Consider the following 72,089-nt stretch of genomic DNA (forward strand, 5'->3'; position numbering starts at 1 on the left):
AAGTATCAACCACTCCTCCTGAAAAAGAAATGATCCTTACACCCCATAGAAGGATGACCTGAGTCAGCAACAATAAAGCTCTCAGCCTGTTTCAAGTTTCAGCATCTCCTTTGCTTCTTGTCTGACTGTCAGCTCATCAAAGGAAGTGACCAACTGACTGCAATGTAATTGGGACTTCCTTGGCTTTTCTGAGACTTAAATAACTCAGCGAGCCAACTCTCCCACCTTGATACAATACATTTCTCTGTTCTCTTTTCCTCTCCTCCTGCTGTTGATATTGAATAACTGTCCGGCATGACTTTATTTTCCTTCCTCCCCTTCTGCAATGCTAGGATATGTGCCTTAGTTTTCTCACAAGTTCCTACATAAATTCTGGAAGATCAAGTGGGTGGAGGAGAATGGAAGTTCTGTCAGGAGAGAATTTGAGAGGGATAACCCCTGGGGCTGAAGAATAGTGACTCACTTGTCACACATGGTGGGGATTTTTTGTTAGTAGATCACACTAAAGAAGAAGGGAAATTGCTTCTCTGGAAGTTATATCTCTTTCAAACAATGTCAGCTGTCAAGTGAAAGGAAAGAAGCCACTAGAGGAATGACAGCCAATAATGCTGTTATTAAACATGTCCTTTGTTAAATTAACAATGGTTCCTCTGTGATGATAAACTTATTGTTGAAGCTAATTACTGCAGACTGTAAGTAGGGTACATTCAGCATTCTCCATATGCTTTCCATTCTATACACTTTAAGGATACCTTCAAGGATATTTAGAACACCCTTGCTTTGCAAAAAATGGTGTTATAAGGGCCCAATATTATGTATAAAGCAAATTAGAGGCCTATGGGCAACGAAAGCAGAGATAAAAATTTGCACAGTGACTGCAGGCAGACAGAGGTGGAGGGGCATGTGCTTGAGATCTAATGAATTTAAACAGAGGCTGGATGGCCATCTGTCGGGGATGCTTTGATTTGGATTTCCTGCATGGCAGGGGGTTGGACTGGATGGCCCTTGTGGTCTCTTCCAACTCTACGATTCTATGAATGGTGATGGCACTTTACAGATAAGGGGATGTAAATGCAACCCCAACCACCATCATTGTGAAGTTTCCACTATTTTCCCAAAAAAGTTTTTGAAACTTAAAGATAATTACAAAAATTCTAAAGTTTTACTATAATAAGTTGTCTAAAGACCAATTATTTTGTAAATATCCAGTTTTGGTTTTGTTGTAGGTCTTCAAATGAATTATAACTTATTGTGACCCTGTCATAGAGTTTTCTTGGTAAAAGTTATTCAAAGGTTTCCCATTGACTTTATCTAAGGCTAAGAGATTATGCTTTGCCCCAAGTTACTGTCAGCGCAACTGCTGGGGTCCAACAACCACTGTCGTTTCTGGGTTTAAATCAGACCCTTGTAGCAGAGCTGGCAATTTCCAGAAGCTGAAGCGTGTCTCCAAAGTCCAATTGGGATGACAGCAACTGGATGTCTTCCAGGAACTGCAGCAATGCAGGAACCTCCGGGGACACACAGCAAACCGATGCTGTAGCTTCTTCTGATAAACCACCAGAGAAACCAAAGTCCCCAAAGTGCTCTTTATTCACAGTGCTATAATACAAAACCAGATCTCTAAAACTCCAGAACATACCAATCCAACTCCTACTTCAAACCCACAAGCTATCCCTTGCAACCCCTGGGTTTATATAGTCTCCAGACCATGTGGTCTCCCAAACCCAGTGAGTTCAGATATGTAACCATGTCATGTGTCTCCTGTGCAATCCAGACACATGTTTCATCATCCATGGCTACGTGCGCTTGGGCACTGAAGTGTCCTTGAGCCAATGAGCTTCAGCTGTGCTGATCAGCCTTGCCACTCTGCTGAATGCTCATGGCCAAACACACACACATCAAGCATTTCCCTGTGTGCTGTGTTTTAACCCTTCAAATCCCTGACAGTTACCCTATAGCATTTTCATGAATGAATAGGAATCCAAACACTGGTCTCCCAGAACCCTAGTCCAACAGTCAAACCACTACACTATGCTGGCTCTGAAAATATCCAGTAGAGTTTATGAAATAAAATAGTATATAACTTCAGAGCACCTGTGTGGTATAGTAGTTTGAGCATTGGACTACTTCTCTGGAGACCAAGATTTGAATCCCTGCTCAGCCATGGAAAGCAACTAGATGACCCTGGGCAAGTCATACTCTCTCTCTCACTTTCAGAGGAAAGCAAAAGGAACCCTCCCCCCCACTGAACAAATATTGTCAGGAAAGCCATTTGATTGGGTCATCACCAGTCAGAAATGAGTTGAAGGCAAATAAAGACAACAATAAAAACAACTTCAATAAATAATGATTTCATAAGAGTCAAGGTAAATGCAAAAGGAAATGAGACTCTATTTGCATCAGCTCAATCAAAGTAAATAATCAGAAACTTGGGCTTAAGTAACCAGGTACACAGAATGATGGATTTGTAGAGTTGGAAGAGACCACAAGGGCCATCCAATCCAACCCCCAGCATGCAGGAATACACAATCGAAGCAAGCTCAACAGATGGCCATCCAGCCTCTGTTTACATACCTCCAGAGAAGGTGATGTCACCACTCTCCAAGGGAGTGTATTCCACTGTCAAACACTTCTTACCATCAGGAAGTTCTTCCTAATGTTTAGGTGGAATATCTTTTCCTGTACCTTGAATCCATTGCTCTGTTTCCTAGTCTCTGGAGCAGCAGAAAACAAGCTTGTCAGTATGACATCTCTTCAAATATTTAAACATGGCTAATATGTCATCCCTTAATCTTCTCTTCTCCAGGCTAAAAAATACCCAGCTCCATACCCAATCCTCATAAGATATCATTTATAGACCTTTCACCATTTTGATCTGTCTCCTCTGGACAAGCTGCAGCTTGTCAGCATTTTTTTTTATTTTATTTTTTATTATTTTTTTTTGGAACTGTGGTGCCCAGAACTGGGTGCAGTATTCCAGCTGAGGTCTGACCATATGCAGCAGTTAGTTTAAGAGATTAGTTTTGTGAGTTTGATCTTGCTCAGCTGTGTAAGTGGAGGAGCAGGATAACTGAAAAGGATACATGGATAAACTCTGTAGTCTTGCACATACAGTAGCATGTAAAGCAGAACACCAAGTGAAGTCAAAGGCTTTCATGGCCAGCATCCATAGTTTTTTGTGGAGTTTTCAGGCTATGTGGCCATGTTCCAAAAGAGTTTATTCCTGACGTTTTGCCAGCATCTGTGGCTGGCATCTTCAGAGAATACTGGCATGGAAGAGAGTTGGATATACAGCCAGAGGAGTTTATTGCATACCATGCAGCTGTGGACATCTACATAGGGACCACTAAACACAGTGTACAAACACGAATCAAGGAACACAAGAGACACTGCAGACTGAGTCAGCCAGAAAAATCAGCAGTAGCAGAACACATTATAAACCATCCTGGGCATAAAATACTGTTTGATAACACTGAAATCCTGGACCATGCCAACAACTATCAGGTCAGAATGCACAGGGAAGCCATTGAAATCCATAAACATCTGGATAATTTCAACCAGAAAGAAGAAACTCTTAAAGTGAACAAAGTTTGGCTACCAGTCCTGAAAAATAGCAAAATCAAGACTCAGCAAATGCAAATGAGAAACCACCCAGGGTCAAGGGTTTTCCCAGCAGATAAAGTTCACCAATTAGCAGACCAATTAAACATCTTTGCATATCCTCCCACCCTGAGGTCCTGCCATCAACAACAGAACAATACACAGATTAACATGGAAATCACTGCTCCCTACTCAGGGTCACACAGTGTGTGTGTGTGTATCCAACTCTTTTCCATGCCAGTATTCTCTCAAGATGCCAGCCACAGATGGTGGTGAAACATCAGGAATAAACTCTTCTAGAACATGGCCACAAACTCTTCTAGAACATGGCCACATAGCTGGAAAAAAACCACAAAAAACTGAGGATACCAATGGTGAATTCAGCCAGTGTGAATTCACATTCTAAGCATTGGGCTCACTCTGAGCATTGAGCCCATCTGTAGGCTACTGAACTGAATCATGAACAAAAAGTGAAAATTATGCTTTTTTTAAAAAATCCAATTTTATGAAGGGGAAAAAGAACGGTATTCTGGAAACAGGCAAACACTGAAAACCGGCCCTGATACTGTTGTTGTTTATTGTTTCAGCTGGGCTTGGGCTAGAACATATATTATCAGAAAGACTCAAACACTAAGTTACTAGTATGAGACTAAGGCCTGTTACAGACTGCCAAAATAAAGCTGCTTGGGGTCTCTTTGGAGGTATGCTGTTTAAATGATGCATGCATCCTAAGAATCCGGAAGCTGCACCACAGCTGCACTCCAGTGCTTAGGAATAGAGTGTGTCTTTGGCGCGACCTCCAGACTCTTAGGACCCATGCATCATTTAAATAGCATACCTCCAAAGAGACCTGAAGCAGCTTTATTTTGGCAGTCTGTAACAGGTCAAAGTTAGCATAAGCAGACATAATTTGCAAACTAGTGGGGATGGGAAGCCCTTCTGATTCAGTTTTCCTAGCAACCAAACTGCCATATCAAAGCATGCCACATTTTTCTTGGTGTGCCACACCACATATATTTCCTCAGATGATTCACAAAATGGTGTTTCTCTTGGCAGCTTCATCCTGAAATGCATATTGTGCAGTTACAACCAGCAGCCTCTAGCCATATATATTTGTATTACATTACCCTGGAAACTTTACAAACTGTCAACAGTCTTAGCAAGGAGAATATTGCATTTTTATCCTAGATTATGTTTCCAACATTCCTCCCTCCCTTTCTTTTGATAGAGACATAAAATTCTAATTTTATATTTTCAGTGCTAGTTTACCAGTATTAAGTTTCTTTTGGTTCTAAAGCAGATTTCGTTTTAATTCCCCAACCCTTATCATTAATGTATGATTTAACTCCTCCGTTTTTGTATTTTCTCCTCTTAAAGACTAACAGGGTAACTAAAACTAATGGGTTTAATAATGTTGCTTCAGCTATATAGCAGATCAAAACAAATTCCCTTCATTTTCTTCCTTGAAGTCACTTGAGAAATGATGTTAAAAAGAAGAAGAAAAATTTTCCCCAAATGTTACAATGAACAATGCTATTTGGGTTGTTCCATTTTTTGCATTCTCCTGCTCTGGAGGCAAATGGCTTTATGGAGTTGTTGGTTTTTTTCCCCATTTTAATTTATTTTTTTTATTAATTAAAACCATCAAACAAACAAACAATAATACAACAAATATTACAAACAGTAATCAACCCAAATACTCAAGATACACCCCTTCATAAGAAGTTCATCCCCATTACTCCCTCCCCCATTCCCTTCTTCTCTCCTACGCATTTCTACTTCCATTCACCTTACTCATCTTTTCTTTTCCTATCCATTCCATAATCCTCCATTACCCTTTTTACCCCTCCTGTTCTTTCCATTTCCTACTCCATCCTTTATTGTGACCCTAAATCTCCATCCCTTCTGTTTCCTCCTTATTTTTCACCTTTCTCTTCTTATCATACATGGAGTTGTTTTTGACAGCACCAGTGGGAACTGTGATAACATTTCGCTTTACTCAAAAGCTGACTTCACAAAGAGTACCATTTTCCTTCGCAGCTGCCACCTTTACCTCTCCCCCTCACCCACCCAACCCGAGTTGAAATTCAAGGTTCCTACTGTGATATCACACTCAATCAAATGCGACAGGTTATTTCTATTAAAGTTTGGGGTTGAATGGAGACTAACTAGAATGGCAATTCTATGGCTGATAATTCATTCTCGGGTGGAATGCAGTAGCTTGGAAGAATTTAAGAAGATCAAATTTATAGCCTCATTGAAATGGAAAAATTGCTTGTTTATGTTATTCAGTGATTTAAATAAAATACTGTTTCCTCCCTCTATGCCTTTTAAAGCATTTTTCTTTCTAATTCCCTTTATTGGTGTATTTGTTTATTTTCTATTTGGTTGACAGATGCCTTATTAGCTAGCACAGTAATTATTCCTCTTTGAAAATCTTCCAGTGCCATCTTTCCGGAAGGAGCTGCAGTGTGCAGCAATGATCAGCATTTTTAACTTGACATTCTCCTGTTATGTTACCAAAGAAGAAAACATTTTGTCAGCTAATCTTAGAAAGTGAAGTGTGTGTCTATGTTGTGTTTGTGTGTGCTGAATATGAGGAGAGGGAAGAGGCCACAAGATACTCAAATATATAATTTCCCAGAGTTCCTCTTAACAAGTTCTTTTTTTTTAAGTAGCATAATAAAAGTTAGTTCCTTTCATATACTCTTTTCTTCTTTTCTGCCAATGACAGGGTTGTTTTCTTTTTCTTTCTTCCTTCTCTCTCTCTTTCTCAAACACACACATATTGAGATATATACACATGCACACAAATTTTGAGGCACTTGTTTCTCTGTTCTTAACTTCACCTATATTTGAAGTAAAAAGCTGGCAGCGCTGGATGTGAAATACAATGTGAAGTATCTTCACAAATCTTGAATCAAATAGCAGGCTGCTTTAGAGAGAGATGCATAGGAAACAAAACAATGTGAGATCTTAGCCCATTTCATAACACAATTAAGAAAGAAAAAGTCAGATAAATGGGCCATTGAAAGATGGCTTACTTCAGATATCCAGGCCTAGAAACACAAAAGTAAAAGGCCTTCAAGGTCCAGCAACTACCCCTCCTGAAGGACAGGAATCTCTGCACCAATTAATTTTTCCTTTCCTTTTGGGTATTTGGGGCATGATATATTACACCCAGCTTCAATGTGTTTGCCTGAGGTTAGTGTCAAGGAGACTGTAGAACATGGAATATCATGTTATTAGAAACATTTCATTAGCAGTAAAGCAAAAGGGGTAAGCAGTTAGTGCTTGGAGAAAAGTTTATTTTTCATTAGCCACACTTGTTCTTTGAGGCAAAATAAGTGATTAACAATCTGAGAAAGAAAGAAAAAATGTGTATGCTTTAAAACTGCCAACTACCCCAAGGATATTCAGAGTCAGATATGAAAATCCTAAGGACAACTTACTGCATCTCTCCATTTAAAATACTAGATGGGGGGAAATCTGTTCTCTGTGGGGGGGGGGGGGGAAGGAAGTAAAATATGGAAATAGCATTGCATTGAGGATCTGGTCCCAATGAGCACCAATAACATAGGTATGGGGTCAATATCCTGTAATATTTATGTTGGGAAAGGTGAAAGATAGCATGAGATCTGAATCAAACTAGTCCTACCTGCATCCCATAATCTCATCCTACAGTGTATCTAGCAGAGAAAAGAACTAAACTTTGTCTACTTTGTAAAACTTATGGACCAGAATCCCTCTGGGGACTTACAGCTCCGTAAGTGGAGTTATGTCTGCTAGAATTAGAATTGGACAGTTCCATAATGTCAGTATTCAGTAAGAGGCTGCTGTTATGTTACTAACTAGGGGAACTACTTATGTGCATCAGGATGTGCATCAAGATCAATGCACAACAGAACCAATGGGCAATGGGATCAATGTATATCAGGACCATTGTGAATTGGGACAACAGCTAGGGAGTACTAATGAGTGTCACTAGAGGCTAATGTGCATCAGGACACTATTGTCAGTGTTCTGTTATGTGAACTAACCAATGGTGTTCAGATCTGTGTGCATTGGGACTGATGCACAATAGGTCTGATGTACAACAGGACCAATGCACAACTGGATCAATAGGCATCTGTCCCATTGCCCATTGAGTCACCAGCTAAGGAGTAGCAATGTACATTTTTAGAGCCCGATGCTTGTCAAGACCCTCTCACCAATGCCCTGTTACACATTTTCTCCATTTACAAGGTTTATTAGTTCCTTTGCTACATAGCTAAATATATGTATAGTTAGTTAATGTACACAATGATGTAGGATTCCATCCATGCATAATGTGTACTTACTAAAACTTGTACATAATCAAATATATGGTCTAATGGAAGAAAGAAGGTAAAGAAGAAAAAAATGACTGCAGGTTAGAACAATACAGGAAGAGAGTGAGTATGAAGAAAAGCCCTAACCATTAGGAAATCACCATAACACTATGCTGTGCCCAAATTCATCTAACGAAATCTGCCAACAAGCAATGTGTGAGTGTTGCCATGTAAAGGTTTCTGACTATGGGGTGAAGCAAACAGGCATCCAGGAGTTGCCATGTTACTCATATATGATAATTCCGATATATTACTGAATGTAATGGTAATAATTGTGACATAAACAACTAGCACAATTAAAATTATACTTTTAAGTTACATACACAGTATCATACACACAGCCTAAGTGTATTTACATATACATAGGCGGGATACAGACCGCCGCTTTGCGACGGTCTCCCGCCGGCGCCATTTGCTCCGCGCGGGAGCTGCAGCAGCCAAACTGTGCGACTCCCGCGCGGAGCAAAAAGAAGCTCCATTTCGGAGCTTCTTTCCACGGCGCACTGATGATGTCGCAAAGCGCCAAGGGCGCATTCGTGACGTCATTAGCGCCGCGACACGTCTGGACGCTATGCGTAAAGTACGTAAAGATGGCGGCGCCCATGTGGAAAGGGCGCCACCATCTTGTACGTATTCTATACGTACTAGGGTTAGGGGGGTGCGGAAGCACCATCCCTTCCTAACCCTAGTACGTATAGAATACGTACTATATGGCGGTTTGTATCCCGCCATAGTTTCATGTGCTTGAAGTGAACAATAAATGGTTAAATGTGATATTTAAATTAAAAAAAATATTTTTAAAAATTAAAATAATTATTTAAAATATTAAAAATTACTTTTTTGAAATTTGAAGTTTTTTTTTAAAAAAATCCTCTCTCCTTCCACTGCGCCTCACCCCGCTCACCCCATCTCTTCAGTGTTTTAATGGGACACAGGTTTCTGGCTCAGTATAGAAGATGGGTTTGTATGTTTCTTGTTGCCTGTGCAACATGAATGCACTAAAAAGCAAGGAGTTGGGGAGGGAGGCAGCAGATGCATGCACTTGGATGCATATTGGTCATTTAGGGCCTCAAAATCCTCCCACCATTCTTCTTTGGTCTCTTTTGAATGTGTTGATCAATTTCACTGAAGAATCCCAAGTATTCCCAAAGAGGGACTTTCTCCTACTCACTGTAACCATACCACTTTAATTTTATAACATGTCCTTTTGTTGTCCCATCCAAACTAAAACCATCTGGTGATTGTAGCGAGTGCCTTCTAGTCATTTCAGACTTATGGAGACCTAGAGATTAACCTATCATTCTCTTGAGCCTCTCAGTCTTCCATCCTGCAAGCCTTTCAATGGCAAAGAAAGGCTGTTACATATTTTGGCACAATGTTCACCCACAATGTTCAGAAAGGAATTGTTGTTGTTGCTGTTATGTGCCTTCAAGTAATTTTGGACTTATAGTCACCCTAAGATCAAATAGCAATGTAATGTGTGGGTTTTCATAGGGTTTTCTTGGCAAGACTTGTTTGAAGGAGGTTAGCGGTTGCCTTCCCCTGAGCACATGAGACTTGCCTAAGGTCACCCAGTGGGTTTCATGGTTGAGCTGGGAATTGAACCACAGTCTCCAATGTCATAATCTAACATAAAAACCACTACACTAGTACTTTCCTCAAGTACTTTAGCTTCCTCATTGTATTTATTGCATTATTGAAATGGTTATAAAAATAGTTACTCATATAATCATGGTTGCAGCTGTTTCCCTATGAGGAAAGCTAACCCCAAGTAAGTACTCATAAGAAAACAGCTGCAAGCATGGTTATATGGGTAAATATTTTCTATAACCACTTCAGTAATGCAGTGAATACAATACATCGTTTATTCAGGTGAAAGCAGTAGAATCGTTCCAGAATTCCATGGAAAGACATTATTATAACAGGAGTTTTATTTGTGTTGTATTTTTATTCTTTGTTTTATTTGTTTTGCACCTTCAAGTCAACTCCAACTTATGGTGAAGCTGTCATAGGGTTTTGTTTACGAGATATATTCAGTGGAGGTTTGTCATTGCCTTCCTCTAAGGCTGAGAGAGTGTGATTTGTCCAAGGTCTCCAAGAGAGTTTCCATGATTTAGTGGGGATTTAAACCATGGTCTCACAGTGTCCTAGTCCAAAACCAAACTACTGCTCCACACTGGCTCTCTAATATCCCTGTATTTTACCTGAAGATAAGACTCAACCTGGATTATGGAATTAAAAAGCAATGCAAGTAAAAAAATGAAATAAACTTTAACAATGCAAAAAGCAAAGTAGAATGTATTTTAGAATCTTAATTTTCCACTACTAAATTTCCTATTCTACTGTTCTCTAATTCCTAACTGTGTTTTCCCATTTTAATTGGACATTGAGTTGAATCAGTGTCTTCTGTGACATCAAGATGTTGTTCTTGGTTAGTTACAGCCAGCTTAGATTCTAGAAGGGATAAGCAAAGTTACAGTGGCTTCTCCTATTCACTATCATTTTGTTTGCCCTTTAACTGAATAACATGTCTTCCTCCTCCTCTGATTCTGCGTTTTCTGATATACCTACTTTGGAATTGGATTCACTGCAGCCTTTGCTATGGTGAATTTAACTTGTGCACCACCTTCATTTTATTTCCTTTGTGGGTGGTGTTTTGATTCTTCTTAAAGAGAAGTACAGAGGAACAGAACAGATGGAGACATATACTAAACAGTTAGAAACAGAACACTTGGCAGGTTGTAGACTATTGCTACAGAGGTTCAGTCCCTAATGTGGAAATGGAAGACAAATAATTAATGGCAGAATGCAAAGGGTTACATGAGCAAGTAAAGAATTTTCTCTACAGCAAAAACTTCTTTAGGGTGCTTGAGACCCATCTGGAGAGATAACTTATAACCCCAGATATAACTGTATGTCATGTCTGTGATTTTGCACAGACAAATTGCAAGAAATGACCTGTTTCAGCCAAATGATCATGTCAATTTTCTCTTCTGCTGGAATTTGCTCACCTAATTTCATAGGCCTGGGAACACAGCCATCTATCTAGGTTCATTGACTCAGCTAGATTGATACAGGTGATTTGGAAAAGAAAGGTCATATACACAACAGGCTGCCAGAGCCACATTTTTTTAGGAGCGTCCCCTTGACTTTCAGCATCATCAGTTTCACCTGGAGCCTATGTGGAGCAAATGAAATGTGGCAGAAGGTAAGAGGAAAACTAAGAGTAAGTAGGCATGTGAAAGTGATTAATAGAGAAGTGCCCAACCATATTAATCATTGGTAAAACACACATACACAATGATCTCTACTGGTGTGTGTGGTGTGATAGACATGCAAGATCATCATTGGCTTGCAAAAAATGAAAATTAAATTATGAAGTTACCATTTACTGTAGTTTCAAGGCAAGATTGTTGACACATGGGTTAAAGGCTCAGGGAGGGAATCTCTGGCAATGTTAGGCTAAACACGATCATGCTGTCTCATTTCTTCATCTACACAAACAGAATTCAACCAAATTACTTTTTTTGTTCTCTCAAAAGGTTACACTAGGAGGGATAGAAGATATATGTTTGTCACAACATATTTTCCTCACTGCTGTATCTTGCACTTGGTTTGTTTTGTTTTGTGACTTATCATTAGAAAGTAAATGCAGACTTAAATTGCAACTCTGATTTCTAAAGCATATATCTGAAAGGAAATCCTGTTCTCGGCAATAAAATGAGAGAAAATAAGTTAATCATAGGGAATATACATTCCAAATATGTACCTGGTGTAATTACACAAACCTACTGGAGAAAAGAAACTATTCCAGGACCTTTTAGGACAAGGACTAGAGCTGAGTGGAATAACACAATTTTCAGTCCTTGCCATGTTTGGCTGAAAGGCCAAGCACAGGTACGTTCTGCCTATAAACTTTGGGAGAGCTGTTGCCAATCAGAAGAAAGCAATGCTGGTCTGGACCTAATGTCTGACCTAATGCATAAGACAGTTTCATACAGTCAAGACAAGACATAATGTGAAATAAAATTATGATGGGTAAAGAAAATAGAAACTGAGGCAAAGCAGACTCTAAAACTGTACAAAAGCAAATTTAGAGGCTCAGCATCTGTGGGAACAAAAACATGATAGGGCATACATTTTTCATAAATTTTGCTCCTTTTTTGCAGATAATTTAAATCCTCAAGATATCAAATTATAAAGTCCTCCCAGTCAGCTCATTGAAAGTTGTATCACGATTGCCACACAAAATGTTCCATGCTGAGAGACAAACCAATGATAGATAAAATTATAATTTCAGTCTTTTTTAAAATAACAGTTTACCAACATTTGCAAATTTCTTCATATCTGTGATGGGAATAAAATGAGATTTACCAAAAAAAAGTCAAGAAAAATTAAATTGACAGTTTTGTCTGTCCAGTTCCAGGATTTTAACTGCTTAATTTAAAGTGCTTGCATCCCTGAGCGTTTAACCATGTTACTTCTGAATTAGTCTTGCAGTTCTTGTTCTGATAAGCTCCTTATTTTTAACACCTATACTGTCAGCAGGTACAACATAGCTGTCCATCTGCAGTCAGCTATACCTGCTGAATTTGGCTGGTGCATGTAAGGAAGAATATCACTTCAGTTTTTGCAACAGATAATTGCTTGATGTTTAGAAAATTATCCAGTGTGGGTTGGGCTTTTCCTTACTTTGCATGCTAAGGACTTAGGAAACAGACTTTACTGCATCAGAGAACAAATGGATAGAATAGCAGCTAAGAAAATCCAAGGGACACCTGAAAAATAATTAGAGCTAGGCCCCTTTATATTTCAAGGAGATTCACAAGAACCATTTGCAGTCACTTGTGAAAGCTGCCTTGTGGCCAGTTGTATCATTTGGCTGGGGCAGTAGGAATGCTTTCTACATGAACAACCTAAATAGAAGTGCAAAGTATTTCTTGTGGTGGTAGTCAAAAGTATGATGTCAGTTTGATGTCAGGGAAGAGCAAAACTGAAGCATTTCATGTTAGGGAATAGCAGCCAATAGAATTATTGCACAATGATTTTGGAAGAGGTTAGGGTTGGAGTAATGAGATTTTGATATATTAACATCATCAGCTCTGGTAAAGATCCACAGCCATTCATATCTTGTGTAAATTCCAGAGTAGGGAGCTGGAGTGTCAAAGTGGAATTCAGAGAAAAGGAAAAGCAAGGACCGAGCAGGAAAAGCAAAGAAAGCTTCAGTAGTTCACCAGCAATTCCTAGCACAAAATTTATCTAGATATCTGTGTTGTTGCTCTCATTGCTGGTGTGGGCCAAGCTACATGGATTTGATGGGCTTTTATCTTGTATAAGTTATGAAAAAACTATCCCATTGACTTTTAGGAAACAATTGTCGGGGTAGCTTGAGATATCTCTCTAGACCAGGATTTGGCAAATCTCAGGTTTTAAGAGGAATCCGGCCCTTGGGGGTATAGCTATGGGAGGGTGAGGGCATAGCCTCCAAAACAGGATTTCTGGGTCCCATGAAATCTTGCTTTGGTCCCCAAATTTCTAGCATTACAGTACAGTAGGAACTCCGTATCTGCAGGCTTATTATTGACAGATCTATGGAAGGCAAGCCCCATTGTCCCCAATGAACAGACATTTACATGGTCACATTAGTGGATGTGCACATGTCACACCATCATTAGGAAGAATGGGAGGATCACTATTAGGGAGAATGTTGGCGTCCCACATTTTTTATATCGGGGGGGGGGGGGAGGGAGAACAGATCCCTGATGGATACCGAGGTCCAACTGTAATTTAAAACTTGAGCATCTAGAAATGCAGTTTAGACAGTTAAAGAAAGGGATTGGACAAAGGTAACGCAGCAGTGAACACAACAAATAGAGTTTGGGGTCTGATTTATTTCCAGTATCTCTGTGCAATACTAGAAATATGGATACTAAAGGGAAGTTTCATTGGAGTGGGCAGAATTCTTATCAGAGGGACAAAGTCTTCAACCTCCCCCCACCCCATAGCTACAACCTTGCCTCCTAGAAACACCCATAGCTATACCCTTGCCTCCTGGGATCTTGTGGCTGGCTTTGGGAAGTAATGAAAGTAATGAAAGTAATGTCCCTTTCCGGTGGTTTTCAATTTTTTTATCTTGGTCCCCATTCCCCAGTTCTAAAAGGCTGAAATGCCATGGCTTAGCAGTTGGCAGGAAGACCTTTAAACTAAAATAAACTGATTTTTTCTTATCCTACCCTTATGCCTTTGGACCCACCTGTCAGTGGAATGTAGCCCCCAATAACTTGTCTGGAACTGAATTTGCCCTTTAGTCTCAAAGAACTGCCCTACCACTATATCTAAAGTCTTAAGATTCTGAAGTCTTAAGATTTTTAAATAGTCATGGCTGAAAGCCAGGTAAGTTTGTTGGTGTAGTAGGACGTTGTTAAGAGCAGTGTACTGGGTTGCTGGTTTGGAGAAAAAAGTCCTCCAAGCACTATCTTTCTGCAGGACCTTACAGGCTAAGATTTCAAAAATTGAAAATTAATCAGAAAAACTCTCCCTCGACAGCCCCCCAAAAGAAAACTAGGTTGAGGACAAACACAGAAAATTATTTGTTTATTAAAAAGACAGAAAAAGGTAGTAGTAGAAGCTGACAGAACAGTCTATATTTAATGCAATCTGTTTCTCTAAGCAAAGGAGCAGGTGGAATGTAATGAGTGCTCAGACCATACTCCTGACCAATCTTAGGGGGCTAGAGTGGTGTAGCTAAGCTTAAGGACTACAGGCTAAAACACTCACATGGTTTTTATCACCCTCCAATGTGAAGACGAGTATTCTTGCAAACAAGCTAGTAAAATGTGGACTAAACAATACAACTGTTAGATGGATTTGTAACTGTAATCTAGCATTCTTGCAAACAATGTAATTGTAAGCAAGTATTCTTGCAAACAAACTAGTAAAATGTGGGCTAGACAATATAACTGTTAGGTGGAATTGTTAATTGGCTGATTGGTCGAACCCAAAGGGTGCTCAACAATGGCTCCTCTTCATCATGGAGAGAAGTGACTAGTGGGATGCCACAGGGTTCTGTCCTGGGCTCAGTGCTACTCAACTTCTTTATCAATGACTTGGCTGAACAAATAGAGGGAATGCTTATCACATTTGAAGATGACACCAAATTAGGAGGAGTAGCTAATGCCCCAGAGGACAGGATCAAAATTCGAAATGACTTTAATAGATTAGAAAGCTGGGCCAAAACTAACAAAATGAGCTTCAACCAGGAGAAATCTAAGATACTGCACTTAGGTAGAAAAAAATGAAATGCATAGATATAGGATGGGGGATACTTGCCTTAATGAGACTATGAGTGAAAGGGATCTAGGAGTCCTAGTAGACCACAAGTTAAACATGAGTCAGTAGTGTGATGTGGCAGCTAGAAAGGCCAATGCAATTTGAGGCTGCATCAACAGAAGCATAGTGCCTAGATTAAAGTAAGTAATAGTGCTACTCTATTCTGCCTTGGTCAGATCTCATGTGGAATACTGTGTCCAATTCTGGGCACCACAATTCAAAAAGCATGGTGAGAAGCTGGACCATGTCCAAAGGGGGGCCACCATGCCTTATGAGAAAAGACTTAGGGAACTGGGTATGTTTAGCCTGAAAAAGGGATGCTTAAGAGTTGATATGATAGCCCTGTTTAAGTATTTGAAGGGGTGTTACATTGAGGATGGAGCAAACTTGTTTTCTGCTGCTCCAGAGACTAGAACATGGAACAATGGATGCAAGCTACAGGAAAAGAGATTCCCCCTCAACATTAGGAGGAACTCCCTGACAGTAAGAGCAATTTGACAGTGGATCAGACTCCCTCAGAGTGTGGTGGAGTCTCCATCTTTGGAGGTCTTTAAGCAGAGGCTGGATAGCCATCTGTCAAGGATGCTTTGATTGTGAGTTTCTGCATGGCAGGGGGTTGGACTGGATGGCCCTTGTGGTTTCTTCCACCATATGATTCTATGATTCTATGAAGAGTCTAGCTAAGCTGGATGGTAGAGATCAGCAGTGAAATGATGATGGAGGCAGCCATGTGAAGGGTTCAAAATGAGGGAAACCCTTTGGAGACTTTTCCTCTGTTTTGTCTGTCTTTGTAAGGGGATTGTCACATGGAGCCTTATCATGCTTAAATCACCAGCAAAATTCTCCAGAAGTGTGATGGTGTGATAGCCAGTTGTGCTTCTGAAGCTTCACTGAGGCGTTCCCTCTCCTTTCCTGCCAACAAAGTGTTCACAGAGCACCTGTTTTCTTCATAATGGAAGTTCCCATTATTGAAGAAATGGCTGCTCTGCGAATCTTTGTTGACGGGAGAGGAAAGGTGACGCTTCAAAAGCACGACTGGCTATCACACCTTCATGTTTCTGGAGCATTTTGCCGGTGATTTATGCACTTTTAAGCCTCAGGTGTTATAATCCCCTTAGTCTCTCTGCATGATCCCCTTAGTCTCTCTGCATGCAAGATTGTATGCCTGAGTGTGTGTGTGTCTCTTGCTTTTCCCCTTTGCCCATATTTAAAGTTTTATTTAACTTGGGAGCTGTCACCTCTGGATGGGGCAAAACATGAATTTAATGTTATTCTATGGAGGTTCAAAACCAAAACTATGTCCTTAAAGTAATGAATGCAATGCTGCAGAATGTGCCCTCTAGAGACTGATGATGACTCTAAGGCCTGTTACAGACTACCAAAATAAGGCTGCTTCGTGTCTCTTTGGAGGTATGTTATTTAAATGATGCATGGGTCCTAAGAGTTCAGAGGTCGCGCCAAAGCCACACTCCATTCCTAAGCACTGGAGTGCAGCTTTGGTGCAGCTTCCGGATTCTTAGGGTGCATGCATCATTTAAACAGCATACCTCCAAAGAGACCCGAAGCAGCTTTATTTTGGCAGTCTGTAACAGGCCTATGATGGTTTGGGAGACTGAAAACAATAGAGTTACATATATGAGACAAAGCCAATTAAGTACAGACGTTTACCATCATCCAAATGCAGATAGGATTGCCCAGTATCTCTGGAAAATGAACAATACCTTATCATGGGCATGGGGTGTGTGCACTAGTCTGAGCCACTTTGGGAAGGGTCTCCATTCAATGGAGATAAACAAGACATTTAAGCACTGCTTGCACTCCTGAACATATCAGTGGGACCATTTCCTGATCAGCAGGAGGGAGGAAAATTCCAGTTTGTATTTTAGAATGAGGCTTGATTTTTTCTAAGTTGCACAGGGATTCATGCCCTCTTGTCTTATCCTTCCCAGCATGTTTGCTTACAATACATGCAGACTCTGGCAAGAGGAAGCTCTATGTCTTGTGAATCAAATTCTAACAATTCATATGCTTTAAAGCCCTACATGGCTTGGGCCCAACCTATCTAAGGGATCGCCTGCTTCCATATAATCCGCCCCATACACTCAGGTTCTCTGGGAGGAATTTATTACAGCCCTTAAAGACCAGGTTGATGGCGACCTCCCAGAGGACATTCTCTGCAGCCGCTCCCAATTTATGGAATGGCCTGCTGGATGAGATCCATCAAATTACCAATCTAGAGAGCTTTTAAAAGGCCATTAAGACGGATCTCTTCCGGCAAGCCTTCCCGGAATAAAATGCTCGGCCACAAATAAGACTTCCCATCCAGTGAACTCTGCCCGTGATGATTTTTATTTAGCTTAGTCGGTTTTAATATGTAGTTTTTAATCTTACATTGTTTAATCTTGTTTTAAGGGGGGCATTGTGTATATATGGATGTATTTTAACCTGTTGTACGCCGCTTTGATAGCCTGGCAAAAAACGGGATAGAAATAAAAAAATTATTTTATTTATTTTTTTATATGTATTGAGCATGGTTTATAACAGCATTTTCTAAAACGCCTTGCTTAAAGGTAGTGTGGAAGAAAAGGAAAGGAAAGGAAAGGAAAGGAAAGGAAAGGAAAGGAAAGGAAAGGAAAGAACACCCTGCTTTCCAGAAGTACCAAAAGATCAAGCACTCATTACTTTAAACACATAGTTTTCAGGAAGATGCTAATCCAAATGTGTCTGGTGAAGAGTTGGCAGTGACACTCAAAACTGGGTATGGCTCCCATTTTTAAAGAAGGATTCTACTCCTGATGAGTTGCACACAGTTAATGGAAAAAGCACAGAGCGGCTAGAATCAGCAGACTTTTCCTCCCTTAAAATTTCAAGCACATTAATGAGTGATGAGGTTGGATGCAAAAGAATAATTAAGCACTGCAGTAAATTAGATTGATTAAGGCTAGGATCATTTCTGACATTTCTAATCCAAAGTGAAGGACAATCCAGAGCACAGAAATGTGCATTTGTGACTTTTCTGAAAGGGCATCTGAGGATTAAAGATATAAGACAAATGTTAGCCATTAACATGAGGTGCTCAGCAATGTATATTATCTTAGGTTGTTTTGTTTTTTTTGTGCGGTGCTTAACCTTCCCAGTGAAAAAGGATCTGATGCCAAGAAGTGTCAGATCCATGGGGAGACTGCTCCAATGCCTTTCTTATTTGCTAAACCACTTACATGTTAGTGCCTTTGTGTTTTCTTCTGGGATGCCACACAAAAATAACTCTTCTAGGTCTTGAGTATATAAAATGTGCTTGCAGACCACCAGCCTGAACACAGACGACCAAACATATACAGAGGTTTGCCAACTCCTCGGTCACCTGCCCATGGGTCATTTAATGCCCAGCTATGCTGATATGGAATCAGCACTGTTGAGCAAACCAACAAAAGTCCCTGACGCCAAAAAACCCAAGATGTAAGAACAAAAAAACCAAACTAAAGGGTTCTGCCAAAGAAAATTATGTATATAAAATATAACTGAATGAAATATAACCCACTTCCAATTAACAAAAAATACTTCTGTAAAGAAATAAGGGATTAAATAAGTCCTGGAGCAGAGAAGAAATTTTATCAGCACTGTTGATCCATATTTCTGCTCTGAGTCAATTCAGAAGTCTGTTGAGCTTCAAAAGAGGCAATGAACACTTCTCAGGGCATCAGGCAGCCCTCTAGTTTGGCAGGATGAAGAGAAACCCTTAACAGTGCATCTGTAGAACCTGAAAATGGATACTTTGATATCTCTTTCTTTCACAGAGCCTGTGACTTCAAATTCTCATTTAGAGAGAAACAGAAGAAGCCATATTCTTGTGTTTGTTTCATGCTCTATACTGTTATACACACACACACCCCTACACTCTTGAGGAGGAATTCTGGAGAACCTGAAAGCTCACTCCACTGAACTACTACTTTTATAATATTTTAGTGATCCCAATAAAAGGTGTTGCTCATGCCTGATTTTTGTTTCTAACTCATGCATCACCCAATTCCTTTGTTTTTAACTTCTTGTTTTTGTAGTCCCAAGCAACCCCCACTAGTTTCCTGCAGTGCTTTGCAAATATTAGTGACACAGCCAGTCTGTTAATAATAATCTGTATTTCTGTCACAGAATCTTAGCATCCTGTAGTATATATAAGGCTAAGGGTCTAGGGAAAATGTAAGAACTAGGATCATTGAAAATGCCATGTACCAAGTCAGACCACTGATCCTCTAATTCAGTATATACATAGTTTTTTGTGGGTTTTTTTGGGCTATGTGGCCATGTTCTAGCAGAGTTTCTTTCTGACGTTTCGACAGCATCTGTGGCTGGCATCTTCAGAGAATGCTTTGCCTGGAAAAACTGGGTGTATATATACTGTGTGAGCCTGGGAATGCAGGAGTGATTTGCATGTGTATTGTATATACACTCTGGGAGAGATTCTGCATGGCTTCAGACTGATGTTTCTCCCCAGCTCTGTCTAAATATGCTACAAAGTGAACCAGGCTTTCCCTATGAAAAGCAATTCCTCTATCATTCCAGCTGTGGAGATTTCTAACCAGTGTGCTGGTCTATGACTGTAATAAAGAAATAATTCTTCTACCCAGGGAAGCAAAGCTGCCCTTCTGCTGGTTAGCAAAGAACCTTATATTCAGGCAGGCTGTGGCAATGAAGCTGGTTGCTGAGGAAGGAATGGCATGAAGAATATTCACACAGTTTCTCATTCAAACTGCAAACTTCATCTCCAGCACAAGAATGTGATGAGTGTTTTACTTTTCATCAAGGGTGTTCACTTCATGCAAATATCTCTGAGTAAAACTGTTCTTTTGTTTCTTTCTGAACGAATCACTGTTAGCAAAGAAGGATTATTTGATTGTTCAGAAAGGTATAGACAATCCCCATCTTAGGCTTCCATTACAAAAAAAAAAAAAAAAAAAAGACCATGCAACAAGGCAGCAGCTATTGCTATTGCAAGTTAAGGTATGCAGTTTGTGCAATTTAAATAGAAATGGTTTGCAAAAATGTTAACACTCTCACATGGTGAACTGAAAATCTCTCATCTATCTCACCTGTGAGGAAAAGTAGTGTAAGAATGAGACAAGTGAGGATTTGAATCCCTACAGACTTTGAACTTAGTGGGGGTTTTTTTAATGGCTTTAAAAGAAATAGGTGTGCCACATTTTATTATCCTGATATCTAACCTATACTCTGGACAAGAGACCACAATGTGGAGAAATAGAGCAGTTGTGCATTGGCAGAGGGGTCAGAAAAAGCTTCATTTTGTCACACTGTGTGTTTACTTTATATGCAGACCGTATCATACTAAAACTTGGATTAGACAGGGAATAGGGAACTGTGAAAAGTGAGGAAAGGAAGATCAAAAACTTAAGATACACAGATGACATCATGTGTTTGAAGAACCTGAGCAAGAGTGTTAATAGCAAGATGTCTTGGTTGTCTTTCTTTCTTAGGATGGACCTTCATTGAAGCCAACATGGAAGCAAATAACAACAATAACAATTATTTTTAAGTGTGCTTTAATTTACATTATTTTTTAAATTATCCTACTTTGTTATATTGATTTTTCCCCATTGCTACTGTAAGTGTCTTTCTTTGGTAGCATGGCAGGAATATAAATCCAATAAATATATTCTAGCAAATCCAGTGGTGGCTGGTGGCATCTATATCAAGGCCAGTGTATTAGCACTTGGTTTTAATCTGAACTTTAATGGAGCTATTGAAACTGTTGGAGCTATTCAGGGGAAAGGATTCAGCACCTTGGACAGCTTCTTTCAGGCTAAAATGCAATGCTGATTCCACATTGGTGTGGAAGCCAGAAATCTCCAGGGAACAAATCAAGAATAAAAAGGGTTCAGGGCCTTCTCCATAATCTCAAGCACTCTGCCCAGGTGAGCCACTCTCCAGTGGCAAAGGTGAGTCACTGACTTTTCTTTCTGGTGGACAGAACACCTAGCAATAAATATTGCATTCTACAATTAAATTTTTAAATCCACACAGACCACACAGGGAAAAAGGGGCTTTAAATTAAATAACAGATGTTTGCATATTTTTCAGTCCAAGGGATGTTATTACAGGACAGCAGCCTCCATAATGAACTGTTTTCATTAACCATGCCCCAATGATTACAGAAAAGCTTGTACTTCAGGAGACAGGAAATAAGTTAGCCAGGGAAGACCAACAATGTAGTTGTATGTCTTTATCCAACACACCTTTGCTGTATGTCACTTAGTCACTGGCCTTTGCCCAGTCAAAGGGAGATGCCTTGCATCTTAAAATGATGTAAATTCTTGAAAGCAAGGGCTTGCCATGCTCATGCCTTTCTGTTATCATAGCACAGTGGAACCAGTGTACATGGCTTGGCTTCATCAGAAGTTATTCACTAACAAAGCATTATTTGATTTATGCCATGCTAAGAATGTCTATGGCATCATGTCCATGTAAGTTGGAGAATGGTATGCTGGTGGATGGTGATGTTGGTATGTAGGTCTGTTTTTAATGGGAGATCCCAAACTAAGATACTTGCCTTTCCCAAAGAATGTGAAAATGGAGGGAAGAGAAATTCATTTGGTTTATAATTTAAGATCAGTTTACCTCCTCTGCACTTTCTTAATGAGTTCATACACCCGAACTCAAGAGGCTAAATTTACTGCTACTCCTAGTTTAGATAGACCTACTGAAGTAATTGAGTCTTACTTTAGTAGTGAATAATGAATGCAATTCTTTCCAGTGGGACTACTATGTGGAGGATTTAGATCAATTTGCAATGTGTTTCTCCAATTTAAAGAAAAAGGTGTATAAAATACATGCAGCAGGAAAACTAAGATGCACAAACATCACATTGTTGTTGTTGTTGTTGTTGTTGTTGTTGTTGTATGCCTTCAAGTCATTTTGACTTATGATGACCCTAAGGTGACTTGGCAAGATTTGTTCAGAGGTGATTTGCCTTTGCCTCCTTTTGAGGCCAAGAGGATGTAGCTTGCCCAAGGCCACCCAGTGCATTTCCATGGTCAAGTAGAAATTTGAACCCTGGTCTCCAAAGTCCAGTGCTGAATCCATTACACCATGCTGGTGCAATGTACAAACATGTATATTGGGAAAACAGCATGTACAAAAAGGATTACTATTGAAATGTTCACACAAAAATATTTATTGCATAAAGATGCACATACCATGTCTTGTGTGAGTGAAAATTGATGTAATTGTATTCTGTAAACTTTAAAAAGATTGCAAAGTGAGATTCCACTGACAGACTTGGCACACTGCAAATATGTTACTGCCATTTTGTCCCCTACGAAGTAACAGACATTATTCATAGTTAGACCACAGAGCAATTTTTCAGCTCCTTGTCTATTCATTTCTGGAACTGCCAAGTAATAGCTGTCACTAGAGTTTATGCTGCTGGTTAATGAGGACTGAAGTTCTGGCAGGTGAGAGACTTTGCTCAAATCTTCCTGTTAATAATAGTGATACCGAGAACAGAACCAGTAGTTCAGTCTTCAAATAGATTTTTATTTCTCATAAAAAAACCTAAATTCTTCCAGGACGTATAGCTATGGATTTTTTGCAGTACTCTTTAGAATACTAACTAGATATTTGTAGGATGAAAGTAATATCCCCAGACAGCCAACAGGTGTGGTCAGAGGAGGAGTGGAAAGATTCAGGTTCCAGCCTCAATCCATCCCTAAAGCTAACTGGATTAAATTGGTTTGTTAGCCCTTTTGTTAGTTGGCGAGGAGTTGAGGATGGAGGATGCTACTGTCACCAGTAAAACAACACCAAAAATGGCATGAATTTATGAAAAGGCAAAATCATGAAAGACATTAAAAGTCACCATGGAAAAATGAATTTCAGCAACACAAGTTAGTTTAAATTTCCACAGTTATTCCAGAAAAAAAATACATTCTGCCCTCCATATCCATGGTCTTGCCATCCATGGATTTGAGCATCCATGGATTTGAGCATCCATGGATGGCATGCCAGTGGGAGGGGGGGCAGTGGAGACAGGAAGAAGAAGAGGAAGGAAAAGGGGAATACAGCAATGGAGGGGGGTAAGAGTAGAAGGAGGAAGAAGGAAGAGGCAGGGAAGAGGAGGAGGAGGAAGGAAAAGGAGGAGGAAGAGGAGAGACGGGGTGAAGATGAGCAGAAGGAGGAAGGAAAAGGGGAGAGGAGCAGAGATGGTGTGAAGAGGAGGTGGAGGAAGGAAAAGGGGATGAAAAAGAGGAAGAGTTGTGGGGAAAGGAGGAGAAGGAGAGTAGGAGTAGGAAGAGGTAGCTCCCTGCCACCCGTATCTCCCTGCCACCTGCCATGCTGAGAATGACAAGACTGGATTTGGGGTGGGGCAGGGGCAAAGTGTCCTCAATGGTGGTGTGGCAACATGGCGGCACAACCATTGAGAACTATGGGACTTGACCATCCGTGGATTTGGGTATCCATGAGGGGGGGATCTGGAACAGATCCCCGTGAATACCAAGGGCTCATTGAATGGCTAGTCATGATGGGTATGAAGGCTAGATCATCAGGCTGAAGTAGTTTTGCCTCATGTGAAGTGATATTTAAGTGCAAGTAATCATGTATGATATACCCTTTGAAACATCACAGTTCTTTAGTATAGACTCCTTCTTTATATTTGTTAGATTTGTTGTTTGTTGGTTTGTGCCTTCAGGTTGACTTTGGCTTATAGCAACCCTGACCTAGGATTATCTTGGCAAGATTTTATTCAGAGACAGTTTGCTATTGCCTTCCTTTCAGGTTGAGAGAGAGTGACTTATCCAGGGTCACCCAGTGACTTTCCATGACTGAATAGGGATTCAAATTCTTGTCTTCCTCATTCTTAAGCCAACCACTCAAACTGTTATACCATCCTGGCTCCATGCTGTTAATAGATACACATAATACCATCTTCTTTTATCCAAAATGAAACAAGATAAGAAACACACCTATTTGTGACATAGTTCTTACAACTTGAATTGTAGTGATTCAAATCTTATTTCAAGAAAAAAAATTCTCATGTTTTTCTCTTGCTGCGGGATAAGAGTTATTGTGAATTTTTACAGCTTGAGTTTTTTGTACCAAAAATAAGATTTTTGAAGGGGAAACCTTTTCATGAACATGATGTATTTTCTGCACAAAAAACATTTAAATCTATTTTTAAGGTAAATCATCATCATCATCATCATCATCATCATCATCATCATCATCATCATCATCCCAACTTTCTCCTAAAGTGCAACCCAAGGTGGCTAACAACATATATAAAACACATTAAAACAACAATTAAAATTGTACAATTAAAATTGTAAAAAATATAAAAAATTACAAATATAAAATTTAAAACATACAAAGTTAAAACTGACCCCCTCATCCCCCACTAAAACCAAGCCTGCAAGGTTTTAAAAGGCCTGTTTAAATAAAAATGTTTTCACTTCCCACCAAATGGCCAACAGTGAGGGGTCCAGCCTAGTCTCCTGTGGAAGGGAGTTCCCCAGGGTGGGAGCAGCCACTGAGAAGGCTCTCTCTCATGTCCTCACCAGGTGAACCTGGTATGGTGGTGGGATTGAAAGAAAGCCTTCTCCTGAAGATCTTAGGGCTCTAAGTGGTTCATCTCCAATAGTCTGGACCTAAGCCATGTAGGGATTTATAGATCATGATCAGCACTTAAATTGTGTTCAGGAACAAGCCGGTAACCAGTGAAGCTGTTTTAATACAGGAATTATACGTTCCCTGTAACATGCTCCGGTCAGCATTGTTGGTGAGGAATTTTGGACCCACTGAAGTTTCCGAACAGCTTCCAAAAGTGAGCCTGAGATTTCAGGGGGAGTGTAACCCCATCCAGCTCAGGCACAGCCCCAAGTCCCTAATCTGCTTTATGACTTACCAGAAGCACCTCTGTCTTGTCTGGATTAAGCTTCAATTTGTTTGCTCTCATCCAGTCCAATACTGATGACAGACACTGGTTCAGCACAGAGACAGCATCATTGGAGTCAGGTGGAAAGGAGAGATAGAGTTGGGTATCATCCACATACTGATGACACCATACCCCTAAATTCCAGATGACCTTTCCCAGCGGTTTCATGTGATGTAGATGTTAAACAACATGGGAGGCAAAACAGAACCCTGTGGGACCCTGCAGGCCAGCATCAAGGAGTCGAACAGGAGTCACCCAACATCGTCTTCTGGATCCGCCCCTCCAAGAAAGACTGGAACCACTGCATAACAGTACCCTCAAGTCCCATCCCAGAAAGGCAGCTCAGAAGGATACCATGATTGATGACATTGAAAGCCACTGGGAGATCTAACAGGACCAACAGGGACACATTCCACCTGTCCAGTTCCCTGTGAAGGTCATCCACCAAGGCGACCAAAGCTGTCTCTGTGCCATAGTCAGGCCTGAAGCCAGATTGAAATGGATCTAGATAATCCATTTCATCCAGAGCTGGGAGGCCAGCACTTGCTCCAGAACCTTGCCCAAGAATGGAATATTAGAGACTGGCTGGTAGTTATCAAGGATGACAGGATCCAGGGAGTCTTTTTCAGTAATGGCTTCACCACAGCTTCCTTTACGCAGGATGGAAATTTGCCTTGCTGCAGTGAAGCATTCACCACTCCCTTTACCCACTCGGCCAGTTCCCCTCTAGTTGATTTCAAAAACCAGGAAGGGCAAGGATCCAGTATGCACGTGGTGGCTCTCACTTCTCTGAGGATCCTATCCACATCCTCAGGCTGCACAAACTGAAACTTATCCAGTAATATGGGAGAAGTCAGTGCTTATCAATATCTAAACTTTTTTTTACAATGCAGAAGAAGTTTTTCACCAAAATGCCCCGAAATGTGAAAAGATATCAAGATAGTTGACCATTTGGGAGGAATATTTTGTCTTTCATGTCACAGATAAATGTACATATATTCTTTTGGGCCCAACTTGTTATAGTTGACCCATTGCTTTTTCTTATTTGGCACATATTTTATAAATATAAAAAAATTCTGCCCACACAGAATACTGAGAAACAATTCCAGAGCAACCACTTCTTGGGATGTGAAATCAAAACCTGATTTGTCTTTTCCCACTAAATGAGAAAGCGCACGCGCACACAGACACACACAGATTGGGAGATTGGACAAGGGTCAACCTCTAAGAGCATTTTTCCATGTGCAAAACTGATTTTTGTGCATTTCTATGGCTCTGAAAAATTTGAGAACAATGGCAACAACTGGCTTGTTGCATTGGCCCTCCAAATGCACAAACAGTATAATGGTTAGTTTGTGTGTGTGTGTGTGTGTACTGTCTCCATGTTTGTTTGTTTGTTTGTTTTTGATTTGTCGTGTTTGTAGGTTTAGTTTCAAAAATCAAAAAATATCCATGATATTTCTGCCTCAAAAACCCTTTGTCTGAGACACTGCCAGACTGAAATTGCAGGTTTTTGCAGTTATTATATGTGTATACACACACACACACACACACACACACACACACACACACACACAATGTAAATGCATGTAGTGTAGAAAAATCATACTTGGAGTACGTCCAAGAAGTGTTCTCTTCCTAAGTATGATGGTTTCGGGGGGAGGAGAATTTCAACGGATTATCTGTAATAATGCATTTGGGAACATATGCAACTTACGTTTCAAAATTTCTAGGAGTGTCTTTGCTCCAGAATTTCTGATCGTACAATGACAAAAATTAGTACAGACCTAAACTGGTTTAATGTAGTGATTAGCAGTATTTATCTTTAAGTACGTTGCCCTCTATCTCTTTCTAGGATGGAGGCATGGTGTATGTCTGTGTGAATGAGTGAGTGAGTGTGATAAATAAATAATTGAAAGACCAGCAAATGAAAAGTTATTGACTAGACATGCTGGGAAACAGACTAAGAAGTTCCTGGAATGTAAAGTTTATTATTATTTACTTTAATATTTCTGTATCACCTCCCAGTCCACAAGTGTTTCCAATGTGAACAAGTAAAAATATCTGCTTACCTAATTTTATCACGATCTTAAGTAGTAGCATGAATATTAGATTTGCAGAGATATGAAATGTCAGTGAGTCCTTGTTCTCAGTCTAAGGACTGTATTAATTTTTAATATGAAATGTAGCATGGAAGTAAGAAACAAGAAGATAATTAACTTCATCTTTCATCCTAAACTGGTGGTATAGTCAAGCTACTAGTGGAGAATAGAATATATATATATACATACACACAGAATAGAATTTGATTAGGCAGTTATTCTAGAGGCCACCATGTTTGATTCCTTAGTGCGAGGAAAATGTAGACATTTCACTGAATACTACTCTACCTAGTATCTAGACTGAATTTTGAATCTATTCTATCTACCTTAGTTCATCTCCCTAAATTATTCCATGGAGTCAAAACTGCAGTTCTACCATGACTCAGAATTGTCAAGAATTTTCTTTACAAAAAAAGAAAAAAGAAAGAAAAAGATGAAGTCCTATTATATTTTGGGCCACAAAAAAGATCTTACAGAACATATAATCTGAGCAACCCATAAATGACAGGGGATTGATTTATGGTCTGAGGGCCCGCATTTCGAAGAAGAACAAAGAAAGCCTAGTGGTTTGCTTGCACACTACCCCAGGAAGACATTTAGCACATGACTGCTTAGAAGCAGTGCTGCTGTAACAAGAGAGCAAGCAACATCAGAGGAAGATACCTCTGCTTCTCCTTCACCATTAGGATTTGTAGTGTGGTGAGGGATTCAGACTGATTAGTCAGAGAGGTCAGATGCCTCACCAAGATGCAAATCCCAAGATTCTGTAGGATAGAGTAATGGCAGTTACTGGTGCCTTACTGTTTTATTTCTGCATTGTGGATACACCCTTAGTCTTAATGGTAGTCCCCAATCAGAGTAGACTGAATTCTTTCAGTCAATGGAATTTGCAGAACTATTGCCACACTATTCAGTTTGAAGTTTATTCTGGTTGAGATTGCCAATAAATTTTAGGCCTAAATATTTCTGTAAAGTAGTGGCAGTGACACATACATATCAGTTTAATATGTTAACATGGGAAGCACCTGAGAGTAAAATCTGAGATTTCTTCTTTTTTAAAAAAGAAATTCATCTTAGTTCTGTGTCTCTCACACCTTGAGTACTGCAAGAAGTGGAGAACAGAGTGCTATCTTTACAGTACGGGTGACAATAGGTTGGCCCTCCAGATGTTGCTGAACTGCAACTCCTGTTGATTCTCACCATTATCCTGGCTAAGGATGCTAGGAGTTGCAGTCCAACAACATTGGGAGAGCTGGACCATGCCCATCCCTGCTCTTATCAGGAATAGAACTAAGAAGTAGTTAGGAAAGGCAGAAAGTATAAACTACTTCCTGCTCCAAACACATGCAAAATTTATGGATCAATGTAAAAATATACCATTGGGACAAACAACTTTATTAGGAAGGACTATGCATCCATACTGTAGAATTAAAGTAATCTGATACAACTTTTGTGTGCCAGGGCTCCATCCAACAGGATCCTGGGACTAATTTGGTGTTATTTACAATTCCATAGCTCACTCCCCTGAATTACAGGATTCAAGTGCTCTGGAAAAAAATCCTAAGTATCTAATGAAACTGGAAATCCCAGAATTCCACAGGATGGGGCTATTGCCATTAAAGTCATGTTGAAGTGCTATAATTTTATTGTGTGGATACATCCAGTGGATGTCAAGATATAAAACTTTCAAAGAAGCAGTTTGTAAGACAGCAGCAAAGATCTTCTACTGAAGATCTGTAATCTCTTATGTGTGCTTGTAGCTGCTGGATGATTGCACCTTGAAATTACCTCTGTAACTGGTCTGTGCTCAGGTCATTGCATGACAAAGAAAAGTAGTATCATGTTGTTTCTGCCAAATCTAATTTAGATAACATCCCAGCTCTTTCCAAAGACAAGTGGCAAAGAAATCCACATGTCAGATTGCTATCTACCTTTCCTTTTATTTTACCTTTCAGTGCCTATTATATATGTTTCCTTCCTTGGCTGCTTTCACATTAATGCCAGCAAACAGAAAACTATTTGTGGAAATTACTGCTTAAGGTGATTTCACTAAGCATACCCCTCCCCATGATTTTCCTTTCAAGATAAAAAGTACTGCAAGTGAATAGCAGAGGTCAGATGCTGTAAAGATTTCTTTGGAAGTTAAGTGCATAAAGGAAACACCTAATTGTTTTTATAACTAGAGAGGGAAAGGCTCCAGAGTGCCCTTTAAAACTGTTAAAGTGAAGAGTGAAGACATTTGGGGAGAGAAGTAAAATGTCAATGTCTATTAGCATTGGGCTCAGCCTACTGCCTGCCTTAAGACTATTTCTTTAAAGTTATGTTTACTGGCTTATATAACACTCAGCTCATCATCATCACCATCTACCGTGTAATTCAATGCAGGGAGAAATATCCCTTAAAGATACTGTAATTATTTGTGCCTTGTTTATTTTATATAAAAGGATGGATTTCATGGCAATCATTAAATGAATCCCAAATGTGCAATTATATTCAATTGTGTGATGATGCTTTTATGCCTGAGATGGAAACTGGAATTGCAGCTACACTTCACTGAAAAGGATATTGAGATGACTGTCACATGTCTAGCTGAGAAAGAAAGCTTAGAGAAAGAAAACCTAGTGGAAATAAGTAGAGCTTAGACTGTGCCTGAACTGTCCCATTGATTTGAGTGGGATCTAAGTTCAATTAAATTAAGTTCAACTAGCTAAGTAAGCAACCAGCAACAATGTTTCCTGCTACCTAAGTCAGGAAAATGAAATGCCATCTCTTCTGTCTCCTCACATCTTTATGGCCACATCACCTCCTCCCCACTTTCTCTCTGACATCTCATTGTCACCTCCCTCTTCACTATATGTACAGCAGTGGTGGCACTGGGATGGATTTACTTGCAAGGCAGGCCGAGGAGTAGTCACTGGGTGGTATGCTGATACCATGAAATAAGCAAGTGTGTTGAGATCAGGGGGAAGCAGGAGGAAGACAAGGTGGTAGTGGCTTTGCTAAAGCGAAGCAGCAAATCATACCAATTCAGATTCTCCATCAACTGGCGTGGCCACCCTGGCAAGTGAAGAAGAAGGTAAAATGCAGCCCTGGGACCACATGTGCCCATTACCCACAAGGGTATAGCTACAGGGGTAGGGCAAATGAGGACATTGATAGCTCCCTAAGAATTCTTCCCCACACTAAATGGAACATTCCCTCAGTTCCCACATTTACAACACTGCAGTAACTTAAAACCTCATTTGAACATTTGGAAATAGAGTTGAGGCACCCAAAGAAAAGGGACATGCAAAGTGGCCAAGAGAATGTGAACAAAGCAAATAGAAGCAGCCTATATTTCAATGATAGTGTCTCACTTTCTGCAATGTTAGAAATTCGGAGACCAAAGGAAAATTTCATTTTAGGGGTCAGAATTATTACTAGAGGGACATTTCTGCATTTTACACCTCCCGCCCCCAACTACACTCAAGAGAACTGCTGATAAAGTTTTGCAAGGGCAACGATCTCTTCATCACAAATACCTTCTTCAAATAATAATAATAATAATAATAATAATAGGATTTATTTATATGCCACCCAATCACTGAGAATCCAGGCGACTTACAACAGAGGGGATAATAGACAGTTCCCTGCCCTCAGGCTTACAATCTAAATATATATATAAAAATATAACCAGAGAGAAGATTGTACACATGGACATCACCAGCTAGACAGCACAAAACCCCAAAATTTATTACATAATAGGTATCAGAAAATGGAGAAGCTCCTTTCTTGCAGCAAAAACTAGACCAGGTGAAAATTGTGGCACAGATCATGAATTATTAATATCTAAAATTAGAATAAAGCCGAAGAAACAATTCCATGCCAAAATATGATCTAAAGAACATCTCAACAGAACTTTCATTCATTGTCCCTCCAGGATTCGAGGAAAACTTTCCTCTTCACAAGGCTGAACATTCACCCTTCCTGTGTCACCAGGGGTAGATATTTGAGGATCCCTTTTGCAAATCGAATATGTATATGTGAACTATCTTCAGATACTCTCCAACATATTATATTTCTTTGCCCGCTGTATCAAAAACCGAGAGCGAAATTGTCAAAGAAACTACTGGAAATGAATTACTGCTTAACGGATATAACTCTAGTACATTTATTGGAGGATTGTAATGTACAGATTACACGATTGATGGCCAATTTTCTAATGGAGGCAACAAAAATCTGGCACAAATTAATTAATGGTTAGAGTTTAGTGTTAGATGATTTTAAGGACGATAAAATTTTTATAAATTTTTAAAGTATTCATGTAAACTATTTTAGTTTAATTTGTATTGTATTGTTTGTTGTATATTGTCTATTGAGATGCCTAATAAAGGTTGATGGGATGGATGGATGGATGATCTAAAGAACATCTCAACAGAATTTAAAGAAAGAGTGAGAAATAGATTTGTACTATTAAACGTTGTTGATCCAAAACCAGAAAACCTATGGACAGAAGTCAGGGACATAATAAAAGAGGAATGCAGAAATGATACCTGTGGCCAAAAAAAGGAGAAGAAACAATGGATGACAGATGAAAAGCTCCAAGCAGGTAAAGAAAGATGAGAAGCAAAAGGGAAGGGAGACAGAAACATAAGCAAAAGTTTGAATGTTACTATCCAAAGATTTGCATGTAAGAGAACTACTACAACAATCAGTGCAGTCTAACTAGAAACCAGCAACAAAAAAGAAAGAACAAGATCCAAGAATTCAAAGAGAAATTTAAACGAAGGCTGGAGGTACTCTACAGTCAGAAGAAGGACATAATATAGAACCACAATGAAATAATAATAAAAAAGTCCACAGACTGGAAGCGTTCAATATACAGTTGGCCCTCCTTATACACGGATTTTTTATACAGGGATTCAAGCATCCACGACTTGAAAATATTTTTTAAAAAGTATACATTTCAAGTATCAAACCTTGATTTTTCCATTTTGCTATGCCACTGTATTTAATGGGACTTGAGAATACTCAGATTTTATTATTCACAGGGGTTCCGGGAACCAAACGCCAGCAGATAACAAGGGTCACTGCGTATTACCATCCATAAAAAGGGGGACATAAAAGATTGCAGTAATCACAGAACTATCACACTCATTCCCATGCAAGCAAAGTCATGCTCAAAACTCTACAGCAAAGATTCCTACCATATATGGAACAAGACATCTTTGAGGTGCAAGCTGAGTTCAGGAAAGGAAGAGGCACTAGGAATCACATTGCAATCATATATTGAATAATGGAATGTACCATGGAATTCCAGAAGAAAATCAATATGTGCTTTATTGACTACAGCAAAGCCTTTGACTGCATAGATCAGAAAAGGCTATGGCTTGCACTTAGAGGAATAGGAGTGCCACAGCATTTTCACTCCTCCTGCCTCTGAGTCTAAGGAGCTTATCTTTTAAAACTGGCTCCAGCCTCCCAGGCTGGAACCAGGATGCAGGGTGGAGGAGGGGATTATCACTCACTATATCCCCACCAAACTGCCAGCCACCATCAGCTTGGGTACCAGCCTGGGTACCAGCCAGGTCCAAGCCACTCTCCACCAGCACATTTTAGAAGTTGGAAGTTTTCCAATGGCAGCCAGCAGTTTAGCAGGGATATAGTGAGTGATAATCCCTGTCTCCATCCTGCATCCCGGCTCTAGCCCGGGAGGCTGGAGCCAGTTTAGAAGAGTGAGCGATAAGGTCCTGAGACTCAGAGGCAGGAGAAGTGAAAATAAGAGGAAGGAACCTTAATACCTAAGATATGCAAATGACTCAACAATACTAGCAGAAACAAAGGCGTACATACCGCCATAAAGCGGCATACCAGCATCGATTCTATGGTTAGGGACCTGGCAGCAACCGCATGGTCCCTAACCCTAGAATGTACGGGTGGCATGTACAAGGGCGCTGCCATTGTTACCTAAGCACCACACATTTGTTACGCCGCCGCTGCAGCTTAAAAAGAACCTGCTATTCTCAGGTTCTTTTTCCTCCACAGGGAAACTGCATGGTTTGGCGGCTGTGGCTTCCCTCCAGAGGAAAAAAGGCCATTGTCCCAGACCAAAGAAACACCTGGAGCAATTAGTGAAGAAAATCAAGAAGGAAAGTGCCAAGATAGGTTTAATACTAAACATTAAGAAAATAAAAATAATGACCAGGGAACAGCTAGAAAATTAAAATAGTCAACGAGTTCCCATACCTTGGTTCAAATATTGATCAGAACAGAAGCTGCAGACAAGAAATCAGAAGACTAGAATTGGGAAAGGCATCTATTAAAGAACTAGGAAAAATCCTAAAGTGCAAAGACAAAACTCTGAACACCCAAGTGAGGATTGTCCAGGCCGTTTTATTTCCCATCACCATGTATGGATGTGAGACCTAAACAGTGAAGAAATCTAATAGAACAAAATCAAATCATCTGAGATTTGATGCTGGAGAGGAGTGCTTAGAATACCATGGACAGCCAAAAAGAGAAACAAATGGAATCTAGAACACGTCAAGCCTGAACTCTTCCTAGGAGCCAGGATGAATAAATTGAAGCTGTCATACTTTAGCCACATCATGAAAAGGCATGGTTCATTAGAAAAGTCAATAATTCTAGGAAAGGCAGAAGTCAGTAGAAATAGAAAAAGACCACACTCCACATGATTAGACTCAATCAGGGAGGACACAGGCTTGAGTCTGCAGGACCTGAGCAGAAAGGTTGAGGATAGAAGATCTTGCAGATGTCTCATCCACAGGATCATCATGAGTCAAAGTCGACTAGAGGGCAGTTAATAACAATAGCTACACATTTGCTCCCAAGTTGTTTTTGTAGACCAAAGATTTCAAAACTCCCCAGTTTGACCTTTTTCTAGTCTAAAAGGAGTGAACTGCCTCTGCCAGAAGCTTACAAATGCAATAAATTTTCTTTTAGTTAGATTGCATTGTTAAACTTCAATAAAAGCAAACAGAAGTAAAAAAAGTAAGTAGAAAAGTGGTCCCTGGTCCTGCAACAGTTGCCTACCCATGGCTTAATAGATGAACCAGCTCTCTTAACTATTTTCCTTACTTGATTATTCCAACAAATATAGTCCAGATCCACTCCAGAATCTTTGCCCAACTAGCAGGTCTTGGTTGGCATGATCAGAAAGGATAGACTATGTGCACATAGCCAGTGAAAGATACAGCATAATATCTGAGCAACTGTCCTTAAAAGATATGTGGAAACAACTAAATTGTAGGTAAAACATATTGCTCATATTCATTCACATCAATATCCATATCTGGTCTAGGGGAATACTGTACTTAAATTGAAAGCATATGCATAAGCACATAATTAGAATCCTGTTAAATCAGAATGAATGTCCATCTAGTAGGGATGAGAAAGAAATTCATATGGTTCAATTTTGGTGAACATCTCCCAGGTTGCCAGCAGAATGGAAAATCAATAGATTTTTAAAAAAAAAAAAATGTGATACATGGGAGGAATGTATAAAAACAACTCAGGTGCACAGTTGTAAAATGCCCACAGTTAAAAATGCAGCAAAACATTTAAGGCCAGTCTCTTAAGCATTTCAGAGAAATATCTCCCAGCCCTAACTGTAAGTGTTAAGGATATAGAATCATAGAATCATAGAGTTGGAAGAGACCACAACCTGGGACCTTTTACATGTAAAGCACATTCTCTTCCATGGAGCTAGGGACTAATGCAGTGGAAGGAGTCCAAGCCCCAGAACAAAGGTCAAGCCAGAGACATACATTATGTGGTTTAGGTCGGACTTATCTAATTAATGAAGAAATGAACAGAACTATCAGAATTAAGTGTAGAAATTAAACAGACAGGAAATGCAGATACTTTCTCTCATTTCTATTGTGCATATGTGCACATGCACAACATACATGCACGCATACATGCACACACACACCTTGAGTGTGAGACATAGAATTAGAATTGAGATCTAGGGAAATATATAGAGAGAGGGAGATTGAGAGAGAGAGAGAAAAAGAATAGGGTGCATGTAAATGAGCAGAGAACAATCCACAGGGATATATGGTAATTAAATGTAGTCAACAACACTACTGAAATCCTGGCAGTGTTAGGAAAGGATTGTTCATTATATGAGCCCTTCACCTGTTCTGATTCCAGGACAATCTAAAAATGGACAGAAAATGGACAGCAAGTTATATAGCAGTTTGATTCTACTTTTGTCGACATAGCTCTTTCCTATAGACTCCTAGGATCTCTGTGTGTGTGTTGGTGTGTGGTGCTTTAAATTCACTGTTTGTGAGCTCCTCTAGTGCTGTACATTAGCACAGTGAGTGCACTACAGCTTTGTGCCAGAGAATTCTGAATACCAGTTCAAAGTACAAATCCCAAGATGTTTTTGGATCAAGCCACAGCTGGAATCAGATTGTTATAACTTCACAGTGTAGATACATTGCTTGCCATGCAATGAGCCTTGCTCCTAATCCTCTTATGGGTGAGATGTATGTTGGCAGGCATCCATTTTTACATAACTAGCTTGGCTTGGCTTGGTCTATGTCAATTCGACTTGGGAGCTAAGTATACATCACTATTTTAGAGTTGCAGCATGCTATTTTGATGTGTTTTTAAAATCTTTTTATCTTTGTATTTTTAATTGGTTTTTATTTGACCATCACCAAGGAGCCCTTGTGGGCTGGGGGCAATACAGAAATATTAGAAAGAAAAAGAAAAAAAGAAAGAAGGAAGGAAAGGAAAGGAAAGCGAATGAGAGAGAGAATAAATAAATTAGGTGTTGCTGGATTATGTTCCTTATTCTGTAAGGTTAGGTGGGGATCATCTGGTCTTCCAGATGTTGCTGGCTAAGTTGGCTAGGACTGCCTGTAGTTTGTATTCCATCAACATATGGATGATCACACAATTCCCATCCCTGTGTTAGGACATACTTTTGTGTTAAAAACTGTTATACTGTTAGAAACCCATTGCATGTCATTTTCCAATGATTGTCTATTTGCCCCTAACTATAGGTAAAATGACTTTGTCTACTGGACTGTCTGAGCTCTTTTTCCAGAAGACATATGTGGACCCCTGACTTCTTAAGGAGAACAGCTGCTTAAAGACTGAAGCTCTCATTCTGAGAACATTACCAGAGGCTGGTTTACTAGCCCCACTGCTTTATTTCACATACAATTTTGGTGATATAGATATTACACACACGCACACAGAGAGAGAGAGAGAGAGAGAGAGAGAAAAACCAGGTGCCCTTTAAAGGTCTCCACAGTCATGTCCAGAGTATACTTTGCTGTTGGGGGAAGATCTAACTGGCTTACAGTCTATTTTTAGTTTACACACACACACACACCTACACAATGTGTTGACAGAATGTGCAAGGGAAACTGGGGGATGCAATGTGGTAGCTCTATTCCCTACCTAAATTCAAAGGCTTCAAGTTCATACTAGGCAGGACTTCAGCTAATATAGAAAACAACCCTTTCCCACCTTACAAAGGAGCATTAGTCTAGCCTTTGACATGCATGAAATGCATTTCACCAACTTTGCTTCTCTCTCCCTTCTTTCATATTCCTGTCCTTCCTCTGTTGTCTCTCACATGGTCAAAATTTAGATCAGAAGCTACGGAACACAAGGATATTGGGGATTTTGTTACTCCATAAAGCAGCATGCATTGATGGCACTGCATAAATGATAACAACCTATCATCTAACAACTCTATTACATCTTCATTTTCTACCAGACTGAGTTCAAGAAATGGATGTTAATGTAAAAAATGCTGATGTGGCAATCTCTTATACGCTTACCTGGAATCAACTCAGTGGGACTTACTTGAAAATACATTTATCTAGGATTACCTTGTTAGGCTTCAGTCCTAAACACACCAGCTGAGGATTAAGCCCCACTGGACAGAGTGGGAGTTTACTTCTAAGTAAACATCCATTAGATTACATGATGTGTGGCTCAGACCAAGGACAGCTAACAGAAATAGAGAGAATTAGAGACAGAGGTTGCATCCTTCCATAGGCCCTGCAGTAGCTTATCTCTGCTGAAAAGAATCTCATAATGATTTCATCTCAATGTAACAGCTCTGGATTTTTTCTGGTGACTCACCAAAGCAGAAGACATCAATTTCTGGAAATAGTATATCTTGTGGGAAGTGGGGTATGCATTTTGGTATCTGAAGCCAATCTTTTCTGAAGTTTAACATATCTCCTTTCTGGTTCCCAGCCTTCCCATACTACATTCCAAAATTCTTTCTTCAATTTATATGGTCATCCACCCATCCTGGCCTTAGGCAACATCTTCCCTCCTGCTTTTGTCTCTCAACCATTGTTAGAGCTGAAACTGTCACCTCTATCACCATATCCACAAGTTTTGCATTCCTATAGATATCCATACAGTCTATCAAAGCCCTTCCTGGACATCAGTTTACTCCATGCATCTGAAGAAGCAAACCAAGCCTACCAACTTCTTTCACACCATTAGTCTCAAAAGTGCTACAAGATCCTTTATCTGAAACTATTTTAAGTTAATGTGCTGTTTTTATATTATTTGGCTTTTATTTGACAATAAATGGTAAGGTATCATTTTGATTCGAGGTACATCAGAAATTTAAACATAGCTGTTAGTAAATGTTTTCCCTTTTCCTCCTAAATGAAACCACCACTTCTGTGGGGAGCAGATGCAGAACTGCTACTCTAGGTATAGCTTCTTCTTCTAATAGAATTAGCCCTAGACTTTTTGCTTTCTGAGGCAAAGAACAAGGTGGCACCTACTGGGCTGGCAGCTGATCCTTAGAATGTCACCACACTGTTCAGAAGGACATTATGCCAGGGATTTTTTTCTTTTAAAACCCTGTGTAATTAACACAAGTCCCTTTCTCTCGCATACAGAAATCTGGTCACATGCACATAGGTGAAATATGTCAGGTCATTAATATCAGCTACCAGGCAACAAATTGCTTGTCATGCTTCATTTGTACTTATTATGACTAAAGTGGCATATTTGGAAATAAGGGCTATAAATACAGGATTTTGTGCTTGTTTAAAAAGTATTTATTTAAAAAAACTCTTCACACTGATTTTCTTTGAAAACCCATATTTGAAAGATAGGAGATAGACACATGAGAAGAGAGACATTTGCAAACAACCAGTTATAAAAATTTATGAAGAGTAGACCAGTGTGGATTTAAGTATTTAGATAATTCACCTGAGTTAATCTGCCCTTAATCAAAGTTAATCTGCCACAAATCTTCTCTCTTATTGCAGTTCAGAACTGGAGGGCTTGTCATAATAGAAAACAAGTGAATGTGTCAATTACCTTTCTGGGACACTTACACCATCTTTCTTCCATAAACATAACTTCTGTACACCATGCAGTTTGGAGAGCTGTTTTCATACATGAATCATTGCAAAATGTAAGGGCGTCTATTTTCTTCTCTGCCATGATGATAATCTTACACATAGAGATCTGTTGGCCACATTAAAATGGAGAGTTCTTGCTTCCTTAGAACAATTATAGCCACTGAGGCTTGGGATGATGCTGTGGGATAATTTATTTATATATTTATTTATTCAGAGTATTTATACCATACTCTTCTGTCGCAAAGGCTCTCAGGACAGTTTACAAATTTGACAGTACTATGCCCTCAGGTTTATAACCTAAATAAGACACAACACACAAGGAAAAGGGAATGGCAATGAGAGAAGGGATTAGGGCCTGTGGATGTGGTTCTTCTCATCATCTGAGGCCAGGGCAATGGCAGTTGGATTGAAATCTGGGATCCATTCTGCTAAAATGAAAGTCATTGAACAAGGAGATGAAATTAATTAACTTATAAAAAGAATAAAAATTGACCCCAGTTTCTGTGGTGATGTTAGTTAATTTCAGAACACATTTTTACAAAGCCAGTGAATGGTCTCAAATAAGAGAACAACGTGAATATAATTGTTTGTTCCTGCAATAGAAATTTCAACTATTGACAGATGATTGTCAGATTTTACCCATCTGAACTTTTCATTGCAGTAAGCATTATATGGTATTTTATTTCATATACCTTGGCCCTGTACAGATGGGCCTGACAGCGCGTACACAGTACATGCTAGGGTTGCCTGGGAGCGTCCTTTACAGACGCTCCCTAACCCTAGTACATACTGAGTATGTCAAAATGGCAGCACCCTGTCTACATGGGCGCAGTCATTTTGATGTAACGGCTGCATCACGTCCAAACGGCACGGCGCGGTTGTTATGTACTGGCACCGCTGAAGGGTGCTTGTGGAGCCCTTTCAGCAGCGCCAAAAGGGCTCCAAAACGGAGCTCCTTTCGAGCCGCATATTGCTGGCGTAGCCTTTACATGGCTGCGCCAGCGATACTGAAGAGAAAGGGGCCAAGCGGCCCCTTTTTCTGTCTCCCCACCGCTGTCAGGGTGTCCTTGGGGCATGAAGCCCCAAGGACACCCCTTTCCAGGCTGCGGGGAAGCAGCGTTTTGCCGCTTCCCCGAGGCCTGGAAAAGTGGCGGATCGGGGCCTCCAGGGCTGCCGCTGTGGCAGCCCAGGCCCCGATCCATTGGTGAAAGGGGCAGTCTATATCCCGCCATAGTTACCCTTTGGTTAACAAAGGTTGCATCTACACTGCCGAATTAATACAGTTTGACACCACTGTAACTGTCATGGCTCATGCTATGGGATTTTTAGTTTTCTGAGATATTTAGCCTTCTCTGTCAGAGAGCTCTGGTGCCACAACAAACCACAAATCCCAGAATATCACAGGATGGAGTCATGACAGTTAAAGCAGTGTCAAACTGCATTAATTTTGCAATATGGCAGCAGCCAGAGTCAGTTATTCTGACTGGTTAAACTAGAGTGGTCTAGAATATTCGTATACATTGTTGCTTTTCCAGGAGCAGGAAAAACAATTATTATGAAAGAAAGCCCAAAATGATAAGCCCAATACCTAGTATGGTCTACTATAGGAAAGTGGCTTTTCATATCTCTATGGATGTGAATGAATGGGACCTTTAAATCAGTGGTTCTTGATCTATCTGATGTGTGGGACAGGTACATCTTTTCACAATGTGCAATGGATCAGCACTATTGACTACAACCCTTTCTTTCTTTCCTGGAAACTTATTTAGAATGAGCAACCAATAGCTTGCAGACCAGCACCAGTCCATGGACCACCACTTTGAATAGCACAGCTTTAATTTACCTTGAAAGTTTGTTAACTTTTACTGTATAATTTACATTTACACATAGAGCAATAAAGAAGAACCTAGGAAAACATGAATCAGAGAATAGCTGAACTTTAAAAAAAAATTCACACAAAAAGAAAACATCCCTTTACACATGCATATTTTAAGCAAATCCAAAGGTTATTCTAATGAACCCTGTAATATCTAATACAATTGGAACTTTGAAGAACAAGTGGAATCACTAGAGATAATTTCATTAGGAATTGGAGGTTGTCACAAGATAATATTCTCCTGTTGCCGGTGAAATGACAAGGTAATAGTTACACTTTTTGATTTTTTTTTAAATGGGAAATTAAGCTCATGACAATAACACTTGCATTTCAAGGGTGCTCAGGTTGCCTCATTGATCTAATCCTTTCATCGAGTTGAAAGCTGGTGAAATTATTTGACAGAAATGCAAAGTATGTCTGCATGGCCTGAAGGGGTGGTGGCTGTGATAGAACATGATCCCCATATGTATCTTCCAAAAAAGAAAACAACCTTCCCTCTTTCCTCAAAAAACAATGCCATGAGAGATCTTTCTGGTGGTGCTATCAGGAGCCTTTCCATTTTATCAGCTGGGGTGAAAGAAGGTAAAATGAAAAGAGGAAGGGAAAGAAAAAGTTACTCTGGGAAGCCCTTTCACCTTCGTGCCCTCTGTTTCTTAAGAAAATGTACTTACAACTCCCCTCCCTTGTGGAAACCAACATCTGAGGCTGTGGGCAAAGACCCCGATGTGTGGAGTTACATAAGAAGATCTTTATGAAACTGGATCATAAAGTGTTCGATGGTACTTTCCCCATAACAGCTAATAAAATTTGCTTTATTGCCTGAAAGCAATGTGAAGTATCCATTAGGAATCCCATTTTGTGTGTATGCATCTAATATGTGCATGGGTTAGAGGGAGAATTATATATAACAAATGGAAAGAGCAGCTACAGGCAAAATTCACCCATGGCTAAGAACATCGGTGCCCAGGAAGCAGCTATAAATATAGATGAGACTTTCAGCTTCATGGCCAAAGAGGAGATTGTGGCATCAATTTAGAAGCAGCCCTCCCTGATGCTGATAAAAAAATTATAGGAAAGCCAGGACAGGATTTTATTTAAAAATAAATTGACACCATTCCAGGAAGCTGGAGTGATAAATAAAGGAGAGGCAAGCCGCTATGAAATATTTGTGTGCAATTAAAAATGGTGCTCCCCCCTAGTTGATTTGATGTGGATTTACAACACTGTCTTAATTATAAAGTGCCTTTAATTTTAATTTAGGATGTGGCTTCAGTATGTGCTCCTCTTTGCCACAAGGACCAGTTATTGGGAAGATGGACTGTTATTGTCCCCTCTTAGTTTAAAGCAGAGAAGAGGCGGCTACTCCAAGGGTAAAGATGATGGAACTGTGATGAAGCTTCCGTTTAAGATCAGGGCTGAAAAGAAAGATGGGGTTCAGTTTTTGAACAGGAAAAATAATTCACTGGAGAGAATTCTAATAGTGAAGAAGACTGAAAAGGAAAATATCTTTGCAGGTTTAGTCTTGTTCACAGCCCCTCAAGAACTAAATTTGGATACAATTTTAAGGCTGCCGCTAAATGAATGGGAATTACTTTTGAAGATACTCTGCTTTGGTTTTCAGTCCTTCAAATCAAATTACTGCAATTAAAAGCTTTTCAAAGCAATCACCTGAATGGTTATGTCTGGAATGGGAATCATGCATTCCACCAGATGTTATTTGACTGCATTTCCTAGCATTCTTCATCACTGGCTTACTGACTAGGTCAGATGGGAGCAGCAGCCCCACAAGATCAGGAGAGCCACAAATTTTGGACTCCTGATTTACCTGATAGTAAGATTCACTGTATTCAGTTGGACGATTACTCCCAGTTCAGTATATGCAGTGGGCTCTTGGTATCCACTAGGGTTTGGTTCTAGGATGCCCAATGGATACCAAAATCTGTGGCTGTTCAGGTCCCATTATAAACAATGGTGTAGTAAAATGATGTCCCTTATATAAAATGGGGAAATCGAGGTTTGTTTTTCAGATATTTTAAAAATATATATTTTCAGGCTGTGGATGATTGAATCTGTGGATGGGAAATCTGTCGATACAGAGGGTCAACTGTATAGGTTTGTGGTCTTAAGCAGAGGAATAATTCTAACTTGTGAAGCACAATTGTGAAGATCTTATATAGCTGAGAGTTGCCTGAGATTTGGCTCTTTAGATATAGAATAGTCTTTTACATCATTCCAGCCGGTTCTTTGGAAGTTAAGTTGGAATGGACTCTTCAGGCAAAGTAAACTTACATTTATTTATTTTTACCAGTATAGGATGTGGACCTTACTGATGTGTTAAAATAGGAATGGACACCCACTGGCTTCAGGTTCAAGTAGCCCACGTTCAGACTATTGGTTCAGAATTCTTCTGTAAGCAATCAGTTCAGTTAATAGCAATTTATTATATGATACATGCAGCTGATTCAAGGACAGTGTTTCCACTAGTTTTATGGTGTTTTTAGACTATTTTTCTGCCCTGCTTTTTGTTTTTACCCAATCTGAAATTTTTCTAATTGTTTTACTAAAAGACAGCTTAGAAATCAATTGAGTAAATAAAACCAGATAAAATATGAAAAGCTTAGGTTACATCTAATCCAGTATTCATGTCCAGTAGATGGCACTAATTTTATTTATTTCAAGCGCACATGTAAAACTACTGGTCTGATTTCAGTTTACTCCAGTTGCTTAAAATGCAGAAAAGGCAACCCCCATCATTGCATTTGGCTGATCAAAATTCAAATTGCACTCTGAAGTTCTTATTCATCTGCCATATTATCAACTTGATTTGAACTTATGTCACACTCCAAATTAGGGATGTATGCAAGTGGCATCATTGCATTCCTTATCTTATTTCTTGGCAGAGAAACTAGATGATGGGGGTGTAGATCCATTTAATGGAATTTTTTTTCCAATGGGAGGAGAAATTTGCAAATAGTATTTTAAGATTAGGGATCATTATAAGCAATGGCAGTAGCAACATTTCTTTCTTTTCTCATTGTTTGTTTTTGCTTGTTCTCTTCTGCTTTTCAGCTGCTATTTACTGCACCACCAGCAGCAATGGTCTTTCCAACCCAGCCACCAGCCTGTTGTCATTTCTAGATATTGTGCAAAGTAAATGGTTGGCACTAGGGATGGAAAGAATATCCTTAGGTATTCATTTCCCAGTTGAAAAATGGGCTTCCTAACCATTGGGAAACTCTGTCAGGAAGAATAATACAGGTTCCAGCATTCAAGATCCCTGAAGTGTTCTGGAGGATGTTTGTGCACAGAGAAACACATGCCTGTATTGCATAAAAAGCATATTTGCTACACAAAAAACGTTTTGTTTTTTTTTTAAAAAAAAATTCTCTGTGTGTGTCAAGTCTGTGCATAAAAATCCTTTAGGACACATGACTACAGGCAGAAAAGTGCACATTTTTTCCCTCTGCAGCAGGGACTCACTACAGTAACTGCTCATCTGTATGGGCAAAGATTAAATAACTGAGGATTTGCATCCCTAGTTCACAACACTTTTTAAAAATAAAGCAAAGCAAGAGGGAAGATTTATTTGAAGAAAAATCAGCAAAGTGGTCTCCTCCTCACAAAGAAGAGGTGGGAGATTGAAAGAAAACATTCAGAAATGTTCTCAGGGGATAGATGTCTTCTGACAATTGATGGGTCAACTCTAGGCCGAATGCACTGAAGTAAAAACAGAGGGATGAAGCTGACAATCTAGTTAGCCTCAGTGTGAACAATAACCTGCCCGTTCTTGGAACAAGTATGGGACAATGTGATCTAACATCTGAAAACCTCTTCCCATATTACCTTTATTGTGTGGGAGGGAACTGTTGTGAAGGTAACAAGAAAAGCCCTAGACCACATTGTACCTCTCGCTACCTCAGCACTTCTAAGTGTGTTTTTGTACAGTAGAAAATGAACATCTAAGTGATTATAAAATATTTGAAATGTAAAATTGCTTGCAGAAACCATCTGTTGTGGTGATGGTGGTAGTGGATGTGTACCTTCAAGTCATTTCTGATTTATGGTGACTCTACGGGAACCCTATTGTGGAGATTTATTGGCAGGTTACTTCAAAGGGGGGGTGTCATTAACATCCTTTGAGGCCGAGAGAGTGCAGCTATCCCAAGGTCACCCAGTGTGACCAAGCTGGAATTCAAACCCTGGCCTCTAGAATCCTAGTGCAGTGCTCAAACCATTACATCACAGGAGGAGTCATTTATAACTCCTTTTTTCTTTTCTTTTCTTTTTTGGAGGGGCCGGGGTTTGCTCTAGGGGTTGTATACTCTATAAGAAAATTAATTCAAAATGATGCTGGTTTGGGGAATTAATTTCCTACATGGCTTCCAAACTACTGTGTCAGAGTGTCATATTAACAATCTGGGGCCTAATGAGACTGTTTTGGGATGCTTAGGTTTTGCCTGTGGCACACCCACAACATTCTAGATAAATTATTGAGCTATCTTCAGGGCTATGAATTTAAGTATCACAATAAATGATAAATTACCAAAGCTTACCACTGTGTGTCTTAACATCAGCCTTTCCTCCGTTCCATTTAGACTGGCAGCAAATACCGAGAGAATTCAATCTGCCATTTGCTGCTGTCTGCAAGTTAGAGAAAGGGGTGTGGATAAAATGAGCTGTGGTGACCTTTGTTCAGTAAAGAAGAGAATCTGTTTCTTTATCTTATATTTATTAAAATATTTATATGTCACCCTTTATAGCAGGTGCGCATATAGGATCAGCTGAGCACAAGTTAGAAGAATTTAAATATTTACCAATGAGCAATAATATAAACAGTATGGAAAGCTTTCAAAACAATATTTCATGAATCTATTTATTATTTCTTGAATTTCAACTAGAGCAATTGAAACAAAACATTTAGTAATTAAAATAGTTCAAAAACCCAGGGAGATTTGGGCAAACCCATAAGACACTGAGGAGTTTGATAAAAAGCCATGTGTTAACCTGGAACTGGAAAGAAAAAAAGCAAAGAGAACTGGTTACAGCTAATAGAGGATACAAGGAAAAGAGGCAAAGTCTCATGGTGTTGAAACAAAGGAATAATTTTATTTGTAAAAATAGCCCAACACGTTTCAGCTTGGAAATATTTAACAGCCTCCTTTAGGGGTTGTTAAAAGGAAAAAAAAATGGAACAATGCAAAGATAACAGGAATTATAACAAGAGACAAGTTACAAATTATAAAATCAATTATATGTGCATATATCTTAATAATAACATCATAATAGTATTTATTTCTTACCCACATCTCCCCATGGATCAAGGCAGGGAACAACAACCAATCAACAGTGAACAACATTGATTAAACCACATTAATTAAAACATGCAACAGTATAAAAGGACAAATAAGGCATACATATCAACTTACATGTCTCATTTTTTTTTAAAAAAAATGCATATTAAGCCAAATAAATTATACAAGTATAAAATAATACAGTGCAATCTTAAAACCAACCTGCAAGTAATTTAAAAATGTGTGTCTCCAAAGCTTATTCCTATCAACTGATAGTTTATAAAGTAGGAGTCAGCGCATGATACTGAAGCTAGTAGTGGCACTGGTTGCACCATAAGCTCGGCCCCATAGCAGAGAAGGTTGTCTTCTATGTACTCCACAGACTGGTAGAAGAAAGGAGGGCTCTTCCAGAAGACCTCAGACCTCACCAGTTATATATGTGGGGATGAGTGTTCCATCAGCTATCAAGTTCCCAAGCCACTAAAGATGGAAAACGTATTTGAAATATTCAAAAATTGGTTTTTAAATTTTTTTTGCATGTCAGGAAATCTTGACCAGAAGAATCCTGGACTAATGAGAAGCTACACAGTTTGGGACTTATTCTGTGCAAAATTATCATATGGTTGTTTTGTGTGGGGAACAGCATTTTCTACACACAGACATTATTTTCTGCAGAACAAAATGCTATAGTTCAGGATGATGCTAGAGTTGAGGATCCATTATATGCAAAATTTGCATGTTTATTTGTGAAAAAACCCACAATTTTCTGTGCTATTTCCCAAATGGAAAAATGCTGTTTTATTGGCAAAACTCATATATTTTTGCACAAAAAATGTTTCAAATTGTGATTATTCTTTGAAAACTTCCCACAGGAAGAAAATTGCTACAATAACTCATTCTTTGTTCAGGAATGAAATTGAAAAAGAGTTATATCTTTACAAGCCATTTAGAGAGTTATATATCACTACAAACACATTGAATTCAGTTCATATGTTCAGCATATTGGCAACTGCTGCAATTCTGTTAGAACCGACATGGTTTCTGTGTTCCAGTCAGCACTCAGTTGCTCTGTTTTGCAATAGGGTTGCACGCCAAGGATCTTTAGCAGAATCAGGGACATCTGACTTTGCATATGTGTGGTAGTATCTGTGAAGGAAGCATATGGCATTTTATGTGATAGTCTGTCAATGGCATGTGGGAAGGAGGTTTAGATGTGACAGAACAGTGTGCAGTGGCGGTATTCATATGCCCAGAATGGAGTCCATAATGAAGCAGTTTAGCTGGCAGGCAAGACATGTCAAATGCAGAACAATGGGATTGGGTCGTAAACATTGCATTGTTGAGTAATTATTAGTTCTATTTCTAGTTCCCTAACTTTATAATTTCAAAAGTGCTGATTGTATAATCCACAAACAGGTGAGGACAAATCCCCTCAGTCCATATTGGCTTTATGATATTGCCGCAGAGCCCAAATTGATGGTTTTTGTTGCTTCACTGAGCAGTTCATTCACATGGACAAGAAACATGGAACACACTCTGCACTGGGTTTGTGACATCATAACATAATAAGCACATGTTAGTGTAGAATAACAAAGAATAACAAAGCAGTTAAAAGAGAGAAAATGATATCTTTCAGCTTCAATGAACACAAATCTTGCAGAACAATTTAATTTTCTCCAAACAGGAACAAATTTCCTCTCAGAAGTCCAAGACATTAAATAAAAAAATGAATGTCTCCTTGAATCAGGTAATCAAGATAAATGGTAAAATGTAAAACCTTTGTTCTTTGAAGCAACTCTCTCATAAGCAAGATTAAATAGGTTTTTTTTAAAAGTCCCAGTTCTACAAATAGAAGCTGAGGGAACAACTTTTAATTTCCCATACCAACTTCATTTGATGACATGGATATTGCATATAGCTTTCTTTTCCAAACAATAGATACTATCAACTGGTAGATTTTTCTTAAGATGTAATCTGAAGTATCTGAGGGATATATATTTTGGGAGGTGTGGCATGAAAGATTTATTCTAGTCATTTTTCATAGCAAAAATGTTACCTCTTAAGACAACCAATTTTATTTCTGCCTTTATGTTGTAGTTTCAGAAAATCCTATCATGTTCTCACCTCTACTCTGCAAGCATCTGACTAACATCTCCAATTGTTTGTTTGTTTTCTCCTGTTTGATTTGTAACATCTTGCCTGTGGAGCTTCAAAAGCGTGCAACAAGTATATTGTGCATTTCGGTTGGCCAATAAAGATATCACTGATGGATTTTTGTTTGTATTTGTTAAATGGCCAACATAGCTACTCCTGCATGTCACCTCTACTCTGTTATGTTTGGACTCTTCTGGACTAAACCTGTGGAAATACTGAAGATATGGTATGGGAGCAATAACTGTCATTTGTGTTTTGTATATCCCTTGTTACCAAGCATATTTAGTGTATGTTTTAAGTGATGCCTGGTGGGAAAATATACAATTCAGATGTAATAGCATATTTGTTTATACAGGATACTTATTTTCCCATATTTGTTTTGCCACAAAATCCAACCATTTAAATAATGACTATTCATTAGGAACATTTCCAACAAGAAAGAACCCAATTAAGAACTGGTGTTAGTCCAGAAACAAAACTACTCACCCATGATTCATTTTGGTTACATTGTTCCTCTACTGCCATCTGTTCAGATTTCAGCATTTATTAAAGAAGTGTAACTGAAATATTTCACCATCTTTATTAATGCTTTCAGTAGTATGCAATCAAGTCATCATACTAGAAAAGGAGTGGACAATAGTCTTGGGGCTGAATGCCAATTTTCTACTCTGTTGCCCTGTTTAAGCTGACAAATGCCCAGGTAAGCAAAGCTATGGTCAAGAGGAGCTGGCTGGAGAAACCAGGCCAGTCCCAAGGTTTATAAAGGGTTACAAGCAGAAGTCTAGTCCAGGCTTTCCCAGGTTCAAAAGGAAGCAGCAGCCCTGAGCAGAGTCCAAACCCAAGAAGAGAGTTGCTCAAAAGATAAGTCACAATTGTCCAAGCAGTTGTATCCCCCATTACCATGGATGGATATGAGAGCTGGACAATGAAGACTGTGGATAAAAAGAAAATCAACTCATTTGAAATGGGGTGCTGAGGATGCCATGGTCAACCTAAAGGACAAACAATTGGGCCCAAGAACAAATCAACTCTCCGTGGAAGCCAAGATGACTAAATTGAGGATGTCATACTTTGGCCACATCATGAGAAAGCATGCCTTATTAAAAAGAAAATAATGCTAGGAAAGGTAGACGGCATTAGAAAGAGAGGAGGTGTGTTATTCACAGGGACACCATGAGTTGAAGTCCACTTGAAGGCAGCTAACAACAAATATGCTATACACCCAGTGATGTCATGTAGAGTTTTATGCCCATCCAGCCTCTGTTTAAAGACCTCCAAGGAAGGAGATTCCACTCCACTCCACTCCACTCCTGTCAAGATGTTCTTCCTAATGTTGAGGTGGAATCTCTTTTCCTGTAGCTTGTATCCATTTCTCCGGGTCCTAGTCTCTGGAGCAGCAGGAAACAAGCTAGCTCCCTCCTCAGTATGACATTCCTTCAAATATTTAAACAGGGTTATCATATCACCTCTTAACATTCTCTTCTCCAGGATAAACATCTCCAGCTCCCTAAGGCATTCCTCATAGGGCATGGTTTCCAGACCCGTCACCATTTTAGTCACCCTCCTTTGAACACACTCCAGTTTCTCATTATCCTTTTTAAATTGTGGTTCCCAGAACTGGACACAATATTCCAGGTGGGGTCTAACCAGAATAGAATAGAGAGGCACTATTACTTCCCTTGATCAAGACACTATATTTCTATTGATGCAGCCTAAAATTGCATTGGCCTTTTTAGCTGCCACATCACATTGTTGACTCATGTTCAATTTGTGGTCTACTTGGACTCCCAGATCCCTTTCACACATAGTCTCATTCAGCCAGCTGTCTCCCATCCTTTATCTGTGCATTTCATTTTTCTGCCCTAAGTGTAGTACCTTACATTTCTCCGTGTTGACATTCATTTTGTTAGCTTTGGCCCAGCTTTCTAGACTGTTCAGGTCATTTTGAATTTTGATGCTGTCCTCTGGGGTATTAGCTACTCCTCCTAGTTTGGTGTCATCTGCAAATTTGATAAGTATGCCCCCAATTCTGTCATCCAGGTCATTGATAAAGATGTTGAATAGCACTGGGCCCAGGACAGACCCCTGTGGGACCCTACTGGTCACTTCTCTCCAGGATGAAAAGGAGCCATTGTTGAGCACCCTTTGGGTTTGGCCAGTCAACCAATTACAAATCTTTGTAACTGTTACTTTCTCTAGCCCACATTTCACAAGCTTGTTTGCAAGAATGTCATGGGGAACCCTGTCAAAGGCCTTACTGAAATCATGATGTACTATGTCCACAGCATTCCATTCATCTACCAAGCTGGTAATTTTATATATATATATATATATATATATATATATATATATATATATGAATGACTCTGGAGATCAGGATTTGATTCACCTCTCAGCCATTGAATCCTACTGGGTGACGTTGAGGGAGTTAACGCAATCTCAGGCCCAGAAAACCCTGTGATAGGTGCACCTATGACTTGCAGGCACACAACAACAACAAACAAGAACAGCAGTAACAACAACAAAGAATAGACACACTGAATTCATTGTATTTCCAGTGAACTAAACTGAGTCCACTCTAGCTGAGACTAACCAGCAGGATTTCAGCAGCACCTTTCCACATTCCCACCATAATTCAAATTGCATTGCACAAGTACATAACATTTTGAGACCACCTACTTTCTAAGCACCATACAAGGCATACTGGTTTTGAGGTTCAAGGTTCTTTCCAAAATTATTTAAAGAAAAGGGTGCACACTGAAGGGATCCTCTAGAGATATATGAATCCCCCCATGTGTGGGATGTGTGTGTGTGTGTGTGTGTGTGTGTGTGTGTGTGTTGGTTGACTGGTTTCTTCACATTTTAGGGATCAGAGAGTCATAGAATTTTGGAATTGTAAGAGCCACAAAGCTATCTAGCCCAGCCCTCTATCATGTAGGAATTCACAGCTAAAGCACTCCTGAATGATGCCCATTCATTCCCTGTTTAAAGACCTCCAAAGACAGAGCGTCCACCATCCTCCAAGGCAGTTTATTCCACTGTTGAACAGCTCCTGCAGATCAGCTTTGGTATTTCAACTGTTCCAAGCAGTCGTCTGTTTTTGGATCCCAAAAATCTTGGCCATACTTTCACCACCATGAAAAAACATGGTACTATGAGATGTACATGAAACAGGGCACACTCTAAGACCTTTGATACTGTTGCAAATTGACCTTGGTTAGACAGGGTTGCATGGTTTAAGCAAACAAACAAGACAACCTTCTTCTTTAAATCTGACCTAAACTCAAGAGTTTAGCAGAACACTGCACAAGGATCATTAAACAGAGTACAAGAGCCTCATTAAGGGCCTTAGGGCTAATCAGCAGGTGTCTGGATGATGTTGTTCGCCTCCTTGGCAGGAGGGTAGGCAGCCAGTATTCTTGCTGAAAGCAAATACACACACACATACAGAGAGAGAGAGAGAGAGAGAGAGAACCAGACAATGCCAACCATGAGGGGCTTAATGGGAATGAGGGACCAACCAGAAACCAGAGCACCTTTTCTTCTGACAGAGAAGGCAGCATCAAAACATTAGCCAGCCTCATTAAAGGTGTACAGGCCAATCACTGGATTCCATATGCTTGTCAGATGTTAACCAGCTTGAGGCGGGTGAGAAAAAGGGTGGGTTATGTGACCAGCAGTGAAGAGAAGATGCAGCCATTCATTATGTAAATCCCTTTTGTGCTTTAGACTGTTTGCATACACGTGTGATACAAGCATTAATCTGACATCCAGTCTGATTGCCTCATGAAAAATGTATATAAACTGCAAGCACTAATCCCTCTGTAATGTGAGGGCAGAAGTTATGGGCTGGCTTTGTTTAAAAAGAATCTGGAGCATCATTAGGGATAATCAGGGTCCAATCTGCATGCATTCTCTCCTTTTCTTTCAGTAACTGCTTGTCTGGTTTGTGGAGACAAAATGGGCATGAAGCTGATGCCAGCAACTGAGTTCTGTTGTTGAATCTTGTGGTATCCTAGAGACTAATAAATCTCATTATGGCAAACATTTCTGTGGGCTATAATCTGCATCATCAGATGCATGTATTGGTACCTTAGTGCAAATTATTTATATACCTGCTTCAGTGGATGAGGGATTATAATATAAACTGCAATATACATGAATGATCATTTCCTCTACAGTTGCCATTAACAGGACAGCAGTTGGGTAGTGATAGAGACAACCTTTGACTGGTGAGATGATTAGCACATAGCGGTCATGATCATACATTGTTTCAGTGTAACATAAATATCTATTGTAGAGTTACATTAGGAAAGCCATATACTGAATATCAACATAGTACAATGTACGTGGATCAATGACCAATGTGTATGGTTGACAATTCATTGTGAAATTGCAATGCACAATGCACAGAGGCAATGCATGGAGGCCATGTGCATTCACATACTATTCTGTGTACTCTGTGCATGCACAATGGTCCCACATCTGCAGCTCAATTAACATTGCTGTCAGTTGAATACAATTGATATCCATTGCCCCCCCCCCCCCAAAAAAAAAAAAAAAAAACCAAAATCACTACACAAGCATAGCACATATTCTCTTGTGTTAGGCCTGAGGTTTCAGTAAAAATGTGGTTCAGGCTTCAGCAGCATGATAGGCCTTGTTTATCTTATATAGAATGGGTCAGGGAAAGTTCTCCCTTGCAGTGAGATGGTATGGGAGGTGGAGGAATGACATTCCAGTGCCAAGAGATAAGATGTTCTAGCCTATCCTGGCACCTGGAGATTTAATAAACAACTTGCTTAGTTGGCATGGGAACCTTTTCCTCCTTTCTTTGGGCTCACACTCTGTAGGGGAAATGATGACATGATATTTTCTAGAAGTTTGTAGAAAAAGACAACATATATAAGATTCTAGCGCACAAAGGAGTCTTTGCCTTACAAACGAGTGCACAGCCTGCCTTGCCTTTTTGTGTATGAATGCTTTTTTGTTATATGTTCACTGGCTCTTGCTTGAGACTGGAGTGTGATTTATGGACCTATGTTTATCCTATCTCGCTGAAATAAAATAGCCTTTCTCAAGACAAGGACTGAGTGGTCATTTTGTCAGCCTCATACCCCAAACTCACACAGCAAACTCAAGCCAGAGTAGGGCTGTGAGTGTAATAGCTTGTGTATGTCACTAATAGGATTCCAATTGCTTTGGGTCCCATCCTGGGAGAAAAATAGGAAATAACTAACTAACCAACTATGGATTACCATTTCTAACGTCAAATGTGCATTTGCTTATTCTTTTGAGTAGATACTGGTCTGTTTCCTCCATTTGCAGTAAGGCAGGTAGTATAACATTACACCATCTTATTACACTGGAAGATAAATGCTTGTAGGTCTCTGAAGTTGTGAATGGCGTTAGTACTATCTTTAACAATATTGTGAGAATAGACATGGGCATTTTTTAACCCCATTTGTAATACTTTGACACAGTCGCAGAAAGCATCAAGAGGAAGAAGTCGGTTGCACTGGCTTGCTCTGTTATCAAATAACTGCACCTAATTCCAAGTCACATATTCTCAGCCTTCGGGGAAGGCAATGAAAATTTTCCTGGGAACAAATCTGGCCAAGAAAAACCCATGATAGGTTCATCCTTAGGGTCGCCATAAGTTGGAAATGACTTGAAAGCATATGGCACACAATTCCTACCTTTTAAAAGGTTCTGTGATGCAGTCAGAAGGCTTGTACACATCACCATGCCATTACCTGTTCGTCTCCAGGAAACAAGATACCTTAAGACAGCCAAGTTTCCTTCTTCCTGCCCCACTCCTGATATAAACCTTGTCCAGAATCTTCTAGGTCAGTTACAAATATGTAACCTAGAGTTATGCACTCATGATTAATCTGTATCAGTACATAGTCCTAAATTTAGGGACTATGTAGGGATCATGAAAGCCTCCCAATTCCCACTTGCTATGAAGCAGCCATTGCAGTGGTATATGTTCCCCTGTCAGTCAGGAAGCAGCTGCCTGGTATTTCCTTCTTCTCCAGCATGAGCAATCTCTGGTGTGAAGGGGGATTGTGCCAGGGGTCTTGCTTCTGCCTGTTGCACTGGACTTGAAAGGGAGTAAAACTGGCACTCAGTAGTTTCCTGAGTGACAGGAGAACAGATCCCCATCAATCGCAGTGACTGCTTCCCACTAAGTGGGGACTGGGTGGGGTCAGGCCAGGATGCACTGTGTAGCACCATAACTACAGTGCTTACTCATACATAAATCCCATACAGGATTCCTACCATATTCTTTCCATGCACTTATTCAGGTCTTCCAAATCTATATAGTCTTACATTTCCTTTGTTCTGACCAAATCTTACCTATTTTGCTTCATCAAGCAATATAAACTTGTTTAAAATACACATACACACACACACATATTAAACATACCAGATGCCCATGTGTACATATGTATGTGTGTATATAAACCACACATTTGTGTGGCAAAATGCCCTGAAATTGTTAATGCTGTTGTCAGAAGCTGAGGTGTCACAACCACTGCTGAGCAATAATTCATCCTTATATTGGTTGACCGTTCTATAGATAAGAGTGTACACCCAAATTAGATATAGACTTGCTTGAGAGAACTGTTTCCATTTGGAATGGCCCTCTCCTCTGAAAAAACAAACGAACACAACTCTCATAATTGAAAACTCTCAGTCTTGACATATTCACTCGTTTAGGATCACGTCAAGAGACCAGTTTGGTGAAGTGGTTTGAGTGTTAGATTAGGATTACAGGAGACCAGGGTTCAAATTCTACTCAGCCATGGAAACCCACTGGGTGACCTTAGACAAGTCACATTTTCTCAGCCTCAGAGGAAGACAGTGGGACTCCCCCCTGCACAAATTTGCAAAAAAAAAAAAAAAGAAAGAAAGAAAGAAAAGAAAAGAAAAAGAAAAAAAGAAAAAAGAGAAAGAGAAAGAGAAAAAGTCTACATTCACTATAGGGCTTTCATAAATTGGAAATTATTTGAAGGCACACAGCAACGAAGGTCAGTACAACCACTTACACATTAATGATAAAAGTAGCCCAGCCAATGTGCATGAAATCTTTATATTATTAGTACAATATACCTTGTCATCTTGTTATGCCTCAGCTACTGTCCTTTTGCCTCAGCAGTTTTTAATTCAATAATCTTAACAACTCAGCCAATGAAGCCTAAATTGTATATTGTATTGCACTTGAGGTAGTGAAGACTGTTATGAATATAGCATGCATTAATGAGGAGAAAGAGTAAACAGGTTTGGGCAGCACTTGAGATACAAACTTTTCTCTATTCTTTTTTCTTTATTCAAAAGTAAATCCCATTGACTCAGTGACAAATTACCCCCATGTATCTGTGGATATGCCTGGGACCTTCATTTGTCTTGTGCTCCCTTTGTGAAGGTAAACAAGCAAAAGTAAACAAATCAACCTCTCACTTGTGTTTATGTATAATAGTAGGAGCCAAAGCATTCCCTGAGTACATGTATGGAAGCCAGTACATCACAAGAATTACAAGAGAATTCCAGCCTAATGTTGATGTCACTTTTAGAGGAGTTTTTTGTAGTTAGGAGTTGCCCAGTGTTCCGTATTTTCAGAGTAGGAACTAAGATTCAAAGCATTCCTCAAAGATGTGTCATAGTAGGGGACTAGGATAAAGTACAGGACTCTTCTGCCCACAACATTCATCTTCTGGCAGCGGGTTCCAAGGATCTGTGGACAGAGCAATCTGCCCACAGAATTTCCCTATTGGGCAAGATCTACCAGCAGAAGAACCAAAATTGGGAAAGGAAAGGAGTAGCTCACAGAGAGAAACCACCTCACTCCATGTCCCATTTGACTTCATCCCAGGGAAACAAAAACCATCCTAGCACAATGTTAGTCCAAGGACAGGTAGTACTATGTAACTTCCAACACTTCTGGGCTAAGAGAGGTTTGGATTCATCACAACTTCAGCTGGCCTAGCGTATGCTTAGCTAACCTTTGGCCCTTTTGGCTGATTAGCATTGCACTCTTAGGTCCCTTTCACACTAGACAGCTATAGTACTTTGAAACCAGTTCCATTGCTATAGCATCATCCTATGGGGTCGGGGATGTATAGTTTTGCAAATTATTTAGAATTCTATCAGAGAGTTCTACTATCTCATCACTCTACAAATTCCAGGATTCCAAACGATGGAGGTTAAACTGGTATCAAAGTAGTATGATTGTATGATTCGTGGCCATTTTCAAACCCCCACTTCCCAGTGGCTGCATTAGTGCCCCAGAAGAGCTTTTAATTTAGTGGATTTTCAGCTAATTAGGGAAATTGCAACTTTTAAGTGTGTGGTGTTCTTGTGACAAGCAAGGTGGAGAGAGAGCATCAATATATATTTCAGGCTCTGAAGGCTTGGGGAAGGTTTGAAAGGGATGTCCAGGGCTGCAAAATGGGGCTACATGTGGCCCATAGAGCACAATTTCCCCATCCCTGGAATACTGCGATCAAGATTTTAGCTGCAGCAAAGGGGAAAAAAAGTACTGTATCTTTAAAAAGTAACAAATTTATTATGGGATCAGGTTTTAAGGACTGGATTCCATTTCATCAGATGGCTGAAATAATATCTTGAGTTATAGGTATAAATTGCACATGGTCACACAAACATATAATAAATCATGTGTACATGATTCCAGATGGAGAAGGGAAAAAAAAAAAAGGGGGGGGGGACACAGAAGGTAATGATCCACTGATCAGATAACTTTGTGTTAGGACTTACTAGCCAAAATTTGGATACAGCCTTATAGACAAGCTAACAAGGAGCTAAACATTTGAAATATCAGCTGAAGGAATGATCTTAATGTAATGATAAAAGAAATATAGCTGACTTCTGACTCCCTGAGCAGATTATAAATGCTGTGGTTTTCTTACTGGTATGACAGTGAAACATCAGTTCAGCAGTTTCCCGTTGAGTTTCACCATTTAATAGCTAATGGGCCACTGCACTTTGCTTTATGGGCCACCAGATCTTCTGCAACTGTGCAACAGATTATCATGTGCAGCAAACTTCAGTGGCAGATCACATGCAGGAAGTCCACAATTCTACTCCCAGTATCTCCAAGAGTGGGGAAATATTCCTTTCTGAATTCTAAATCTGTGTAGAAAAAATTGTGCTAAAAGGGACAATGGTCTGCATCACTATGTGGGAGTTTCCTACAGGCTAAAGTTTAAATTTAAGGCTTTCAGCTGTACTGGGACAAAAAGGGCACTAAAATAGAAAAGGAAAATAATGACTGGAATCTTCATGTTTTGCTTTCAAGGTCCACTGGTGAAAATCCTATGATACATTTAAAAATAGTTCTTACCCCTCTTATTAACCTCTTTATCCAGAAAGGCAGTACTGTTGTACACATTTACTAAAAAGTGATCTTATTTATTTATTTATATTTAAAAATCTGATAAGGTCCTTATGAGAAAATCATGAGGTACCTAACATGCTAAAATCATTTCTTCTCAGTTCAGTACAATTAGCTATGCATATGCCATTGCTACAGGTGTCTTTGGATTCTGGATATTGCCTTGGGCACAGTCCTTTCCACCATCTATAGGCAGGAACCTGCCATTTCAGCAGTTGGATCAGCATATCCACTCAGTTCCTCTGACTGACTGGACTTCGTACAGATCCATAGTGGCACTAAAAGATGCTAAGATGTTAGGAGAGTCTGGCTGCAGCTACACGGCAGAAATTATGCAGTTTGACACCATGGCCGATGGTATGGAATTCTGGGATTTGTAGTTTTCTGAGATAGGGGCTTGACAGACTGCCCCTTTCCTAGCTTGATTGGGGCCATGACAACCTCAGCTCCTTTTTGCACCCTTGAAAGGGCACCATAGCCATGGCACTCCTTTGGCACTGTGCCATCTGGATGCAGCGCTGGAGGCACACCATAATGTTGCATGCCATCTGGAGCAGCAAGCGATGTAAGGACACCTGGGGGGTGGAGTTGGGCGTGTGTTGTGAGGATGCTACACCCCAACTCTGTCCCCATGCCAGCCTTTTAGGCTGGTCTGTAAAGGGCCATATTTAGCCTTCGGTATCAGAGAGTTTTGTGCCACAACAAACTACAAATCCCAGAATTCCATAGCATTGAGGCATTACAGTTAAAGCGGTGTGAAACTAAACTAATTCTGCAGTGCAGGTCCAGCCAGAGAATACATCCCACTATGTCAAATAGAAGGAAATACCACCATATTTTCCTCCTACCCACTCTGCAACACTGTAAAACTGTCTGTCCATAATCCCAGAAGCTTTGTTTTGTGGGGGTTTTTATACCAGTTTGGTGTGTGTGTGTGTGTGTGTGTGTGTGCACGCCCAGAGGAAAATCTTTAGAAAGCATAAATGGTTATTACCTTGTGGAAACAAAGGTGACAATTCCATTCATGCTAACCTTTAAGTTCCACTCTCCAAGATAATAAAAAACAAAACAAAAGAACTCAAGGCACCTGTTTGTCATTAAATGAAAAAATGTCAACCAGCTAATTGAAACTTCACCATCCAATCTATCCATTTGCAAAATTAGTGATATTTTACCATTTAGAAATGGTACCATTTCTTAGCATTTTGAAACAATTGCTATCATTTATTGAAAGTTTAATATGATTTTTATTTAATACATTGGAATGTAAAGAGAGACTCTCGATAGAACACTTCACCCATGAGAAGGTCCCAGTGAATGAAGAGCTAAAGATGACACAGCTGGAGGAGAAGGAAAGAAGTGGAGATGTGGCAAATTGAAGAGTACACAGAAGTGGAAGATTTATAATTCAAACAGCTTTAGAAATTCAGACTAGGTGGATACTATTAAATTTAGTACTAGCATCGTGCCTATTAAATGTTATTCATTCTAGCAAATGACTGTTTTTGGGGAGAGAGAAAAAGTTAAGATGGCTCATTCCTGTTATTATTAAAATACTTGTGTAGTTTATTGCTAGTGTAAATAGGTTTATAACCTTCCAGTATGAAGCACAGACATCTGCTCAAAGCAGCATTAAACATCTGGTTATTCCAGCAAAGCATATAATTATATTTAATGGCATAGAAGTGTTTGATGGATTGCAGCCAAGTTTCCCAATAAGAAAGTTACACAGGAAAACTATTTGCTGGAATTGGTCTCATAAAATGTGGCTCCAGACCTGTAAGGCACAAGATGCTGCAGAGGAGGGGTTGCCTTTGATGGCTTCCATGGAGTGGTGGACAGATCTTCAAACCCCTCTGGCTCTGCTCTCTCCAATGCATAGCATCATGGTGCCTTGCACCTGACACAATGTGGGGCAGAATCAAAGGGTTTTAAAAATCTTTCCACCCCTTTGTAGGCTCTTTCTCACTCCAATGAGGAAGACCAGGGGGTTGTGTTCAGCATCCCCACCATTTGCTGGTGTAGAATCAAGGAGTGGACAATCAACTTGAATCACTTCCCACTCAGCTTAGCACAGAGTTTGGCATTCCCTGGGGACAATGTCAGCATGAGGGTGATTGGCAAGTGTCCTGGGATAATTAGCGGGGCTTGTGATGTTTTAAGTTATTAGGGGTCGTCCCTTTTTTTCATTGGCTCATATGAAGTGGATTGAGACTGGCCATCTGTTGAGGGTGCTTTGATACTATGGGTCTGTATAGGCAGGCACTTTTCACCAGCCTAGGGGTTTGTGGAGGCTGAGCGTTTATATGCTCAGCAACCCTACCGCACACCCTGGCCACCATCATGGTGCACGCCCATCCATATGGGGCATGCCATGATGATGTCTGCACAACGCAGCACCCAAACAGTGCCTTGTCATGCTGACATCATCATGGCGTGTGGGTGCGCCAATGGCACCCTGTGCATGGCCTAAAAAGAACCCGCTGATGAGCGGGTTCTTTTTGGCTCTCCCAGAGGACATGGAATTTAGTTGCTGCAGTCTCCATCCGGGGCATAAAGGAATGGTGTCTCACCACTCCTTTCTCCCAATGTGTCCAGCCCCTATGTTCCTGGATAGCAGGGGGTTGGACTGGATGGCCCTTGTGGCCTCTTTTAACTCTATGACTGATTTTATGATTCTGTCATCACTAGGTCTTTTGTAGGCTTCATTAGGCCACATAGTTGATTAGACCAGTGAGGCAGCCTAGGAAGATTTTTCAGTAGGCTATGTGTTGTGACATGATAAGTACATAAGCTATCATTTACCTCATTGGGCTGGGAGAAAATTAAGGTCGCTGCAGCCACATGGGTTTCTGGGGTCTGTATTATGATTCCATGGTGGGCTTGGTGCAAGAAAAGGACTAAACAGACACTTGTCTTTTTTTCCATGGCAGGTAGTGCAGGAGATAATGTTAGAGTTTCAGTGAACAGCTTGGCATACTTTGGCTGAAGGGTGAGGCTCTGATCCTTGAGGCTGACTGTAACTTTGTTCTCACCTTAAATCCTGTAGCCTAAGTGGGTGTCTTGGGTCTGCCTTCCAGGAGATGACCAGACAAGTAGCAACTCCACTATTGGATTGCTCTCAGGGCTCATTTGATTTGTATGGCAGAAGGATGGAAATCAAGGGCGACAGCTGACCCCACACCAGGTTACTCACCCCCTTGCTCCTTTCCAGTTTCCATGCAGTTTAAATCAGTTTTCAATTAAATATATTGACCCTTGTCAATGGTTTCATTATTCCATGGATGGCCAGCAATATCAGAACCGAATGTAGCACCCTTTTTGTCCAGTTCCAATGCTGAAGTAATCTGGTGCTTTCCCATTAAAACAGATACTGTGGTCATTAATTTTGGGAGTGAGATCTAAGGCATACTGCTGGCTTCCAGTTTCCCACTTAACTTCTTTTTCACTAAAGATACTTTAAGAACAAACGTCAAGATAAGGATCTCCCCTCATTGTACAGATGAGGTTTAAGAATTCAAAGAGAAAGACATAGACAGAGATTTCTGAGGAAGTCAGCTCAAGTCTATCAAAGTTCATGCTAACAGCTTCTTTCTTTCAGTTACTCTCAAAGGTGCTACAAATTCCCTTTGCATAATGGAATTGAATAGTTACATTCTAAAAAGGGAAAAGTAGACCTCCCTGTCTTTTGGTCCCTCTTTGACCACAGTTGCTTGAGGAATTATATTCTGAGTAGAGTGGGTGAGTAAAGAAACAAACCAGAAATCATTTGCTTAGTGCATGAGGAGTGACATATGGCTGGTGTGTGCCACATGTGGCCCTCAGTCACTTCCTACTTCTAAAAGAAAATGTTTAGAAGGGCAAAAGTGGCCCAAAAATGGAAAGGAAAAAAAATGGCCCTCTATCTTTCAGAAGCTGCCCACTCCTGGTTTCTTTGTGTGATTTCTGATTTTCTGATTTCAGTACCATGAAATCATGGTTTTCTGCTCCCAAACAAGCCAGAATTTGTAAGCTAAGAACAAACCTGAGTTTATCATTCTGGCTTATGAAGGAAGCAAAAAGAGTCAGGATCTGGGCTAAGACAACACATTAAGTAAGCAATTTCTGGGTTTTTAGTTTTGTCCCTAGGAAAAAGCCAAGAAAGAGTCCACCATCTGTGTGCACTACCAGACAGCCCATTTACAGTAAGCCAGGATTCTTCAGATATATGGTTTTCTGTTCCATGTAAATGCAGTTAAAGTGTGCTGCTGACAGTAACCCTTTTCACTAACTCATTCCAGTCAGCCTCATCTTTCCTTTTGAACGGAGAATAATGTTCCAAGACAGTGTTGGAAATGTCAGCTTAGAAATTTGAATCAAAGCTGACATTTCTGTGATAACAAACCTACAATTGTGCATTGCTCAGCCTTAGCACAATTGTGGGTTCTAATGGAGTATGTAGGTAAGCACAAAATCTATAAAATCTCTCTGTCCCAGCTGCTCTGGCACATAACACACCAATAGAGGAAATAAAAATATGACTTCTTCATTTCTATTTGTTCTAAGTAGAATTTAATTGATACGTTGCAGTATTGTTTATCTAGATGTGTGTATTATCATATTACAGGAATGAAAAAAGTAACCTCAAAGGCTGCTGGCTGCTATTAGCACTGTTAAGAATCCTCTCAAAAATTTAAAGATGTGTTCTTCTATTGTTTGGCTAAGGACAGAAATGTCTGAAACAATGATGGCAATGATGCTAAAACCTCAGAAACAAGATGGCAAGAATTCCAATTCCATGTGATGTTTCTAAGTTCATGTATGATAATTTCCATAATTGGTATTTCACTATGTTTCCCCAACAGTTTGAGAATGTTTTAAATAACGTAATGTGGTGTGTATGAGGCCCATGGAAATGATATATCCCATTTGGGAAATTTGTGTACCTAAATTTATGCAAATTAACTGCAGCAAATTAACTGGATGAAAATATTTATTCATTGGCCCCCACAGATAAACAGGTTGCTCAGCCCCTGATGTGTCCATTTACCCTCTTGGCAGGTAGCCCCCCATCAGAGACTCAACAGACAACTAAGCCAGTTCCTGCCAATGTTTTTATGCCCTTGTAGCCAGAAATCTGCTGCTAAGAGCAGAAGGCAGTATGGAATAAATTCTGATGGTTGAAAAGGGTCTCTTGGTTCAAATGGTAGCTGGCTATGTACCTGCTGTCAAATGTTATTATGGATTAACAAGCAATAATAGCAATGGTCCAAAGCAAAATGGGGTAGAAGAACAGGAAATATTTTTGATGGGGAGACTAAACCTTCAGAATAATAATAATAATAATAATAATAATAGTTTTTATTTCTATCTTCCCGCCTCTCCCAGTGGATCGAAGCGGGATCACAAGTTAAAATTACAATTACAATATAACAATAAAACCACAGTTAGAAGAATAAAAACATAAACATATAAAACATAAGGAGCTAAAACCATAACAGCAATCAGTATGCCCCAGTTTAATCGATTTCTACATTTTAAATTTAAATTGGAGGTCATATGTTCCCAAACTATCTAGAACAGATACGAAATGATACAAAATAGAAGACGGTGGATGCCACAATATGGACATATAGCACTTTGATTCCATTTTAACTGCTATGGTTCCATCCTATGGATTCCTGGAATTTGCAGTCTGGTGAAGGACTTAGAATTTTCAATTACACTGCTTTAAACTACAGAATTAGAACTCTCTGCCAGACAATTCAGGATCATATCACATGGACAAAAAACCCAGCTGCACCCCAACTGGATGCAGCCAGGTTGTGGGATGAGGCAGGAATTATCACATGTAATTCACCACTGATTCCACCAGGGAGTGCAGCCCAGCTGCAGTCTAGGTCCCAGGCACACTTCAGAGGCTAATTTTCAAAGCTGAGAGCTTTCAGAGCCCCATTCCCACTGGGCATATAAAGCAACGTATTTCACTGCAATTTTGACTCAGATCTTTTTTCCGAGTCGTATTTGAATCTGGTCCCTTGTTTCTATTATGAAAGAGTGCAAACGGACTCGTTTTTTTTTTTTTTTTACCCATGTTCTCGTTCCCATTGAAATTTTCTCCATTGTAATTTGAAGCAGACTTTTTTGCTCCCATTGCCCTTCCGGAACCTCTTTTTTTTTTTGTAAGCAGCCTAGGTGCTTGACGTCAGTTGTTTCAATGCATTTTGGTGCAGGCTGTTTTTGTTCTCCGTTCCCATTTGCATCTTTCAAACCTGTTTTTCTGGGCCTCCCCAAAAGAACTGAGCCCTTCCCAGAAGGCATCTGGCTCCATCCTGGCTTCTGAGAGAGAGAGGAGGTGGGCCAATCCCACTAGGCCTCCCCAAAGGAACTGAGGCCTTCCCAGAAGGCATCTGGCTCCATCCTGGCTTCTGAGGGAGAGAGGAGGTAGGCCAATCCCACCAGGCCTCCCCAAAGGAACTGAGGCCTTCCCAGAAGGCATCTGGCTCCATCCTGGCTTCTGAGGGAGAGAGGGGGTGGGTCAATCCCACCAGGCCTCCCCAAAGGAACTGAGGCCTTCCCAGAAGGCATCTGGCTCCATCCTGGCATCTGAGAGAGAGAGGAGGTGGGCCAATCCCACCAGGCCTCCCCAAAGGAACTGAGCCCTTCCCAGAAGGCATCTGGCTCCATACTGGCTTCTGAGAGAGAGAGGAGGTGGGCCAATCCCACCAGGCCTCCCCAAAGGAACTGAGGCCTTCCCAGAAGGCATCTGGCTCCATCCTGGCTTCTGAGGGAGAGAGGAGGTAGGCCAATCCCACCAGGTCTCCCCAAAGGAACTGAGCCCTTCCCAGAACGCATCTGGCTCCATCCTGGCTTCTGAGGGAGAGAGGGGGTAGGCCAATCCCACCAGGCCTCCCCAAAGGAACTGAGCCCTTCCCAGAAGGCATCTGGCTCCATCCTGGCTTCTGAGGGAGAGAGGGGGTGGGTCAATCCCACCAGGCCTCCCCAAAGGAACTGAGCCCTTCCCAGAAGGCATCTGGCTCCATCCTGGCTTCTGAGGGAGAGAGGGGGTGGGTCAATCCCACCAGGCCTCCCCAAAGGAACTGAGCCCTTCCCAGAAGGCATCTGGCTCCATCCTGGCTTCTGAGGGAGAGAGGAGGTAGGCCAATCCCACCAGGCCTCCCCAAAGGAACTGAGCCCTTCCCAGAAGGCATCTGGCTCCATCCTGGCTTCTGAGGGAGAGAGGGGGTGGGTCAATCCCACCAGGCCTCCCCAAAGGAACTGAGCCCTTCCCAGAAGGCATCTGGCTCCATCCTGGCTTCTGAGGGAGAGAGGGGGTGGGTCAATCCCACCAGGCCTCCCCAAAGGAACTGAGGCCTTCCCAGAAGGCATCTGGCTCCATCCTGGCATCTGAGAGAGAGAGGAGGTGGGCCAATCCCACCAGGCCTCCCCAAAGGAACTGAGCCCTTCCCAGAAGGCATCTGGCTCCATCCTGGCTTCTGAGAGAGAGAGGAGGTGGGCCAATCCCACCAGGCCTCCCCAAAGGAACTGAGGCCTTCCCAGAAGGCATCTGGCTCCATCCTGGCTTCTGAGGGAGAGAGGAGGTAGGCCAATCCCACCAGGCCTCCCCAAAGGAACTGAGGCCTTCCCAGAAGGCATCTGGCTCCATCCTGGCTTCTGAGGGAGAGAGGAGGTAGGCCAATCCCACCAGGCCTCCCCAAAGTAACTGAGCCCTTCCCAGAAGGCATCTGGCTCCATCCTGGCTTCTGAGGGAGAGAGGGGGTGGGTCAATCCCACCAGGCCTCCCCAAAGGAACTGAGCCCTTCCCAGAAGGCATCTGGCTCCATCCTGGCTTCTGAGGGAGAGAGGGGGTGGGTCAATCCCACCAGGCCTCCCCAAAGGAACTGAGCCCTTCCCAGAAGGCATCTGGCTCCATCCTGGCTTCTGAGGGAGAGAGGAGGTAGGCCAATCCCACCAGGCCTCCCCAAAGGAACTGAGCCCTTCCCAGAAGGCATCTGGCTCCATCCTGGCTTCTGAGGGAGAGAGGAGGTGGGCCAATCCCACCAGACCTCCCCAAAGGAACTGAGGCCTTCCCAGAAGGCATCTGGCTCCATCCTGGCTTCTGAGGGAGAGAGGGGGTGGGTCAATCCCACCAGGCCTCCCCAAAGGAACTGAGGCCTTCCCAGAAGGCATCTGGCTCCATCCTGGCTTCTGAGGGAGAGAGTGGGTGGGCCAATCCCACCAGGCCTCCCCAAAGGAACTGAGCCCTTCCCAGAAGGCATCTGGCTCCATCCTGGCTTCTGAGGGAGAGAGGGGGTGGGCCAATCCCACCAGGCCTCCCCAAAGGAACTGAGCCCTTCCCAGAAGGCATCTGGCTCCATCCTGGCTTCTGAGGGAGAGAGGGGGTGGGTCAATCCCACCAGGCCTCCCCAAAGGAACTGAGCCCTTCCCAGAAGGCATCTGGCTCCATCCTGGCTTCTGAGGGAGAGAGGGGGTGGCCAATCCCACCAGGCCTCCCCAAAGGAACTGAGCCCTTCCCAGAAGGCATCTGGCTCCATCCTGGCTTCTGAGGGAGAGAGGGGGTGGGTCAATCCCACCAGGCCTCCCCAAAGGAACTGAGCCCTTCCCAGAAGGCATCTGGCTCCATCCTGGCTTCTGAGGGAGAGAGGGGGTGGGTCAATCCCACCAGGCCTCCCCAAAGGAAATGAGCCTTTCCCAGAAGGCATCTGGCTCCATCCTGGCTTCTGAGGGAGAGAGGAGGTAGGCCAATCCCACCAGGCCTCCCCAAAGGAACTGAGGCCTTCCCAGAAGGCATCTGGCTCCATCCTGGCTTCTGAGGGAGAGAGGAGGTAGGCCAATCCCACCAGGCCTCCCCAAAGGAACTGAGCCCTTCCCAGAAGGCATCTGGCTCCATCCTGGCTTCTGAGGGAGAGAGGGGGTGGGTCAATCCCACCAGGCCTCCCCAAAGGAACTGAGCCCTTCCCAGAAGGCATCTGGCTCCATCCTGGCTTCTGAGGGAGAGAGGAGGTAGGCCAATCCCACCAGGCCTCCCCAAAGGAACTGAGCCCTTCCCAGAAGGCATCTGGCTCCATCCTGGCTTCTGAGGGAGAGAGGGGGTGGGTCAATCCCACCAGGCCTCCCCAAAGGAACTGAGGCCTTCCCAGAAGGCATCTGGCTCCATCCTGGCTTCTGAGGGAGAGAGGGGGTGGGTCAATCCCACCAGGCCTCCCCAAAGGAACTGAGCCCTTCCCAGAAGGCATCTGGCTCCATCCTGGCTTCTGAGGGAGAGAGGAGGTAGGCCAATCCCACCAGGCCTCCCCAAAGGAACTGAGCCCTTCCCAGAAGGCATCTGGCTGTATCCTCCACTCCCTTCCCCTTTTGTATCATGTCTTCTTAAATTGTAAGCCTGAGGGCAGGGAACCGTCTAATTAAAAGATTGTATGTACAGCTGTGTAAATTTACAGCGCTATATAAATAAAGCTTAATAATAATAATAATGTTATTTTCAGCAGTCAATGAATCGCTTAGGTCAGCAGTTCCCAACCTTTGTTGGTCCGTGACCCCCATTCCGGGAGAAAGTCCCACCTGTGACCTCCCTCATTGGTGGGGAGGTGAGGAAGGGGCGGGACTTTCAACTGCCTACAAGCCCCAGCAGGCTTTGCGGCTGGATGTCTCGCCCCTTCCCAGCCTCCCATCCAATCAGGGAGGCCACCGGGGGAGAAGGGGCGGGACTTCCGGTCACAAAGGCCGCTGGGGCTTGCAGTCCCATCCCTTTTGCCTTCTCCTCCCGGGTGCCTTTGATGGCACCCGCGGGGAGAAGGGAAGGGGAGCTGGCGGCCCTGGCCCTTTCACCTTCTATAATAATAATAATATGCTTTATTTTTATACCGCTTTTCCGAGGTGATCAAAGCGGTTCACAAAATCAATTTAAAACTTACACATCATAAAAACAACCTCACAAAAACCAATAAAAATCGAACAACATGCAATAAAGACAAGCAAGATGGTGGTCGGGAGGAGGGCTTGTCTTCTTAGCAGGCAGAGGCCTGTTGTTGCTGGCCTGCTTCTCTCCCCCTCAAGATGGTGGTCGGGAGGAGGGCTTGTCTTCTTAGCAGGCAGAGGCCTGTTGTTGCTGGCCTGCTTCTCTCCCCCTCAAGATGGTGGTCGGGAGGAGGGCTTGTCTTCTTAGCAGGCAGAGGCCTGTTGTTGCTGGCCTGCTTCTCTCCCCCTCAAGATGGTGGTCGGGAGGAGGGCTTTACTTCTTAGCAGGCAGAGGCCTGTTGTTGCTGGCCTGCTTCTCTCCCCCTCAAGATGGCGGTCGGGAGGAGGGCTTTACTTCTTAGCAGGCAGAGGCCTGTTGTTGCTGGCCTGCTTCTCTCCCCCTCAAGATGGTGCTCAGGAGGAGGGCTTTACTTTTTAGCAGGGAGAGGCCTGTTGTTGCTGGTCTGCTTCTCTCCCCCTCAAGATGGTGGTCGGGAGGAGGGCTTTACTTCTTAGCAGGCAGAGGCCTGTTGTTGCTGGCCTGCCTCTCTCCCCCTCAAGATGGTGGTCGGGAGGAGGGCTTTACTTCGATGGCACCCACGGGGAGAAGGGGAGGGGAGGAGGCGACTCTGGCCCTTTTGCCTTCTCCTCCTGGGTGCCCCCGATGACACCCGCGGGGAGAAGGGAAGGGGAGGAGGTGACCCTGGCCCTTTCGCCTTCTCCTCCTGGGTGCCCCCGATGACACCCACGCGGAGAAGGGAAGGGGAGGAGGTGACCCTGGCCCTTTCGCCTTCTCCTCCCGGGTGCCCTCGATGGCACCTGCGAGGAGAAGGGAAGGGGAGGAGGTGACCCCAGCCCTTTTGCCTCCTCCTCCCGGGTGCCCTCAATGGCACCCACAAGGAGAAGGAAAGGGGAGGAGGCGACCCCGGCCCTTTCTCCTTGCGGTTGCCAGCGCTAGCGCCAGCACCTGCGGGGAAAAAGGGAGGAGGAGGAGGTAGGGGGGAATCCCAACCTGGCGACCCCCAAGAAAGGGTTCTGTGACCCCCAAAGGGGTCGCAACCCCCAGGTTGGGAACCCCTGGCTTAGGTGCTTTCCCCCTCTGGGAAAGGGAGAAGGAGCTTCCATCCCCCCAAGAGCCTTTGCCTCCCAAGCTCTCCTGTGTCTTCCCAGAGCTCCTCTGGGAAAGGGAGAAGGAGCCTCTATCCTCCCAAGTTCCTTTGTCTCCCAAGCTGTCCTGTGTCTTCCCATAGCCCTTCTGGGAAATGGAGAAGGAGCCTCCATCCCCCCAAGTCCCTTTGCCTCCAAGCTGTCCTGTGTCTTCCCAGAGTCACTCTGGGAAAGGGGAAAGGAGCCTCCATCCCCACAAGTCCCTTTGCCTCCCCCATTGCTCCCTGGGCTGTTTGGGGGGCAATCGAGCAGGCATGTTAAAAAAAGAAAAAATAATAGTTAAAAATGGTGTTCAATAATTCTCCTCCCACATCAACCTATGAATGTGGAGCAGGGAAAGGCAGAGCCAACATCCCAAGCACACAAGGAAGGGCTTTTTTCCTTTTCCTTTGTTCCTTTGGAGACAGAGGCCTGGGGCCGCAAGGGCCGTGGGGGGAGCCCGTGGAGGTGGCAGGCCGCTTTCGTGGGCTCCATTTCGGCCCTTGTGGCCCCAGGCCTCCCTCTGGGTGGAGAGGCCTGGGGCCGCATGGGCCGAGAAGGAGCCCGCGGAAGTCCTCCTCCTCCTCCTCCTCCTCCCGGGTGGCGCGCTCAAGGTCTGATAAGTAAGGAGGGGCCAGACCAGGGAGGGCTTTAAACATCGACAGTAGGAGCTTATACTGAATGCGAAAAGGGAGTAGGAGCCAGTGAAGGGATGCCAATGCAGGAGAGATGTGGTCAGAGCGGTGGGCGGATGTGATAATGCGTGCAGCTGAATGCTGGACAGAAATTAAAGGACGGAGGTGAGAAAGAGGAAGCCCTGCCAGAAGGATGTTACAGTAATCAAGTCGTGAGACCACTAAGGCATGGTCCAGGAACTTGGCAGTAGAAGCAGAGAGATATGGTTGGATTTTGGCAATATTGTATAAAAAGAATCTACAAGCCTTGGCTGTGGTCTGGATCTGAGGGATACACGACAGAGAAGAATCAAAGTTAAAACCAAGACTGTGGGCTTGCTGGACTGGCTGAATAGAAATGTTGTCCACAGAGACAGAAAAGGAGTGTTGAAGGGTGAGCAGGGAAGGGAAATGACAAGAAGAATTAAATCATGTCCCTTCTTACAAGACCTTATTAGGCACAAATTTGGGGAAAAAACACCACAAATTGTTGGCAATCACATGTTTCTGGTAAGAATATATCCTTTAGATAAAATAATCTGTCTTTCAATCAGTTACAAAGAATGGCATAAGAAAATATTTCCTGGATCTCTTATTTATATTCCCCACGCAATACCAATGACAGTTTGGATTCTGTATGTTTAGTCCAGGAAAGGATCTGCTACTGGAAACATCTTGGTGGGGGGGACTCACAATTACTATGTCTGTTAAACCTACCCCTACCAATCATAGAGATTTTGGGGGTCATACAGGCCCTAAACTGCTCCTTCATTATTTTCGTAAAATGAATAATGGATGGTGCTTCCTGTTCCAAGCAAATGACCTCACGTTTTCATTTGTTCTTTCACTGTCTGGTGCAGCCAGTCCCATTAAGGATTACAGGACCAGTTGTGTGGAACCTGATGCTTGAAGAACATTCTTCTTTAAAGGTCTCTGAACACTATGCTCCATGCAAAATCATGCCACAATTGAAAGTACTCTAAAGTCTGCATATTTCTTTTATCTGTTTTTTTTTTAAATTAATTTCTTTTATCTGTATATATCTACAGATCTGTATTTATTTTTGGAATATTTTTTTTGCAGAAGATCTTTTAACTGGGAAGTATTCCATTGAATTTTTATCATTATTGTTATATTTCATGGCCTTTTAAATTAACATTTTTAATTAAACTACTTGCTTAAAGATATTTTCAACATTTATGTTATCCATTGTTTTGACAGCATTTTGTTTTAACTCATGTTAGCTGCTGTGGGTCCCATACTGAGTGAAAGGGTCATACAGAAATTAAATAAATAAATGAATATTTTTCTATGCCTGTATTTAGACTACTTACATCTGCTGGTCCATAATATACACAGAGATAGAGCAAACTGTTTATGTAATGTTTTGGGAACCATTAAATAGTCTACTCCTTTCTCAGAAATGGTAAAGAAGCATCAGGATTCTCCATACAGTGCATTCCAATTAGTCCCAGGGCAGGCTGTAACATATCAGACACAGTGTAAGATACATTTACATCTTCTTGACAATATTTCCACAATTCTTGCAACATTTTATTTTTCTAGCAGCCATGATCAGAGAACATCCAAGTACATAGGTAGTCAGGGTCACATACTAAGTTCTACATGTCAGTCCTTACCTGGGATTCCAGGGATTCATTATGGGAAGAAAAGTTTCATTATCTGAACTGAGCCTATCATATTTATTAATACTGTTGGCTTCATCTAGGAATTATACATAACAGTTATCCAAGCTTGCCCTTGCATTTGAATCCATGCTAATATTTTGATATATAATGCAACTGGGCAATGGGAATGTATTATACTAACATACAAAATATGCTTCCATCCTTAGAAAAAGAAAAGCAAATTTAGTATTTTAAAGTACCTTAGGCAGGTCATGCCATCAAACTCCATGGATCCAGAACTGCCCACACTGGAGATCCCTTTTTATTTTACTATAAAACAAGTATACCTGTTCTCTCCTATTTTCTGAAAAACATGCATCATTAACCCCATGGATTTTCCTACAATTTGAGGACAATTAGGTGAGAACTGGAGCTTCATTTGCAGCTAATTGCAAATACAGATCCTGCATTCTGCAGAATTATTCTGGTGGGTCAAAAGGCAGTCACAACTGACTTTTGTCTCCCCATCATGGCACCATGCCCAAGATTGTGAAAAGAAACAGGAGAAAGCAAAGACCATTGAAGCCAAAGCATGCTACTGCTGTGCTGCATCTGTATGAAAGCTGTTGATTTTATACAAACTACAACTGCAAATTCAGGGAGCAGCAGACTTTCACAGGCGTGGAGGATTCAAAGTTATAACATCTGCGACAGGGCCATTGATTCTCTTCCCTCTGTGATGTTGCATCTTCTTCTTTAAAAAAAACAAACTAGTTCTGATATCACAACACACAGCTGGTAAAGCTGATAGATAAAAGGTGAGGGCATACACCTTGCAATATTAAGCTCCATTTATACTAAAGTTGTCTAGCAGCAAGCAGAGGAGTAGCTTAACTCCAGCAGTCTCTCAAGGTATCTCCCCATTGTGTTATGCTTGCAGACTTAGTGCTCTCCCTGGCAATAGCAGCTGTATTGTCTCTGATTGATTTTAACTCTCTTGTTTACTTCATCTGAAGAACTTGGGATGTGGAGAGGAAAGATGTGAAACTTGCTGGGCACACAAGTGTGGACCTCAGGCTTCAACAAAAACCTAAATTTTTGTACCTGATGCTGCCATAGGCTATTTCAAGGACCACCTTCATCTAAGAAAGCAGCATGAAAATGAAGCAATCATTTGAGATTCTGTTTCAATATCTTAGATGATTTTTCTCCCTGTAGGTTGAAAATTATAGTGCAAT

Source organism: Sceloporus occidentalis, unplaced genomic scaffold (assembly GCF_023333645.1).
Source record: "Sceloporus occidentalis isolate IW3139 unplaced genomic scaffold, rSceOcc1.0.p SCAF_4, whole genome shotgun sequence".
NCBI lineage: Eukaryota > Metazoa > Chordata > Lepidosauria > Squamata > Phrynosomatidae > Sceloporus > Sceloporus occidentalis.